Source organism: Dipodomys merriami, unplaced genomic scaffold, assembly GCF_024711535.1.
Source record: "Dipodomys merriami isolate MVZ:Mamm:240054 unplaced genomic scaffold, mDipMer1.0.p SCAF_3, whole genome shotgun sequence".
NCBI classification, from domain to species: Eukaryota; Metazoa; Chordata; class Mammalia; order Rodentia; family Heteromyidae; genus Dipodomys; species Dipodomys merriami.
Genome location: NW_027204492.1, coordinates 86419018 through 86491106, shown reverse-complemented (window position 1 = coordinate 86491106; position 72089 = coordinate 86419018). Strand labels below are relative to the sequence as shown.

Sequence of the window (72089 nt, the reverse complement as noted above, 5' to 3'; positions counted from 1 at the left end):
TTCCATTACTCCATGTCTTTATTTGCTGATATTTTTTAGACTCCATGACTGAAAAAAATCAGCAAAATAATAGGGCTGGAACTGTAGCCCAAGTGGTAAACTAACAGCCCAGTGAATATGAAGCCCTAAAATACAGACCCTAGTGCCACCAAAGGAAGAAACTAAGTAAAAAGGAAAGAATGACATGGAGTTAATTTGATCAAAGTACACTGCATTACATGCATAAATGTAAAAAGCACAATAAAGCCCATTTGTATAATTCATTTATACTAATACAAATGTAGAAAGAGCCAAGTGTAGATATTCATGTCTATAATAATACTACTCAGGGGGCAGAGATCTAAGAATCATGGTTCAAAATCAGCCCATAAGACACTTACCTCCAATAAGCTACTCAGAAAAATCTGGAAGTGGTGCTGTGTCTTGAGTAGTAGAGCAAAAGAACCTCAAGGACAGCACCCACATCCAGAGTTCAAGCCACAAGACCAGTTAAAAAATGAAAAAAGAGGGGCTGGGAAGTTCGCTCAGTGGTAAAGTGCTTGCCTTGCATGCATGAGTTCCTGGGTTTGATTCCTCAGCACCACATAAGCCGAAAAAGCCAGAAGTGGCACTATGGCTTAAGTGGTAGAATGCTGGCCTTCAGCTGAAGAGCTGAGGGACAGTGCCCAGGCCCAGAGTTCAAGCCCAGGACTGGCAAAAAATGAAAAAAGAGATTCATTCCATCTTCGGAAAACCAAAGTGAATTATCAAATCATAAATTCAAAACCTATCCTTAGTTTAACTATATTGTATTAAAGTATAAAACAGTTCTATTTCTAGAAGAAAGAGCAAGACTGACTAGGTGTAGATTTCTCAGCCAAAGTACCAGAACACAACATATACCACAAAAGTTGAAAAATTGAATATCTGCAAGAGTAAAAGTTTTTGTTCTGAAAAACATCTCTTAAGTAAATGAATGGAAAGACCAGCTGCAGATAAGAAAATATTTTCACATCTGACAGAGGACTTGCAAAGTTATAGGACACGACTGAAAAGGAATTTTTAAGAAGATATCACCACACACGTATCAAAATGGCTTTATAGTGAGAATATTAAACACTGAGAAAGCCCTGGTGAACCTGATCTCATTCATTGCTGGTGGAAATACAAAATGGTACAGTCTGGAAAGATTTATTTTCTTTCTTTTCTTTCTTTGTGCAAGTCTTGGAGCTTAAACTCAGAATTTGGGCCTGTTCCTGAGCTTTTCTGCTCAAGTCTAATGATTCTGCTCACCATCCAGGTTTTTGTTGGTTAATTGGAAATAAGAGGGTCTCATGGACTTAAGAGAAATATCCTCAGATCTCAGACCCTTGAGTTGTTAGGATTATAGGCTTAAACCTCCCACACCAGGCTTTCTGTGTTTGTGATGTGTGTGTTTGTGTATAGTTACTAGGGCTTGAACTCAAGTCCTCATGCTCTTCTTCAGCTTTTTTGCTCACTTCTGAGTTCTACCACCAGAGCCACACTTCCACTTCCTGGCAGATTCTTTTAGCACTGAAAATATTCTTCTTCTTTTTTTAATGTTCTCAGGTATTTATTGGGCATTTATAATCTGATAATTCACAATCATCATTAACAATGTCTAGCATTGGATATTCAGAAGTAAACAATAACAATGAGGTATATGATTTCAAGGAAAGTTGAACATATTTATTTTTCCTAAGTGTAACTTTTAATTCTCTCTTTTTTTGTTTTTTTTTTTTTCAGTCAGAGACTGTGACTCTAACTGGGTACCTGACACTTTTGTTCATTGGCTAGTGCTCTACCAATTGAGCCATGCTTCCAACCTCTCTGTTTTTTTCTTTACTGCATTACCCCTTTTCCTAAATCTAAGACAAATAAAAGACTGTGGGTAGAATAGAAATTTGTCTGTTCAAGATTAACTATCTATTAATTCTAGCAAATGGAAAGCAAGAATTTTCTCCAACAGAAATTATAATACAAAAGAGCCCAAATGCAAAGCAGAAAAGAGAGGCAGTGACTTAAGGATAAAATCCACTTCATTGAGGCAGAAAGTCATGACCAGTGCCATCTTTCCATTCATCTTATCCACTCAATAGTTGCCCCTAGAACATATCTACTTTTTAGTTTCAAGGTTTGAGTTGAAAGGTTATCATCAAAGCAATTACTGAACTCATACCAGTACTGTCCTAAAAAACAAAGATTAAAAAGCCATCTGTGCTATTGCTCCAAACAAACTCACTCTAACACTGTGGCTAAATCATTATTCTTGTATTTCTCTTGGCTCATTTTCAACTAATTATATGGGCATCACAGGATCTGTATTGATATAGTATTGGAAATCTGTATTGATACAGTATTCCAAAAATGCCCCAGGATTTCACACCTCCAAATGTCTACCTTAATCATTTACTCAAATAAAAGAATTTACTCAGATTCAGCATCTGCATCCTGTTCTTGCAGATCTCTCAGAAGAGCTTTTACTTTCTCTTGATTCTCAGAGGTCACATGCAGGGTTTGAAGGGCCACTTTGGCTTTGGGCTTCCACTAAGGGCGTGTTTCTCCTTTGCTTGTGCTACTGCTGCTGGGTCTGGATGGGCACTTTGATTCACTGAAGATACAAAAGTCATCTCCATCATCCCAGAATCGACTTGAGGCCTTTCTATTGCCACCACCACCACCACCGCCACCATCCCCAGAAGTATGACTCCTGCTTCCTCTTCCTCCTCTTGAAGATCCTTTCCCACCTCCTTTGCTTGATTTGCCTTTTCTTCTTACTGAAGAACTCATTTTCCCCTGGCTCGCAGTGTTGCTTCTCCAGGCAGCGGTCTGGAAGTGGTAACCCCCAAGAGTCAGGGGTCCCAACTGGCTCTGGGCTTGGGTCTCACCTGGAGCAGCACAGTGGGGGTCCCTGCTGCAGCTGCACAACCCAGCGACTTCTTCTGATTGTGAAAATATTCTTATCATCCAACCCTGAACATACACTTAACATCTAGTCCAGCAACTGAATATCTGGGTATTTAGCATGATGAAATGAATTTATGTTAGCACAGAAAATTCTATGTGATTATTCATAGAATTTTTTCTTATTTATTTTTGCAGTGCTAGACTTTGAAGTCAGGACCTTGTGCTTGTGAGGCAAGTTCTCTTACAATTGAGCCACAACTCCAGCCATTCTTGTGCTGTTTTTTTTTTAATACCAACATGGGTCTTATACTCAAGGTCTGGGCACTGTCCCTGAACATTTTTGCTCAAAGATTCATGCTGAACGACTTGAGCCACAGATCAACTACTAGCTTTTTTTTTTTTTTTTTTTTTTTTTGTCGGTCATGGGTCTTGAACTCTAGGCCTGGGTGCTGTCCCTGAGCTCTTCAGCTGAAGGCAAGCGCACTACCACTTGAGCCACAGTGCCACTTCTGGTTTCCTAGTGCTTAATTGGAGATAAGAGTTTCAAGGTCTTTCCTTGCCTGGGCTGACTTTGAACCGCAATCCTCAGATCTCAGCCTCCTAAGTAGCTAGGATTACAGGCATGAGCCACCAGTGCCCAGCTAGAATAATTTTGAATATCTTTGCAAGTACATATGAAGACAAGATAAAGAACCTCAATAGACATCTGTGGGGGACAGGGAAAATAAATTAATAATCCATCCTATAAATAGTATAAATGATGTGCTTTAATTTCTTAAAAAAATGAGCTCTGTGATCTTGTTTGGCCCTAGTAGAGATATGGGCTTTGGCATCTTGAGGTCACATAATTTATTTCTGTTTGTTTTCTATTTAAAATAAACATTTGTGTCAGCAATGAAGAGCACAGCATCTTGTTATTTCCTTTCATTGACCCATTGTAACAATAAGATGTACAAGATACTATGTTGAAAACAAACTTTACAACTTTGGGGAGGAGGGAGGAGTTGGGGAGGTAGGGAGGGAAGAGATGGTAGGGGAAAAACAAAGGAGGGGGTAACAATGCTCGATAGGAAATGTAGTCATTACCTTACTCATGTAACTGTAACCCCTCTATATCTTTACAGTAAAAATATATTTAAAAAATTGCAAAAAAGAGCATAGCATCTAGAATTATGGACAGCTTCTACAACTTTACAGATACTTAGATGAGAGTGTGAAGCAATGGGTCCAAGCACTTGGCTTCAACTTTTGTATGTAGAGTTTAATAAGCTTTTGTGCATCATTGATTAACACTAAATTTATTAAAGGGTGTTTTAATCTGGTTAAATACTGAATCATTGAGAAAATAGTTAATTGAGCTGGGTACTGTAGAGCACATGGGCAGCAAAGATGGCGCTGAGAGGGAGTTGAGTGGGCAGAGCCCAATTTGCTTTACGTTCAGTGCATAACCAGCCGGTGGAAGCTTAGGTGCATAATAGGGTGTGACCTTGACAGTGATTGGTTCCTCTTCCTCCCCTGCCATGCCACCGGCTCTTTTTTGCTTTAAAAAGGGCTTGCTCCATTTTAATAAACGAGCTTTCCTGCTTGACTTGACTCCCCACTGCGTCTGATTGTCTCCCAGGCTAAGGGAGGCTGGGGAACGGGCAAACGGCCACACTGACCTTTCCTCAGACCCTGTCCGTCTTTCGTGGGACAGAAGAAGACCCGACAGGTACCAGTGGTTTAAGCCTGTAATCCTAGCTACTCTGGGGGCTGAATCAGAGGATCATGGTTCCAACCCAGCCTAAGCAGGAAAGTCCTTCAAACTCTTATCTCCAATGAAGTAATAGAAAGCTGGAAGTAGAGCTGTGGCTCGAGTGGTAGACACTAGCCTTGAGCATAAAAGCTCAAGAACATAGCCCAAGCCCTGAGCCCTGAGTTCAAGGCCCAGAACACTCTCTCTCTCTCTCTCTCTCTCTCTCTCTCTCTCTCTCTCTCTCTCACACACACACACACACACACACACACACACACAGTTCATTAAAATTCCGTAGTTTTAATCAGCTTAACACCTACTCTTCCAATATCTTGCAGTTTTATTGCTCTTCAGATGATACTCTTCTTTAAAAATTCAAATGACTACAACTTTATTATTTTAATCCTAATTAAATGTTCTTTACAAACCTAAACCTAACAATTTAAACTTTCCACCTTTCCTCAGTGCTCCATGATAGTTATTTGAGAATATATTTCATTGCCACATTTTCACTTAAAGGGATTTATTACTGGTTAATGAATTAGAATGAAAACCTATGTACTATTTTCAGAAATACATAAGCATTGCTTCCTGCTTACATTATTATATAGTTAATGAGATTGTAGACATAGAGTTTACATAATGCCTTGTAAATCTCATTTCACGGGCCATACTAGGGGTTAAACTCAGGACCTCATGCTTGCCAGGCAGGCAGTCAACCATTTGATCCATACCTCAGCTCCATTAATTGAAAAGTTTAGGCATTTGAAAGCCAAGTCTGATGGTATCCACCTGTCCTTCCAGCTATTTTTGAGGCAGAGGTAGGTGGGCACTTGAGCCCAGAAGTTCGGGGCCAGCCTGGACAATATAATGAGACTCCATATCAAAAGAAAGAAGAAAGAAATAGGCATGTGTTAAGGAGTTTTGTGATTATCTATTGATGTAGCTAGATAAAGACCACTTCACAAGGACTGTAGCTATTTGAATAAATTTCACATTATTTAATTTCATATTGGTGGTACTGGAATTTGAACCCTGGGACTCATACTTGCCATGTTGTTCCTCTTTCCACCAAGCCAGACTTCAGCCTTGAGTTCTTTCTGCTGGTTATTTCTGAAACTCCAGTCCGTTTTTGAGATGTGTGTCATTTCCTGCCTCAGTGTTTGCTTAGATATGATCTGCCTTTGTTAGGCTTACCAAAGAAGCTCGGATAACAGATGCACACCGCCATGTGTAGCATTTCCTTGAGAAGAGATCTTGCAAACATTTCAGGAACTTGATCCTTCCAGTTTCACCCCCTAAGTAGCTAGAATTGCAGAGGAGAACCAACAGTGTTGTGCCCAGGTCGCAGGACCCCCACCAAGAAGACCACCAAGAGTCAGACTTTACAGCTGTTCTAAGGTTTTATTTAGACGGGCTGCAACTCCAGCTTTGTCCTACACTCCAACACAGCGGAGCCTAGGAGGAAAGCCCCGAGCTAAAGATTTGCAGGGCTTATAAAGGCTCACAACCAACCAGGTATTTGGATTAACACCACATGTTGCTCTGCTAGACAGAATTTGCTGATCTTAGGTTTAGTTTAAACAAGCAACAAGTGGTCACTGCCTCAAAACTTTAACCCTTCAACAGCTCTTGGTATTGTTTATGTTTTAATAAAACTAGATAGCTCTTCTGCTCCCTGAAAAGGAAAGGTACATGCAACACAAAAACTTCAGAAGCCCAGTAACCAACAGTTTTATACAAAATGGGTTATTGTTTAATGAGCTTTTGTGGCTATAGAGAAATGAGACTTATGCACCAGTGGTTCATAACTGTAATTCTAGCAACTCAGAAGGCTGATATATGTGGACCATAGTTTGAAGCCAACCCAGGTAGAAAAGTCCAGGGGACTCTTGTCTCCAGTTAACCAGCAAAAGTCTGGAAGTTGAGTTGTGGCTCAATGGTGCAGTTCTAGCCTTGAGCAAAACAGATAAGGGACAGCACCATGGCCCTGAGTTCAAGCCCCAGACTCAACACACACACACACACACACACACACACACACACACACACACACACACACACACACACACACACACACACACACCATAAAGAGGGTTATACAAAACCGTGTGACATTTAGCTAAGAAACACCTAAAGTAAGTGAGTTAACCACGATCATAAGCTACACAGGCTATTAAACAAAATCTCAGTAGATTGTATTTTCAATGATTTGTCACTCATACCATGTACTGTTCAAATACAATAAAATAATTTTGATTACTTCAAAGGATTTTTTTCTCAAATCTACATAATGACTACAATTTGCCAGATAGGGGAAAGAGTGCTACTTATTCAAGACTGTTATTTTTGAACCTATTTCTAGGCTACCTACACTCAGTCTGCAGGGGAAACTGTTTAACAGGGAATGGGGTGATTCCAAGTAGTCAATTTCAAAAGTGTCCCAAGGTTGATCATGTGAGCAGGTACTGCACATGCTATTCTGACAGCTAAGCCATTCTGATTGCTAATAGGGAAAACAGCTTTCAGAGATGGATTTTTTTGAAAGGAGTCTCCAATTCTATTTTGATGAAGCAAATATTGAAAGAGTCCACTTATAAAACTTCTTTCTAGAATGGTTATTAATAATGTATTTTCATGGCTAAGATGTTATGGAGCATATTTTAAGCCAACCTGTAACTGTTGCATTGAATTGTGGATTCATGGACAGAATTCATGCTTGGTAAGCTTTGACTTTGAGCATCCTCACTGAGCCTGGCCTTGGGCTCACTGTTAGCATTTCACCATTACATTTAGAAAAGCGTTCTCTTCTATAAAGTCAATGATTTCATAAGATGTGAATAAACATTGCTGATAGGTTTTGTGTAATTTTGATCATAATGTACCTGCAATCTTTGCAAATAGTGGCCAAGGGGTATTGACTTTTCCCTTAGTGAAGCAAAGTTAAGTATACCTTCCTATTTTTATTTTAGTATTGAACACCACTAACCCCAACTAAAATAACCACAGTAATTTCTTGCCAACTAATACAATGTTATGCAAAACTATAAATTGTGTTCTTAATTTTTCCTGTGGTATTTTCACAAAATCTCAGGAATAAAACCCATAATGAAGATGTTGAGTTCACATTGTTCTACTAAATTTAGTATCCATTAATCAAAGCTTAAAATTGTATTCTTTAGTTAGATTGTCTTTAAAGTTAGTCATTTGGGGGCTGGGAAGATGGCTCAGTGGTAGAGCACTTGCCTTACATGCCTGAGGCCCTGGGTTCGATTCCTCAGCACCACATAAGCAAAATGAAAAAAGCCGGAAGTGGAGCTGTGACTCAAGTGGTAGAGCGCTAGCCTTGAGCTGAAGAGCTGAGGGACAGCGCCCAGGCCCAGAGCTCAGGCCCCACAACCGGACCCAAAAAAAAAAAATTAAAGTTAGTCATTTGGCTTCTAAATATTCGATAGATTTTTTAACTAAGATGCTATGATGTTTTTTTCTGTCATTTAAAATGTCAATAGTCAAATCAAAATGTATTATATTTCTGATTAGCTTGTGAGTTTATGAAAAATGATTAACAAGAATACACATTGATTTTATCACGATATACATGTTTAAAATCCTATGAAAGTGATGACATTGTCCAAAAAGACATGCATTCTTTTTTATTATTAATGTTTTTTAATTGTGAAAATACTGTACAGAGGGGTTACAATTACATGAGCAAGATAATGAGTACATTTCTTATCAAGCATTGTTGCCTCCTACTTTGTTTCCCCTTATCATCCCTGCCCTCTCATCTCCCCCCACCAAGAAATGCATTCTTTACTTGACTTATATAACTGTAACACCTCTGTATGTCACTTTTATAATAACAATAAAAAATATTGTGAAAAGCCCATTGCTGCTGGGCACCTGTGACTCACGCCTGTAATTCTACCTACTCAGGAGCCTGAGATCTGAGGATCACAGTTCAAAGCCAGGCTAGTCAGGAAAGTTTGTGTGGCACTTATCTCCAATTAACCACCAAAAAATGGAAGTAGAGACTGTGATTCAGTGGTAGAGCACTAGCCTTGAGTGAAAAAATATCTCAGGGACAGCACCCAGGACCCAAATTCAAACCCTAGGGATAGCAAAAAAAATTAAAAACTTATTGTTTTCTTTTACATTAATAGGATGACTATTTTTATTAAACATCCATGAATTAGGTGAAGCATCCACATGAAATTTATCTAGTGTTTATAAAATGTAAATTGCAATAAATATTAAAATGAAAATAGCTTAATATTAATTTCTGAACAGCACTTCTATAACATATTAACTTTAATGTGTGCCAAAATTGGACTTTTTTGTACCTGTTCTTGAACTCAGGGCCTATATACTGGTGGTCCCTGAGCTTATTTTGATCAAGGCTAGAGTTCCAAGACTTGAGTCACAGCTCCACTTCCAACTTTTTAAAAGAAGACTGTCTCTGAAATTTCCTGCCTGGGTTGGCTTAAAATTGTGATCTTCAGATCTCAGCCTCCTGAGTTAGGTAGGTTTCCAGGCATGAGCCACCTGTGCCTGACAAATATTCCAAACTCAGTGATTTTACCTTGTTTTAATGTTAAAGGCAGAATAAACTGCTCTAGTCTATATCTTCTGCTAATGAAAAATGAGTTATTTGTTATATGAGTGTGTGGGTGTGGGTGGGTGAGAGAGAGAGAGAGAGAGAAAGATAAAGATGCTGACACTCAGAAAGAGTTATTGATGAGATATAAAAAAGTCAAAACAAACATTTATTTTTGGGCACTGGTGGTTCATAACTATAATCCTAGCTACTCAGGGGGCAGAGATCTGAGGACTGAGATTGAAGACAGCCTAGGAAGAAAAGTCTAAGTGATTCTTATCTCTAATAAACCAGCACAGACCTACAAGTGGAGGTGAAAAACAGGTTGTAGGCTGGCAGACTTGAGCAAAAAATAATGCCCGGAACTTGGGTTCAAGCCCAGGTAAACACATATGCATGTGCATATTTTTGAAGGGATATGAGGGAAAAACATATTTTAAGGCTTCGGATGTTGTTCAAGTGGTTGAAAACATGGCTAACACTCCACATAATTCCCAGTACTGCTAAAAAAAAATGCTATTTAAACCTAAGAAACTGTCAATGCAAGGTTTCCTTTGTGTAAAACATTTACATTTTTCTTTAAGGAATGACTTGCTAAGATTAAGCATCTTTCTCATCAGTATTTAGAACAAGAACTAACTGTGCTGTACATTTAGGATTATACACACGATCCTTATTTTTAACTTAGTATTAAATCTCCCAAATCTATTTCCTCCTCTTCTCACCCAAGTATTCAAAGTAGAGGGTTTGATTTGCAAATGGCATAGATTGTTTTCATTTCTTCTTATAAAGGTTCTATATGTCTATTAGAAACATTTGGAGCAATAGAAAGAACAGAACTCATGGCATAATAATAAAATGATTTCTTACTGGGTAATTCTTGGTGTCAACAATTTGTTTCTCTCAGAAGAGATTTTTTAATGACTCTCTAATAGAAAGGGGACATATACACATTAAAGAGTGTTTTTTGCATTTTTGTTTTTTGTGCCAGTCTTGGGGCTTGAACTCAGGGTCTGGGCTCTGTCGACCTTTTTTGCTCAAAACTATTGCTCTACTACTTAAGCCACACCTCCACTACCGACCTTTTGGTGATTTATTGAAAATAAGAATTTCATGGGCTTTCCTGCCTGGACTGGCTTTGAATCATCCTCAGTTCTTAGCCTCCTGAATACCTAGGATTACAGGTGTGAGCTATTGCCACAAAATTAACACATTCAAGCTTGAGAGGCTAATCCTATACTGTCAGCTCTCCTAGGTCTAGAATCAAGCTTTCTTCAAAACCCATTCTAGAAAATAGTTTATCTTTCCAAAATAGAATACTTTTGAAAAGGCTAAAGTTCATGTGAAATACAGCAGGCCTGAGGCCTGAAAAGCCCACATTCTAAGTTCAAATCCTTCTCTACTAAGGTGAGAAGAACAATCAGTGCTAGGAGAAAGAGGAAAAATGGAAAGAATATTTGTCATGAAATCTGGGTGCTTCTAGGCATGATGACTACAAAGGGAAGGCTGAGCAAGATGGAATTTCCAGACAGAAGATGGAGACAGTCACTTGCCCTTTATTCCTCTGCAAGTTCTGCCTTCCATGACAGTAGTTCAGCCTGCTCCTATGGAATCTTCCCTATACAGTTGCATGTTCCCTTTGGGCAAGGAGTTGGGGAGAACAGAACTCCTCAGCTGCTTTTCCCCTAAAGACGAGCATTACTAGTGGCAGTAAATATGTGAGATATGGGATACCCACAATATCTGCACTTTTTGCCACTACTATAGAGGGAGCAAGGTATCAAATGTTCTTGGGAGCCTATGTTTCTTTGGGCCTGGCTTACTTCACTTAATATAATTTTTTCCAAGTCTTTCCATTTCCTAACAAATGGGGCAATGTCATTCTTTCTGATGGAGGCATAGAATTCCATTGTGTATATATACCACTTTTTCTTGATCCACCCATCTACTGAGGGAGTATATATCTAAATCAGGAAGTTACAAAGCTTACAGTTGTTGAAGATAAAACCATTGAAGGTGAATGAACAGATCAAAGATGGGTAAAAAGCAACTATAAAGATCAGGAGAGTCTTTGTGCCAATTAACCAGAAAGAAGTTGGAAGGGGGTTGTGACTCAATGGGTAGAGAGGCAGCCTTGAGTGAAAAAGGTAAATGTGAGCTCAAGGCAATGAATATAAGCCCTAGATCCAGCACACACAATAAGTGAGAGTGAAACAGTAGGCCAACTACAAAAAAGAACAGAGAATAATTGCATATTGGGACTGATTTTGCATAAAGAACCACTGAGAGGATGAATCAGAAACCAATACCTGCACCTACAGGAGGCCATTTGGGGTCAGAAGTGGGAATGACAAAAATGAAAGCTTCCAAAACCATCCAGGACAAAAGAAATGAAAATGGAACTATCTTTTATAGAATGTTGGTTTTGAACTGGGTAATTTAAACCTTTTTAAATGCATGGTAACAAAACAGATAAATTAATGAGAAAGCCATCTCAGTGGGCAAACGAATCACAAAGAAAGTTTTCCAAATTATATTTGGAACCAAATTAAAGAAGAGGATCAGTTTCCTGTCCTCAGGGACAGCTGGCATGATCTGATCTTTGGCTATCAAGCCAAAATTTAGACTGACCCTGAGGCCCAGGGAGGAAGAAGTTTCCTTGCTGACCAAGGGAGCCCAGGGAGAAGTCTATCTCAGTTAAGGGACTGAAGCAGCAGCACATAGCAAGTCATCTGGCCCAACATTTATGGCTGCTAATATGTATTCCTTTCTTTTCTCTCAGGAGAATGCTACTGTGTCAATGACACCTACATGTCAGAAGGGGCTTCTAAATCTTGTCAAAGTCATTTGGTGTTTTGGATTTGTGTTGTAATCTGGTACCTGGCAGCCGAATTTGAACTCAGGGCCTCACAATTTCTTGGCTTTATCACTCATGACGTGCTCTAGCACTGGAGTCACACCCCAGTTCTGCTTTTATTAGGTAAGTGAAGATGGAGATTTCTGCCCCCTGCTGGCTTGAAACCTCTATTCTCCCAGTTCAGCCTTGTAAGTAGCTAAGATTAGAGATGTGAGCCACTGGTGCCTGATTGATAGGTGGATTTTTTTTTCCTGTGGCATTTTTCACTGTAAATTACCCATGTTCTTCAAAACACCCTCCCCAACTTGGTTCTTGGTGATATTGAAAGCAGTTACCTACATCTACAAATTTACTAACTACTACTTCTTCCAGCAGTTTTTACAATACACTCAGCTTTCCTACTTCTTTGAGGCTTAGTCTCTTTGTCTAGAGAACCCTCACCTGAGGCCAGAAAATGAGCAACATGCTGGTCATTCTACAATGCAATCTCTGCAGTGTCTTCAATGTGCAAGGCTCCTCCTATCTTCCTGCTCTGCCCTCTTAAACCTGTGCTCTCTTCATGCTGCTAAGGTAGCTCTCTGCCCACTACTAATTGTGAAGTGGGCCAACAGCTAAAAGCCTGCCATGTGTGTCCAAATTCAACCAGAAAACACTAACTCTCTTAGACTCCAATATCAGGAGAATCTCACATCTTTTTGCCAGGGCTGGTTCATATGGATATCCTCGCTTCAAGGGAGGCTAGAAGGTGAGCCTCTTTACTAGGCACTGGGAAAATTTGAAGCTGTAATGGAAAAGATAGGAAGAATGGACACCAGGCAAGAAACACTCATTAATTCCCATGTAAAGCTTATAGTTTACAGAGCCCCTCAAACAGTTATCAAACAGGTCTTCAGGAGAAAGAGGCCCCACACCACATATGTGTGTATATCCTTCTCACTCTATTTGCCCTGCAGATGTCCACTCTATATAAATATTCAATAAGGATCCTTGGCCTCTGACTCCATACATCTGCATATCTCCACAGGACAAAATATGTCCTCTAGTAAAGCACTAAGGAAGAGGAAAATTGATTATGTGTTGCAGTTACAGATATAGTATTCAGGAGTTAGGAGAAGAAAAAAGAAAAACCGTTGAAATCCACTGCTATATGAAAATCTCTCGCACTAGCTCTCTCTCTCTCTCTCTCTCTCTCTCTCTCTCTCTCTCTCTCTCTCTCTCTCTCTCTCTCTCTCTCTCTCGTGCTGTGTGTGTGAGAGAGAGAGAGTGGGGGGGAGAGAGAGAGAGTTCTGGGGCTTGATTGAACTTAGGACCTAGACACTAGCCCTGAACTTTTTGCTCAAGGCTAGTGCTCTACCATATTGACACATAGTGCCCATTCTGGGCTTTTTGTAGTTGATTAGAGATAAGACTCTCATGGATGTTCCTGTCGAGGGTGGCTTTGAACAGTGATTCTCAGATCTCAGTTTCCTGAATAGGTAGCATTACAGGAGTGAGCTTGCAATGCCTGCCTTGACATTTTCTCTTATAAAACCTTGCCTGAGGTTTGGGGTTAGTGGCATCATTTTATGAATTGAAAAAAGCCCAGGAAGCCAAGTGCCTGTGCTTCATGGATCTAGCTATTCAGCAGGATGAGGCTGTGATCTGAGAACTAAGACTCAAAGGCAACATGGGAAGGAAGGAAAGTCTATGAGACCTTATTTCCTATTACCTACCAAAAAGCCAGAATGCATGCTGTAGCTGAAAGTGGTAGAACACAAGTCTTGGGCACAGAAATTCAGGGAGAGCACCCAGGCCTACAGTTCAAGTCCCAGGGTCAGCACAAAAACAAAAACAAAAAAGCTGAGGGTTCTGTTGGATCACCCTTATAATCCTAGCTACTCAGGAGGAAAATCTTGGGAGAATTGAGGTTTGAAGCAAGCCTAGGCAAAAAAGGAATAATAAAACCTTTTATCAAGTCTGCATCTTAATGAAAAAGGTTGTGTATAGTGGTTCTCATCCAAACTACATGACAAGCCATAGCTAGGAGGATGGCAATCCAGGCCAGCCCCGGGCAACAATACGACATCCAATCTGAAAACTAGCTAAAGAGAAAGGGTTGAGGCATGGCTTAAGTGGTAAAACTCCTGCTTAGCAAGTGCAAGACCTTAAGTTTCAACCACAAAGCCTCCAAAAATATCAACACACATAATAAGTAGTATAATTTTGAAAGATATGTAGCTTACAAGGAAAACAATAAATTACACAATAAAAGGTCTGTGGGTAAAACTACACCAACTGTTTAAAATTTTGTAAATTTATTTCTAAACATTTGTTTAAAAATATTTTGTAAATATTGGAATTATCCCCCACATGTCCAGGATATGCTCTAGAATTAATTAGTGTGTGTGTCTGCGTGTATGTGAATGAGAGAGGGGGGGAGGGAGGAGTGAGGAGAGAGAGAGGGAGAGGGAAAGGGAAAGGGAAAGAGGGAGGGAGATGGGGGGAGAGAGAGACAGACAGAGAGACAGAGAGAGAGAGAGAGAGAGAGGGAGGGAGTGAGGGAGGGAGGGAGGGAGGGAGAGAGAGAGACCAAGGGCTTAAACTGAGCGCTTAGGCACAGTCACTGAATTTTTCTGCTCAAAGCTAGTGCTCTACCACTTGAACCACAGCTCCACTTTCTGCTACTTGATGGTTAATTGGAGATAAGAGTCTCAAGGAATTTGTTGGCCAGACTGGCCTTGAACCTGCATTCTCATATCTTAGCCTCCTGAATAGCCTGGATTACAACCATGGGACACTAGTACCTGGTTAAGCCTAGCATTTTTAGTGGCTATTGGAGATGGAGTCTCACAGACTTTTTAGCCCGGGCTGGCTTTGAACCTTAAATCTCCAGATCTCAGCTACTGGAGTCTAGGATTCCTTTTCATTTTATATCCCACACATCTTATACTGGATGCTGAATAGCTTATGATCTCAAACTCAGATAACAAAACAAAACACAATAAAACAAAACAAAACCAAAGAAAACTCTCTTTTGGCCAAAACAAGGAGAAAGTAGGGGAAAATACAACACTGCAAAGAAAAAACCTATTGCTTCTTCTCAATGCTTTTTTATTTTCTCAATAACAAGTAAGGAACTCAGAGGCAGCATGCCACGACTAAAGTCGGGTATCTAGTACTATTTGCTATATATTTATGTTTCCCAATTGACTCTCTAATTTTCCCAGGATAACATAGAGATATTGTTTCTATATACAGTTCTGCACTCTGCCATTTTATATTGAAATAAGTCTGAAAAACTAATTATTTTTGCCTGGGCTCAAACCACAGTCCTAAGGATCTTCACCTCCATCCCCTTTGGACTCTGTATTCAGGTGGAAGAACTGTTTTCCACTATTCAGGGGACATTATGAAGATTCAGATGAATGTCCCAGTGGCACAAAGCAGCCTAGGATAATATTTTCCTAGAACAATGACTGCCATCATCAGCCAAGAGCCAAACTGAACCCCAATTACAACATGTATGAGGGGAGGGATATACTACACAATTGCTCCTATCATTAGACAGCACAGGAGGAATCCAGACTGCCTGACCCAAGACCCCACAGTAGAAGCAGGTAGCCACAGATAGCACTTTAAACCTGCTCCCAAAGACACATCAAAGATATCAGATGATAGCTCCTACCTGGTTAAGACCTCTAGCGCTCCCAGTGGTGGTCTACAGAAAAGGTATGTAGGGACTCACCATTCCCAATACAAACCCTATTGCCATGAATAGGAAGAGTTGAGAAGCCTGGATTTGCACACAGACTACTATTCAAAACTCCTTCCCCTCACTCTCCTAATTAAAGTGAGGAATCAAACACAGACATAAGGACAGGAAAACTGGTGCTTTAGGCTTCATGCTCATGAGTCCCCACTAAAGCACTGGAATTACACTTCTAATCCTTGTAAGTTGCACTATAGTTTGAATAAGGTCTTGCAGTCTTTGATAGGCAACCTTGGGCTTCCGGTCTAGAGAGACACATAGCAACACATTGTGTGTGTGTGTGTGTGTGTGTGTGTGTGTGTGTGTGTGTGTGTGTGTGTGTGTGTGTGTGTGTGTGTGTGTGTGTGTATCTGTCTGTCTGTCTGTGTCTGTGTCTATGCTGGTCATAGGCAGTGGATCCAGGTATTCTCCAACTCTGATTTGTCTGTTTTTCTTTTTGGTGGTTGTTCTACCACTTGGGTCAGGCTTCCAGGGCCACAGCCACTTTTCTGGAGTGGCTGAAGCTGTGCCAACATTTGCCTTGATTAGCCTCAAACATTAACCCACTGCAACTTTGCTAAGATAACAGAAGTGGGGCCCCAGCCTGCTAAGCTTACATCCTCAGAAAAAAAAAACCAGCCAGAAAATTACTGGGAGATTTGACTGAAATAAGTCTCCCACTTTAGGTTAATAATGCTTCCATAATTCTCTGTAGTCTCTGTGCAGAACTTACAGGTAGCCCCGCAGGAGATATGCAATCAAATGGGAGACCCTAGTAAGATCCATCCCATAACTTCCAAACTAGAGATTCCATTAAGGTTAAAAAGTTCGTCAGAAATGGCCCCACTTCTGTCTGGAAGGGACCCTACATCATTATCCTGATGCTCCCCACTGCAGTGAAAGTAAATGGCATCCCTTCATGGCTCCATCATACTTGTCTGAAGGCTGTGATTCAGGACGGAAGGCAAAAGCCACTTCAGATCTGCTGAAGCTCAGACTTCTACATCTCCCCGATACTTCACCCTTTTCTAAGGCCCCAAAATGCAGCCTAGGCCCCCAAAATCAATGATTCGAAATATATTTTGTCAATATTGGAATCTTCCCCACCCATACCCAGGATATACTCTAGAATTTCTGTCTCTGTGTCCCTGTCTGTATGAGTTTGTGTGTCCTAGAGTTTGAACACAAGGCCTGTGCACTGTTTTTGAAATTTTTCTGTTCAATATTAGACCTCTACCACATTAATCACAACTCTACTTCCTTCTAATTGTTGGTTAATTGGACATAAGAGTATCAAGGCCATTCTAAGTCACTCGGCTTTAGCCCCAGGGTCCTCACACCTTAGCTTCTTGAGTAATTATGATTAAAGCCATGAGGCAGTGGTGCTTTGGTCAGCCTAATTTTTTAGTGGCTATAGGAGATGGAGTAACACAGACTATTCTGTCTCAGCTGTCTTTGAAACTCAATTTTTCAGGTCTAATCCACCTGGGTAGCTAGGACTCCCTTTCAGTTATATCCTGCACATTTTTTACTGGGAGCTGAACAGCTTGTCATCTGGAAACTCAAATACTACCAGACAACAAAACAAACCACACCAATATAAAACAAAAGAAATTCCCCTGAGAATGTGCAAAGGAATGAGAAAGTATGGGGGAAATTCCAGCAATACAAAATATTGTTTCTTCTTTTTGATGCCTTTTCATTTGGACAATAAGAAAGGAACTCAGAGGTAGGCACTCTACCACTAAAGTCAGGTATCCAGCTGTTTGTTTCCAATTGACTCTAATTTTCCCAGGTTAGCATATAGATAATGCCTTTATATACAGCTCTATATTGTGCAAGTTAATATTAAGATGTGAAAAACTATTTTCTTTGAGTAGCCTCAAACCACAATCCTAAAGATCTTCACCAGAAGGGTGACTATGATAGCATGGATAAGCCCAACAGGGGAAAAATTACATGCTGAAACCACACAGGCCCTAAGGAAACATAAAGCCATAATGTTACCTGGGAAATATTTGAAAAATATGATGAATGTGTAGGTGCACACCTGTAAATCCTAAAGATAGGAAGGAACAGGACAAAGTATGGAGAGGTCATGGCCCACCTTGGTTGAATAAGAAGAACTTGATTCAAAAAAAGAAGCAGAATCTAGACCCTTGGGGTTCATGCCTATAATCCTACCTTCTCAGGAGGCTGAGAACTGAGATTGCCATTCAAATCCAGTTTGGAAAGAAAGGCAGTAAGATCCTTCCCACCAATGAAGTGCTCAGACAAACCTAGACTTGAGCAACAGAAAATCAGGAACAGCACACAGGACATAAATTTAAGCCCAAGGGCTCAAAAAAGAAATAGAAAATGAGAAAAGAGAATATTTATTTCCATCTATAACTTGATTATTCATGTTTTTCTTGATAGGATTCTGTTACTATATTTCCTCTTTGATTATGAGATTTTTATTTCCTGAAAACATTATGTACATATATTACAACATCGATAGTAAATTATTTTTTTTTACAACAAACTTTCATCCCATTTGAAGGGTGGCATTGATCTTAATTCAGATGAGGGACCCTGTGACACCAAGATAATGTTTTTCTAATGCACTGTCTGCAATTATTACCCAAGAGCAGCCTGAACCCCAATTATACTATGCATGATGGTATGCATATCCTATACAACTTCTCAAATCATTAGATGGCATGGGAGAAACCCAGACTGCTTGACCCCAGAGACCACAGCAGAAACAGGTAGTCACAGTTAGCACTTTAAAACTGCTCATAAAGAAATACTTGTAATCCCCCCATACCAACCTGTGGGCATAACCACCAGACCAACTGATGATCAGTTACTCACACCTGGGGGATAGGATGGCAGATGGATAGGAAGCAGTTCGTTCAGCTTCATTGATATCAGAAGAGATTTTATACCAGGATAAGACTTCTGGCACTCCCAGGGGTGATTTACAGAAAATGGAAGTAGGGACTCATCATTCCACACACAAACCTTATTCCTCTCCCCAAGGAAGAATTCAGAAGTCAACATTTGCACATTGTGCCATCAGTGACTCCTACCAATCACATTCCCGAATAGAGTAAAGAACCAAACACAGACAGAAGGGTAGGAAAACTGGTTCTTTAGGATTCCTACTGATGAGCCAATATAACTAGACATCTAATGCTTTTAGATTGAATTACACTTTGAATAATGTCTCACCATTATTCCTGGAATCTCTGGGCTTCCAGTCTAGCAAGAGACACAACTTCACATTTTGCAAGTGTGTTTCTGTCTGTCTGTGTCTACTGGTCATGGAAAGTGGATCTATTAGCCTGATTAATAGGAACAGTCCATCATTGCCACCAGAAGTGTAAATTATCCACAGAGGCCTTCCTGAAACATAATGGACCCTAACACAACAAAATAAGTAGGGTTAGAGATTTAGAATTTCTCATTTAAGCTCCAGGCAAGAGGAGGATCATATTCTTCTTATCAGGGTACATTCTAGAAATTCTAAAGGAGGCCCAGTAGCATCAGGGGGCATTGGAAATACTTTCCTCCTCCTATAACACTACCCAAGAACAAGGGAAAATGTTAATTGGATTTGGCAGGAAGTACAGTTATATTGTTCGACTGATGGCATTAGTGCATACCCAGAAAAGAAACTAAACCACCTGACCCAGGACCATGGAGCAAGAGAAATAATCACAGTTACCACTTAACACCCACTCCCAAAGCCAGGATCCAATGTCTCACAGTTGTAATCCTATATACTCAGGAGGCTGTGATATGAGGATTGCAATTCAAATGCAGCCTGGCAGGAAAAAAAAAATCTGCAATAGAATTTTCTCCAATTAACCACCAAAGATCAGAGGTGAAGCTGTGGCTCAATGCAGTACAACACTAGCCTGGAGGAGAAAGCTCAAGAATAATGTCCAGGTGAGAGTTCAAGACATATAGTGATTTTTAAAAATAATTTTAAAAAAAGTAAAATTTAAAAAACCTTGCTCCCAAAGAGTCACTTACCATCCCGTTTTCTCTACTTGATGGTGACTTCCAAGAAGCACCTAAGGAACAGACCTGAGGACTGCAAGGCGGCAAACAGCAAGGTGGCATTGTGATCTCTGCCTGTACAGCCAGTGGAGATCTCCGGAATCCTTAGGGACTTTGCGCGCCCCCAGCCTGCAGTGTCTGTGGATGACGAAGGCAGAGAAACAGCGTCCCCACAATGTTTCTACTCCTCGTCTCCCAAACACATCTTCCCTCCTCTCGGGGTACATTCGCGGACATGACCCAGGGTCCCCCATGACCTGGGTTCATCCTTTCCCCTCCACTGTCCGGCGGCACCATCCGAGAGAGAGCCGCACCCCAATGGCACCAGGCTGAGGAGCCAGACGTGTTCCCCCTACTGCTGGCATCCGGGATCCCTGACAGGAACGCCTACGGCCTAGCCCCAGCACGAGAAGGGAGTCACCCTCACCACTGTACCCCCGCTCCCAAAGAACCACGTGCCCCCCTCTTCTCTCCCTGCCGGCGTCTTCCAAGAACCCACCGAAGAGCAGACCTCTGCAGCCGCCACGCGGCAAACAGCCAGGCGGCAATTTCCTCAGCGCCGGGACTGCCAGTGGACACCACGCCGACTGTTAGACCTCTAGCGCTCTCACCTGCGCCTGCGCACCATGCCGGCCAGGATCACGACCCCACGCACATACACACGCATCATCTTGACCCTAGATGCCTGGATTGACACACACTCCGCCAGCACCAACTCCTGCCACTCACTCTCCCACGCACAATGAGGGACCAATCACAAACAGGAGGAGGCAGAGAAATGAGGGGTTGATATGGGGCTGGGAGATATTCTGGTGTGTACTCACAACCCAGCAGTGCACTAGTGGAAACACACCCCCAGTCTTTTATGTTTTCTTAGTGTTTCCATAATGTCACCAATTACCCCTGTGCTGCCTTCTGCTTCTTTTTGAGGGAGAACCGTGGCATCACGCCAAACCCCTCTGTATGTGCCGCACTAGTCTGGGACTCTGATGTAGGGATTCCCTGCCTAGGCTCTGCTTTCTTCCATTTACAGGGAGTTGTTATAACTTAGCCCATGCAACCAGGACACACAAGCACTTTTTCGGGAGGATTAATTCCAGACCCTATATTTGTTTAACCTAGCCCCTCCCCCCGCCCCAGCTCTGGATTAGCTAGCATAAAAAGAGTGGCCATCACAGACTCCAAATTCACCACTTTACAACAGAGTCCTTAATAAATTCAATGCCACTGTGGCACTGCAAATTAATTCCATCTAGAGCCTTCTGTCCACGTTTCGTGGCTACAGCTGGGTGGAGGAACTATGCTTTTCCTCTCAGTCTGCATTAGCTGATATTCAATGTGGAGTGCCTGTGGCAACAAGCCACCTAGGCACATACTTTCCTCTTCCACTAAATAGTCGTGTCACCCAAAGGGGAGTGGAGGACAAGGACAGGTATGTTGCATAACTGCTGACATCTTTAGATAGCTACAAGACAATGCAGATTGCATAATCCTGGACCACACAACAGAAACCCACAGCCATTGCAGGGACTTGGATCCTCCTCCCAAACATGCACTTGTCTTCCCACTCTTCGCCACCAGGGCGCACCACCAACAGACTCAGGTTTCAAGCTCTGGACCTGGCCTCTCATACGGCTAGGGGGCCAATTCCTTTTCTTTCTTGTTGCTAAGCCTAGAGCTTCTGCGTGGTTATGACCTCTAGCACTCAAAGCAAGCATCTGCAGTTCATGCAGGTGGCAGCTCACATCCCAAACGCACATTGCCTCACTAGAGCTACACCACAGTCCTTTATATGTGTAGTTCTATTTTGAATAAGGTCTCAAAATTTTCTCTAGAATAATTTTTCTTCTATTTGGAAACAAAGTGCACCCTTGTTACAGACTCTAGGATGCCAGGAGCTGGCAAGGCTCCACAGCCATTGACTCCAATGCTCCAGGCTGCAAGTACTTGCCCTTTTCTGGTATGAAGAAGTGTTCCTTTTAACTTTTGGACCTGGGGGCTTATGTCATTTAACTGAAGGAGGTTGATGGATCAAGATTGATTAAGATAGAATGAGGAAGGATGGTTGGCAGCTGCATTTGTTGGCACAGTGGGTCCTAGAACAATATTATGCAAGCATTTCACAAATATAGAAAGTGTATATAGCTAAAGCTTTTGCTGGAATCAGCCATCTCTCTGTCTCCTTCTTCATCCTCTTGCCCCTCGGAGCCCTGCTCATTCTGTGGCTGGATTGCAAGACGCCCTCACATTGACCATGTATTTGGGTGTGTGCATAAATGTTTATGTATTTGTGTGTTATTGGTGATTGTGAGACTTGGATATATGGATTCACACAATTTCATTGTACTTTCTTCTTTGAATGTGTTGATTTCATATGTAAATTATAGTGTTTTTAAAATGTGATTTGAAATAAAGCATATCTATGAGATAAATTTACTCTAATATGTGGCAAAATTTGACACTTTTTATACTGAACCTGCAGCTTGAACTCGGTGTCCTGAACTCATTGTCCTTGAGCTACTTTTGCTCAAGGCTAGTGCTTAACCTAGTGAGTCACAGGTCCATTTGTAGATTTATTGGGGCAGTTTATTGCAAATAAGACTGTCATAGACTTCCTTGTGCAGGCTGGCTTCAAATCACAATCCTGAGATCTCAGGACTCTGAATAACTAGGATTATACCTTTAGCCATAGTGTCTGGGCAAAAGTTCCAAAACTCCGTGATTTGAACTTTTTTCTAATGTTAAAAGCACAATAGACTACTCTGTGTCTTCTGCTAATGACAAAAGTGCTGTTTGATGGGTGAGTGTGTATGTGTGTGTGTTGGTGGGAGCATATTCTAGAGCATGTGTGATAAAGAGAGAGGTACTGGGGGCTGGGAAAGTGGCTCAGTGGTAGAGTGCTTGCCTTGCATGCATGAGGTCTGGGTTCTATTCCTCAGCATCACATAAGCAGAAAAAGCCAGAAGGGGTGCTTTGGTTCAAGTGGTAGAGCACTCGACTTGAGCTGAAGAGCTGAGAGACAGCGCCCAGGCCCAGAATTCAGGCCCCACAACCAACCAAAACAAAAGTAAATAGGTACTGAAGAGATGCAAAGCAAGTTTAAAAAATAACATCCATTTCTATGCACTGATGCTTCATAGCTATAATCTAAGCTGTGCAAGAAGCTGATATCTCAAGACTGTAGTTTGAATCCAATCTTGACAGATGAGTCAATGAGATTTTTATGTTCCAATTAACCAGAAAATTGCAAGGGAAGTTGTAGCTTAAGGAGTAGAGTGCCATCCTTAAGGAAATCAAAGTTAAGGGACAGTGCCCAGGCTCTGGGTTCAAGCTCCAGTCTACACAAATAAATTTCCTTGGGCACTCTCATGCATGTCAGAGAATACTCAACTACATACATGTTTTTGAGGAAAACACCATACAATATGTGGTTAATATGTGCTAATAAAAATGTAAAAGAAACATATTTATAAGATTATTTCTTTGTTGCTTTGTATGTCCCTCCCCCACGGTATAACCCCTGCTTTCACTGTATTTGATGTTGTTATAATTTGTGGAGGGGAGAGAAAAAACAAATGGTTTAAATAAGGATACAGGTGGACCCATTGCAACAATGAGACATACAAGTCGTTATGTCGAAAACAAACTTTACAACTTTGGTGGGGGGGGAAGAGGGTTGGGTAGGGGGATGAGGGGAGGATGGGTTGGGAAGGGGAAACAAAGGAGGAGGCTACAATGCTTGATAAGAAATGTGCTCATTATCTTGCTCATGTAATTGTAACCCTTCTATACAGTATTTTCACAATTTAAAAAAAGAGGAGACAGACAAGCAAAGCAGCGATGGAAAACCACCTTTGAGAAGTGCTCCTGAGATTCCTACACTGCCCAAGCTCAAGGATTAAAACAACTGTGGCATCTCAATCACTCATTTCTGGGAGGAAGTCAAAGCCAAAAGAGAGAATTGAGTCAGTTTAGCATGATGCTGACATAAAAACAGAAAACGTGCTAAGAGAGACTAAGTATTCACATAAAAAAAAGTCATAAATATGTGAAGCCATGCTTGTTATTTATCTCAACTCATTCCACAATGCATCCACAGAAATTATGGGAGGAAGATGGCAGAGGAGAAGCTAGGGGCTAAACAAGCTCTCACATAGAAACCAGTTTTCGTGTTTCAGTGAAAAGTCCAAGGGCGCTGACTGTTGGGAAATGGGATTTGGGTCCTGAGAGGTGGTTACCTCATTGAGACTGTGCCCCTCCTGTTTGAATCCACTTCTGAAACATCATGAGATGAGAAGCTTGGCTCCACTTCCCACTATCTCAGCCGGGCACAAAAGTCCATAAGCTTCAAATCTCCAACATGCTGCAAACCAGTAGGCTGATCACATGTGAACTGAGACCTCAGAAACACAAAAGAAACCTAGGCAGACAAACCAGGGCCTGGTTGCTGTCCCTTGTCTTGTTCACTCAAGGCTAGCACTCTACCACTGGATCTATAGTTCAATTCTAGTCCATTTTTCATTAATCAGTGATAATATTCTCATTTAAGCCACCACTCCCAGATCTCGGCCACCTGAGCAGGTAGGATTAAAGCCATGAGCCACTGGTTCCCATTTGTGTGCATTGTTGTTGTTTTTCTGAAGAGAGGCTATAAGGCACATTCCATGCGTAGTGGAACCAGCACCATCAATATCACCTAGAAATTGGTTGGACCCTTGTGTCCCACTCCAGATCTGTTGACTATGCATTTCCTAAAGCATATTCATATAACTCATAAGCACAGTAAAGATTGAGATTTCCATCATCTATTCTTAGTCTCAAAGCTCTAGAATCAGGACTGAGAAATCTTTGTATTCTTGAGATCAGGCTCAATAATACATACATATATATATATAATAAATATTTTTATTTAATGACTGACAAACCAGTCCCTTATTATATTAAACCAAACATTAATCTCTTATGTAATTCCTTCCATCATGTATTCTCCTTGATTGGATTGGAAATGAAAACACAATGTACTAAATTTTCCCAGAACCCAACTCCTCAAGTGAAAGCAAAACATACCTTTCTGTATCCATTTTGGGTGACAAGGTGTTAGTAGATTTCTTGTAATTAACATGTATTTGTGGAACAAATAATCAAAGCTTATTGGAATGCAATAGGGAACACAGTCTTTGTGACCTATATTCTATCCTTCATACTGATTCTAGCAGCACTGCAGTAAATGATGTTCTGATTCTTATTTCAGAATTAAAAGTCAACCACAAGATCCATAGTAGGTGTTCAGGGTGCTACAAGGCTCTTGTTCTCCCCTGTAAATTTAGTATTTGTGACCATTAATTTGCAACTTTGAATAATGCTTATCAAAAAATCTATTGCCAACATTCATTTTAAAATTTAAGTTATTTATTAAAATAAACACAAAATGAACTGTACAGTAATTTTACTATATACATACATTATGCACACAATGGCCATTCAGTCTGCTTTTGCTATGTCTCCCTACCCCTTTTCAGACAGCCTACATGATCCCTAATAATCTCTGTTGAAATATTCACTCAATAGTGGGATGCCCAGAACATGTTATGCTTTCTTTAATACCTTTCAATACACACATATAAAATATAAATTCTTGGGCTGGGAAGGTAGCTCAGTGGTAGTTTGCCTTGCATGCATTAGAACCTGGGTTCAATTCCTCAGTACCACATAAACAGAAAAAGCCCAATTTCCCAAATTTACATAATTAATTTTCAACAGTTTAAACATAAAATCTTTCCCTTGCTTGTGGCGGGGACTCCACTATTTGGACCATTCATCCAGCTCAGCTTTCTGATGGTATTTTAGGGATGAAGTCTAGTAAACTTTTCTTCCCAGGCTGAAAACACAATCTTCCATATCACAGCTTTTCCATAGACAAGAGTTAAAAGCGAGAGCCAATAGCACATATCAATAATATAATAAATTTGAAAATGTGAATATACACTAGCTTTTGAATACAATAACATTGTGAGAAAAGGAACCACACACACATACATACACACAAGCACATAGGTTAAAAAATAATTCAACCTTCAAAGTTTACATTTATCCCCAGGATACGTTATCTGGTGAGTAGTACCATTTTCCCCTGGAATTTTCCCATAGATTACACCTGGAATTCTCAAGGAAAATGTGCATTCTTCCTAAAGATTCCTCCCCTGTAAAGTACAAGATCCCTTTACACTCTCACACATCCTTTGACACTTTTTCAGTCTGATAGATTGCTTTTTGTGACAAATCAGGGAAGGCTGCTACCACAAGCCTTCCCCGCATTGCTCACATATAAAGGGCTTTTCTCCAGGATGAATTTTTGGTGTCCTCTAACATGGCAGTGTTGCCTGAAGGATTTGTAGCAATAAGGGCACTTTTGGAGTTTCTATTCAGTGTGAAGTTTTGTGTGTACAAGAAGACTATATGTTGCTCTATAGGCTTTCTGAACACACCTCAAAGGCATTTCTAACATTTTTTTTTTGTGTCTCTTAACATGTGACTAAGTGTTAAAAATGTTTCCACAGTGGCTACCTAAAGTATTTTTTAGTCTTCTATGGCTTATAAATGTTAATGAACACAACAGTTTTGAACTGCACACACATTGCAGGGAAGTCTTTTTTCCTCTAGTGTGTATTAGCTTTATCTGGTAAGATTACCATGCTTATAAAAAGCTTTGCCACATTCATTACATTCATATTGTTTTTGTTCAGAATGAATTACTTTTTTCACCTCAGAAACCAGTATTTCTAAAGGATTTCTTACTCTCATGTCATTTGTGAAGTTTTTCCCCTGTATGAATCATTGCATGCCTTTTAAGGTTAGAATTTGAGCTGAAGCATTTTCCACACTATTACATTTATGTTGTTTGTTACCAGTGTGGACTCTGAGATGCAACTGCAAATCTGTGGGTCACAGAATGTTCTCTGACATTGACTGCATTTAAGTAATTTCTTTCTACTATGGAATTTCTTATGTTCCAATGTTGTGTAAATGAACTTAAGAGTTTTCCATATCTTTGTTGCTGTTGTTTTTAATGTACCTATAATGTATTATGTGATTTTTTGTTTCTTTTGCATGTTCTTCCTCCATAGTATAACCCGTTTGCACTGTTATTTGATTCCAGTGACCTGCATCTTGTATATACATTTTTTTTTAATTTGGGGAGGGGAAAGGAAATAAAAAAATGCTGAAACAAGGATACAGGTTGAGCCATTGTAACAATGAAATGTACAAGACACTATGTTGAAAATGAACTTTACAACTTTGGGGGGTGAGGAAGGGTGGAGTTGGGGAGGTAGGGAGGGAAGGGATGATAGGGGGAAAAACAAAGGAGGTAACAATGCTCAATAGGAAATGTACTCATTGTCTTGCTCATATGACTGTAACACCTCTGTACAGTATCTTTATAATAAAAAATATATATTGAAAAAAAGAGTTTTCCACAGTCCGTGCATTCATAATATTTTGCTCCTATCTGGTTTCTATCCTGCTCAGCCACAAAAGAGATCATGTGAGAGGGATTTGTATCTCTATCATTCTCTTTGGATCTTTCCTCATTATGAACTCTATTATGTGGCCTACCATGGGAGGACTGCCTCTCCAACTCAATCTCAGAGTCATGCCATGAATTTGCCCTCCACTGCCAATTTCCCTACTCTGAGCAATGGTAGCTTCTGTGTACAGGGGCTTAATCAGTACTGTTACATTCAGGATTGTGTCCATGTGCTAAGTCCTCCTTATTGTTCAGTGTTTCAGGTTTCAAACTATTTTGAGTAAGTTGTGCTTGTTGGGATGTAAAGTGAGTCATCCTACCTGAACATAAGCCTGTCCTGTTCTTCCTCACTCTCACTAAAAATGACAGGTTTGCTGAAGTAAAATACTATGTCACACAAGTTCTCAAAGTTCTTCAACATCACATCCCTATACATCTTTTTCTGTTCTGAACTCAATAAAACCCACTCCTCCTTGGTAAAATCTAGGGACACATCCTCAAACCGTATTGAGTTCCATGAGAAAAAGTGTGTGGTTTCTGCCTCTGTGACCATTGCTTGTTGTATATTAACAGAGAGTACAGAAGACAGAGAGAATGCAGTAGGTGTAGGGGTTTCTCCCATTTTTCAGGTCAGAAAGTAAATACACTCACACAACAGCTAGGACAACTAGGGTACTAATAAGTTTGCTTCAACAGTCCATTCAGACAAAGTCCCAAAGCAGAAAGCCAGAGGTCATCAAGGGCACGGCTCCGCTCAGGCTGCTGTTTGTATACGTTCCAGTGTGCTTGCCTTTGGGAAAAAGAAAGAAACTCTCAGAACATATGCAGGTTTATAATGCTGTTAGTGTACTTTTCTGAGTCAGTGTAACCCCCAAAATGTGAATAGGTACCTCCCCACTTAGTTGCAAGAGCAGAAAGCATTTAAGGATATTTGGGTTTACATTTCAAAATACTGTGAAGGGCTGGGAATGTGACTTAGTGGTAGAGTGTTTGCCTAGCATGCATGAAGCCCTGGGTTTGATTCCTCAGTGCCATATAAATAGAAAAAGCCAGCGCTATGGCTCAAGTGGTAGAGTACCAGCCTTGAGCAAAAGAAGCTCAGGCCCTGAGTTTAAACCCAAGGACTTGGCAAAAACTAAAACCAAAACTAAAATAAAAATGCTGTGAAGATACAGTAGCTATTTCATGTCAGTATTTTTTTTTTTTTTTGGTCGTGGGGCTTGAACTCTGGGCTTGGGCGCTGTTCTTGTGCTCCTCAGCTCAAGGCGAGCGCTCTACCACCAGAGCTACAGCACCACTTCCGGTTTTCTAGCGGCTTATTGGAGATATGAATCTCACGAACTTTCCTGCCTGGGCTGGCTTTGAACCACGATCCTCAGATCTCAGCCTCTTGAGTAGCTAGGATTACAGGCGTGAGCCACCGGCACCCGGCTTCATGTCAGCATTTGTGTCATATGTTTTATGTTTGCAATTTCTCAACGAATAAATAGGCATGACTACTATGCATGTTGCTATGACTGAAGAATTTGAAGCTTTGACAGTTTATATAAGATGCCTGTGGCCAAACAGATATTAAACATGGAGTCTGGATCCAATGCAAGACAGGGCAGTTTAACTCCAGAACTCCTACCTGCAACTACTCTGCTAAACTTTTCAGCAGAAAAATATTCAAATTCCAACTTGCATCCTGAGTACCTCTACCACTTGAGCCATAGCGCTGGCTTTTTCTATTTATGTGGCACTGAGGAATCAAACTCAGGGCTTCATGCATGCTAGGCAAACACTCTACCACTAAGTCACATTCCCAGCCCTTCACAGTATTTTGAAATGTAAACCCAAATATCCTTAAATGCTTTCTGGTCTTGTAACTAATGGGGGAGGTATCTATTCACATTTTGGGGGTTACACTGACTCAGAAAAGTGCACTAATCTGCTTGAATAGTCAGGCACCCTCTTAGTGTTTGACATACACTAAGTCATTGAACTTTCATATCTAAAGTGTGAAGATCATACTTTGTGTCCCACCATACCAGTTGGAAGAGGCAGAAACTTAGCTCAAGAACCTCCTTTATTCATGGTCAAATATTTGAAGTTGGGCACTGGAGAATCTATTTAGGCATGAAGTCAACAAGACTTAGGATATATTTGACTAGGATCTTGTAGAGCCAGTATGAATCCTTCCCAGACCATCCATTTCCATGAGGCCTCAGGGAGAGACCCTTGATCATTATTAAGTGCTTTGACCTCAAACTCCACTAGAAACCCATGAGGAATGAGACTGGTGATGGCTAAATCCTATGCTAGAGAAGCCTGAGGCCTTCAAAGCCCACTTTGAATTCTCACTTTGAATCCTATATGAAGGTGACAAGAACAATGAGTGTTACAGAGAGAAAATAAATGAAAAGCACCACCAAAGCCCTGGTGCTTTCATTTCTAAGCATAACGACTACAAAGGGAAGGCTGAGCAAGAGGGCATTTCCAGACAGAAGATGGAGTCAGGCACTCACCCTTTATTCTGCTGAAAGTTCAGCCTTCAGTGACTGTAGTTCAGCCTGCAGCTGTGATATCTTCTCAATCCAGTTAAATGTTCCTGTTAGACAGGGAGCTGGGGAGAAGAGTGGAGAACTCCTCAGCTAAATTTCCCCCAAAGACCAGCATTCTCAGAGCTTAAGTATGTGAGATAAGGGGTATCCCAATGTTTTCACCCTTCACCAATTATAGAGAAGTAGCGAGGCATCAAATATTCTTGGAAGCATATATGTCAATCAAGAAGTTACAAAGCTTATAGATGTTGAATTCACTGACTGTGAATGAACAGCTCAAAGATGGCAACTACTGCTCTTTACTAAGCAAGAGGTTCAAAACATATCCCCAAGTCATTCTCTTCATATTGAAGCAAAATGGTGCAATTAGGTTCAAACTCCAAAAGTGAGCATGGAGCCTGTGGGTCACAAAAATAATACTACATAATAAGGGGGCTAAGATCTGAGGTTGGAAGTATGAAGGCAGCCTGGGGAGCAAAGGCCAGAAGGCTCTTAGGTCTAATAAAACAGAAAGAAGCTGGAAGTAGAGGTGTGGTTCACGGAGTAGAGAGACAGCCTTGACACAAAAAAGCAAGTGTGAGCTCAAGGCTCTGAGTTCAAGGCCCAGATCGAACACACACAAAAATGAGAGTGGAACAGTGTGCCAATGTCACAAAAGGTTAGATAATAACAGTATTATGTGATTATGTAAAAAGAACCATGGAGAAAATAAATCAGACACCAATATGTGTACCTATAGCAAGCAGGCTGGGGTAGATAAGGGAATGCAAAAATGAAACCTTCCAAAAATCTATTGGGAAAAAAGAAAGGGAAATGGAACTTTTTAATTTTAATACCTTCAATACAGTGTTGCTTTATGATCTTCGTAAGTATACTTGTATTGGGAAAGCAAAAGAGAAAGGAATCTCAGGAGGGTAGAAAAGAAAAGTCCATGAACAGTTTTGCAAATACTAGTTGAAACTGAATTCAGGAAAAGAAGAGGATCAGTTTCCTCTCCTCAGAGACAGCTGGCATGATTTGAGCTTTGGACTGATACCATTGACTGGCCCTGTGCCCCAGGGAGGAAGAAGTTTCCTTGATGACCAAGGGAGTTGAGGGAGTCCACCTTGGTTAAGGGACTGAAGCAACAGCACGTAGCAAGTCAGCTGGCATAACTTTCATGGCTGCTCATGTGCATTCCTCTTCCTTTCCCTCTTAGAAGAATGCTATCTGTGCCCATGCCTCCTATATTTTAGATGGGGACTTCTATATCTTGTCAAAATCCTTAGGCCTTTTTTCTGTTTTGTATTCCAAGAAATGGTAGCTGCATTTGAACTCAGGGACTCAAACTTGTTTGGCTTTATCATTCAGGACTGGTGCTCAACCAGTTCAGTCACACCTTCAAGTCCTGCTTTTTGAGGGTTAATTAGAGATGGAGTCTTTCAGACTTTTATGCTCCCTGATGGCATGAAAAGTCTATTCCACTGGTCTCAGCCTCCTGAGAGGCTGAGATGTGATCCACTGGCACCTGGTTGATAGATGGGTATTTGTTCCCTGTGGCATTATTCATTGTGAATTATCCCTTTTCTTCAAAACACCCTCCCCAAAATTAACTTGGCTTTGGTGACATTGAAAGCAGCATCCCACCATCTTGGAATTCACTAACTACTAATTCTTCCAACAGATTCAATCATACACTCAGCTTTCCTAAGCCTCTTTCAGGCTTAAACTCTTTGGCTGGCTTCACATTCTCCAGTCCCTGCTTTAATCTCTCTATTTCAGTTGCCATCATGGTATAACATCCAAGACTCACTCCTATACTTTTTGGGGGGTCAGTCATGAGGCTCGAATTCAGGGACTGGGCCTGTCCCTGAGCTCTTTTTGCTCAAGGCTAGTGTTCTACCACTTTGAGAGACAGTTCTACTTCTGGTTTTTGAATGATTAATTGGAGATCAGAGTCTCATGCAGACTTTTCAGTCTGGATTGATTTCAAACTGTGATCCTCAGATCTCAGCCTCTTGAGTAGCTAGCAGTACAGGTGTGAGACACCAGCACACAGCTCACTATGCTTTTATCTCTATACTTTTATCCTTCTAAATTTCTTTTTTTGTTTTTTAGCATTTATTCAAAAATTTTATTATTTATTTTTGTAGGGAGCCGAGGCGAGACTCCGCCCACTCCCTTGCAGTTTTGAGGATTACCACTCCAGACGGTGCTTGGCGGGACGCCTGGGCTGTGCGCGTGCGCGAGCAAGGTAGTGTCCCCAGCCAATCCCATGACACCTGGTGACGGTAAAAGGCAGGCGACCAACAATAGAAAAGACCCGTGTTCGAATTCCCTATATAAGCGGCTGTATTTCGGGTGCACGCTCTCTCGCGCCCAAGCTCTCCTACAACTAAAAGGCTCTCCAATAAAGCGTGATCTGAGAAGACTCCTGGAGTGGTGGTCGTTTTTCCTCGCTGGTCGAGTAGGCGGTCACTACATATTTTTATCTGTAGTTGCATAGGAGTTGCAATTTAACAAAGCAGTTTATAAATCCAGTATTTCTTGATCAATGTCAACCCTTTCAACATTCTCACCCATCCCTCCCCTAACCACCTCTTCCCTCCCTTTACTTAATTTTGGAGGTTACAGATTGGATTCTTCATTTGTATTATCCACCTCTTCTCCTCTACATTTGTCCACCCTTTTCCCCTTGACCCCACCCTACGTGTTTTGAGTATCCACTTTCTGATTCTTATTGTTACTTTACTTTTCTAAGGACTTACACTATTTGGGTTCCCCCTTACTTCTACTGCATTTCAGTTAATACATATACATTCACCACATACCACTCAATGTATTTACTTATGAGTTTATAAGCAAAATCTTGCCTCCACATATGAGGGAAACATGGATCCTCTAAATTTCTTTTTTGTGTATGGGTCCTACTCTCTGAATTCATGGCATAGGTGCTGTCCCTGAGCTTTCTGCTCAATGCTAATATTGCACCAGTTGTTTCATAGTATGATCCTGACACCAGCTGGGTAGCTAGGATTATAAGCCTCAGCTACCAACACCCAGCCTACATGCTAATATTAATTGAACAACAAAGTTTCATACCAAATGTTAACAAGCATTCATTATAATCATTAAGTTAGGAAATCAGTATAATTTGTGTCTGACAAGATTTACAAAACCCATCCATTTTCTTTTCATAGAGAGCAAGGAGACTCTCCAGTAAATGACATGTTCACTCATCTAGCACCACAAGTCCAGACTCAGGACCTCCAGTCAGCTTCAAGAAAGATGGGAAGGGGTAAGGATATTGGAAACATTAAAGAATTTTCTTTCTTTCTTTCTTTTCTTTCTTTCTTTCTTTCTCTTTTTCTCTTTCTTTCTTTCTTTTCTCTCCCCTCCCTCTTTGCCCACCTCTATTTTATTCAAGGCTACTGGTCTACAACTTCAGCCCTTTCTCCATTTCCATTTCCTGTTGTTTGGTGGTTAAATGGAGAGAAGTGTCTCAGGAACTTTTCTGCCCAGCCTGCCTTTGAAGCACAATACTCGGATTTCAGACTCCTAAATAATTAGTTTACAGATATTCAGTACCACCCACTTTGTAAGGGTAGTTAAGTTGTGCTCCCATTTTTTTCTTGTTCTCTGACAATGTACCAAGAGAACATCTCAGTGTCTGTACCATCCATCCTCTTGTTTTCACCTCATTCTGCATTTTGGGTCTCATTCATTCTTCTCTGACTACATCAGTTTTCTATCATGCTCTTGAGTTTGGGGGATTTTTTTAGGTCCTTCCTCCTGGGCATCTCCCACTGCATGGGAAAAGAACACCCATGTGCAGAGCATCAACGTTGGGGTCCTTTCCTTATCACTATTCTTGAATTATCTTGTGATACTTTCAGTGTTGGGGCTCTTAAAAAACTGAATGTCTCCCTAACCTCCATCATTGGATTTCTGGGTCATGAAGATGTTAAGTCCCTTCATTTTGAGGAAAGGAGAATCTTTTTCTTGGAGACCAAAAATGTGAAACATTCTGTATGCTGGTGGCTCACTCTTAAAATTGTAGCTACTCAGGAGCCTGAGATCTTAGAATTTAAGTTCCAACTCAACCCAGGCTGGAAAGTCAATGAGCCTCAGAAATGGCCACATAACAACCAAATGTCAGAAGTGGAGTTGTGGCTAAAGAGGCAGAGTACTAGCCTGAGGAAAAAAAGATGGTGTTGCGACTCTTAATTCAATTCCCAGGATTGGCAAACAGAAACAAATTGAAACATGGAATTGGAATCTAGGGTATAGCTTAGTGGGAGAGTGCAAGCATATCATTTGGGATACTCTGGCTTCAACCTAACAAAGAGAGAGAGTGGTGGGGAGAGGGAGGGGAGATGAGAAGAAGAGGCAGAGGAGCAGGAAAGGACGGTAGAGGGAGGAGCAAAATGAAGACAGGAGAAAGAAGAAGACAGAAGATGGCAGGAGAGGAAGGAAGAGAAAATAAGAAAGATAAAAAGGGATGAGGAAGAAGGAGAAGAAGAGGAGGAGAATGGAGAATGGAGAAGATGGAGAAGGAAGGTATAAAGTACAAAAACAGGGTGAAGGAAAAGGAAGGGAAGGAACAAGCCTGGTTGAATAGCAAGTACTAGCCTTGTATTTTCTCAAGAGGGCATATCACACACTGACTACCACAGTTATTTAGTTGTTTAAAGACCACAAACTTCTTTTTTTTGGGGGGGGGTCCGGTCATGGGGCCTGAACTCTGGGCCTGGGCGCTGTCCCTCAGCTCTTCAGCTCAAGGCTAGCACTCTACCACTTGAGCCACAGTGCCACTTCTGGCTTTTTTCTTTTTGCTTATGTGGTGCTGAGGAATTGAACCCAGGGCCTCAGGCATGCAAGGCAAGCACTTTACCACTGAGCCACCTTCCCAGCCCCATAACCACAAACTTCTTGTTCAGCCATTTGGCCTCCTGACTGCTGGAGGGGATGTAATCCATAAAATCTGGTGGATGTTTCTTTTCCTTTCCATGTCTGGGATCCCTTTCCATGTCCCTGCCTGAAGTTTCAAATTCTGCCCATCCTCCAGAACTAGTCAGGGCAGAGGTACAAACACCAAGGGTGGATCTGTGAAGCATCACACTTGAGTTTGACTGACCTCTGCTACAATTCCACCAGCATCCCATGTCTACTTGCCTTATCTTCTCTAAAGTCATTGAGAAAAGTCTGTGAAATATAGCAAAAGCTACTAGACTCCATGTTAGCTCTCCTCTAATTCTGAGGGCTTTTTTGTTTTATTGTTGTATTGTGTGTATGTGTGTGTATGCTCGTGCACACCCACGCGTGTATGTGTGTTTGCATGGTCCAGCAGAGCCTGTTGTGCTCACTTGACTTTCTTTTTTTTTGTTGGTCATGGGGCTTGAACTCTAGACTTGGACACTATCCCTCAGCTCTTCAGCTCAAGGTGAGCACTCTACCGCTTGAGCCACAGCACCACTTACGGTTTTCTAGTGGTTTATTGGAGATATGAGTCTCATGGACTTTCCTGCGTAGGCTGGCTTATTTTAACCGTGATCCTCAGATCTCAGCTTCCTGAGTAGCTAGGATTATAGGCGTGAGCCACCGGCGCCCAGCTTCACTTGACTTTCTTGTTCAGCTAGAGCTCTACCACTTTAGCCACACATTTAGCCTCGTCTTTTGCTTGTTAATGAGAGGTAGAGTCTAGCAGAGTTTTTCATCTGGTTACCTTCACACCATAATCTTCCAAATCTCAGCCCACTGAGTAAGTGGGATGACAGGGGTAAGCCATCACAATTTGTCTCAAAATTTGATTTCCATGTCATACTTTTCCAAAAGGGCATAAACTTTCTGTGGACATACAATAAGACTTCTCTACCCACCTCCTCTTGGCTTCAGGCAACAAAATACTGCCTGAGGCAAACTGGTTGGAAGGGATTCCAGTACCCTAGAACACTGAATGCTGAGTTTGAGGTGAACACTGAAGAAGGGTGGTAGAAGGGAGAAGATGACAGTCAGCTGATGCCAGAAAATGAACAACATACTGATCTTCAATGCAATCTATGCAGTGTCTTCAAACTGTAAGTCTCCTTCTATCTTCCTGCTCTGCCCTCTTAAACATGTGTTTTCTTCTTGCTGCTAAGATAGCTTTCTGCCCACTACTAATTGTGAAGCAGGTGAACAACCAAATGCCTGCTAGGGCTTCCCAATTTCAATCATAAAACAGTAATTCTGTTAGAAGCCAAAATCAAGAGATTCTCAGAGCTTATTTGCCAGAGCTGGGTCAAATGGATATCCTTACTTCAAGTGAGGGTAGAAAGTGAGCCTCTTTACCAGGCACACTGACATTCTGAGGCTGTAATGGAAAGGAAAGGAAGAGTAGCTATCAGGTAAACAACTCTAATTACTTCCCACATAAAGCATATAATCTGTTTAGTTTGTAAAGCACCTTACACAGGATTCAAACACCAGGGCTTCAGGCTAGAAAGTGCCCCCCCACAAAATAGACAGACAGACAGACAGACAGACAGACAGACAGACAGACAGACAGACAGACAGGCAGACAGATAGATAGATAGATAGATAGGTAGAGATATAGATATGGAAGCTATTTGCTTCTTATTCAATTTTCCATCCTAATATTCCTCAAGGTCAACATTTAATGAGGATCTTTGATCAAAGACTCTATACATCTTCCTATCTCCATGGGACAAAGTAGGGCCTCTAGCATTAAGGAATGGAAAGATTCTTTATGGTCTGCAGTAGTAGATACAGTCATCCTGAGTGAGGAGAAGAAAGAATAAAACACATGGGTTAAATCTCTTGCTACCTGAAAAACGTACGTGTGTGTGTGTGTGTGTGTGTGTGTGTGTGTGTGTGTGTGTGTGTGTGTGTGTGTGTGTGTGTGTGTGTGTGTTTGCATGTGTGCCAGGCATACTGGTCCTGGGGCTTGACTGAAATCAGAACCTGAACACTGTGACTGAGCATATGTGCTCAAAGCTAGTGGTCTACGACATTGATCTACAGTGATATTTGAGGGTTCAGGTAGTTAATTAGAAATAAGGATGAGTCTAATGGACTTTGCTTCCCAGGGCAACTTTGAATAGCCATTCTCAGATCTCAGTCTCCTGAGTAGCAATGATGATAGGCTTGAGTCACTGATGACCACCTTGAAAATATTTTTTTTCTAAAACCTTTGTGAGGTTTGAAGTTAGGGATATTACTTTGTCTATTGAAAAACATCTGGAGGAAGCCAAGTCCCTGTGCCTCATACATATAAACTTAGCCACTCAGGAGGCTGAGATGTTATTATCTCTGTTCAAATGCAGCCTGGGCAGGTAAGACTGTGAGACTCTCACCTCCACTTAACTACAAAAAATGGAAACAGGGCTAGGAATGTGGCTTAGTGGTAGAGTGCTTGCCTGACATGCATGAAGCCCTGTATTCATCCTTAGTACCATATAAACAGAAAAAGCCAGGAGTAGCACTGTGGTTCAAGTGGTAGAGCACTTGCCTTGAGCAGAGAGGCTCAGGGACAGTGCCCAGGCTCTGAGTTCAAACTTCAGCAAAAAAAAAAAAATGGAAACAGGGCTGGGCTCCAAGTGGTAGAGCACTAGCCTAGAGCACAAAATTCAAGCACAACAGCAAGGCATTGGATTTAAGAACCAGGGCTGGCACAAAAACAAAACCAAAAAAAGATCTGTGTTGGCTCAAGCTTGTAATCCTCACTAGCCAGGAGGTACACCTTGGAAGAATTGAAGTTTGAAGACAGCAGAGACAAAAAAGAAAATAAAACAACTATCAAGACTGCATCTTAAGGACAAAGGTTGGGTGTAGAAGTACTCATCCCATCTATATGACAGGTCATACATAGATAGATGGATGACAATCTAGGCCACCCCTGAGCAAAACAGGACATCCGATCTGAAAACTAAAGAAAAGGGTTGAGGACATGGCTTATGTAGTAAAACCCAAATGCCACCTAAAATAACAACATAATGATGAATGTAACTGTGAACATTATGTGGCTTGTAATTTTTCCAGCAATTACATACACCTAAGAATAAATTACATACATCTAAGAGTCCACAAGAAAAATATTAAAAACCAACTGTTGGGCTGGGAAGGTAGCTCAGTGGTAGAGCGCTTGCCTTGCATGCCTGAAGCCCTGGGTTCGATTCCTCAGCACCACATAAGCAAAAAGAAAAAAGCCAGAGGTGGCGCTGTGGCTCAAGTGGTAGAGCGCTAGCCTTGAGCTGAAGAGCTGAGGGACAGCGCCCAGGCCCAGAGTTCAGGCCCCATGACCGGACCCCCCAAAAAAATTATAAATACTTTTTTAAACATTGGAATCTTCCCCACACATACCCAAGATATGATCTAACATTATTATCTGTGTACGCATATGTGTGTTTGTGTGTGTGTGAATCCTAGAGCTTAAGTCAGAGCCTCAGTGCCGTTGCTGAGCTTTTCTTCTCAACATTAGGGCTCTAGCACATGAATCAGAACTCTACATCCTTCTAATTGTTGGGTAATTAGAAAAAAGTCTCAAGGACATTCAAGGCCACTCCGGCTTTGAACCAGATCCTCAGATCTCAGCTTCTTGAGTTACTAGTAATAAAGCTATGCGACACTGGTACCTGGGTCAGCCTTCCCTTTGTAATGGCTTTGGAAGAAGGAATCTCACAGATTTTTCTGCCTAGGCTGTCTTTGAACCTCAATTCTTCAGGTCTAATCTACCTAGATAGCTAGGATTCTTTTTTATTTTATAGTCTGCACATCTTATACTGGGAGCAGAAGTGCTTATATTCTTGAAAATCAAATAGTACCAGAAAAAAGAACAAAACACAACACAACACAACAAAACACCATCCCCCCACACAAACCCTATTCCTCTCCCCTTAGGAAGAATTCAGAAGTCCACATTTGCACACTGTGTGCCATAGGTGATTCCTTCCTCTCACCTTCCTAATTAGAGTGAGAAACCACACAAAGACAGAAGGACAGGAACACTGGTGCCTTAGGGTTTATACTAAGGAGCTAGCACTGAAGCAATGGAAATGCATATTCCTAATCCTTTTAGGTTGCATTACACTTTGAATAAGGTCTCACAATTTTCCCTAGGCAGCCTTGGGCTTATAGTCCAATGAGAGTTAGAACAGCACATTGTGCGTGTGTATCTGTCTGTGTCTGTGTCTCTGCTGGTCCTGAGTAGTGGATTCAGGTATTCTCCCACTCTCACTTGTTTTTCTTCCTCTTGGTGTGTTTGTTCAATCACTTGGGCCAGGCTTCCATGCTATAGCCACTTTTCTCGAGAGGATAAGGCCACGCCATTGCCTCAAACAAACATCAATCCATGGCAACTTTGCTCCCCAAATAGCTAGGATAAGGTGAGTGGGTAACCACATCTACTAAAAATACCATTTGAACACCAGAGGCCCTACTAAAGCATGGCACTCTGTCACTACATATTCAGTAATGACTAGACACTTCAGTTTTCTTTAAATAGTGCCACCAGACCTCCACAAGCTAGAATCTTCAATCTTGTTTTAGAGGCTGAAGCATAGTAGAAGAACTGCTTTCCTCATCTCAGAGTTCACTATCTGAAATTTGGCAACAAATAAAACAAAATGAAAAACATCCAGTAGCACCAACAGATGTGGGGCCATACTTTTCTCCTGCTCTGCCTGGAAGCCTCATGCATTAGCAACCTGAAGCCCCAACTGCACCAGCCTGAAACAGGAGATGTATTTTGCATACTGTCAACATCAGTCAAAACCCAGAAAAGAAAACTGTTCCTCTAAACCAAGGACACCACAGCAGACCAAGGAAGCCACAGTTAGCACTTTCAACCTGTTCTCCAACTTCCACTTATCAGTCCCTTTGTTGCCTGGTGGCACCATCAAGAAACCAACCTGAGAATTGGACACTAGACCCTGCCAAGCTTCAGACATCTAGGCAGCAATTTCATCCACTTCATTACTTCCATTATTGATCTCCTGAATGGTTAGGGCTTCTAGCTCCCCCAGAAGGCATCAGGAGACAATGCATGAGGAGGCTCACCACCAAAACCCCTAAAATCACCTTCCCTACCCTCACTTGCCACACATCTTGCTGACACTGCATAGGATTTAGAAGTCTGCACTTTTACATAGTTTGCCAGCAATAACTCATGACCCTCCTCCTACCAAGTAGAATGCTGGACCACACAACAGAACAAGATGAAATGAATTTTGGTTTTGTTTATTGTTTGCTATCTCATTTGATAGCACTAAACAAGTAGAGCATTTATGGTTTGGGTAGCATTTCACTAAGGTCTCATGCTTATTTCTCAGCAACACTGGACTTCTAGGAAGAGGACAATCGGCACACCAGACTACAATGGCTTTGTACTGGTCCTAGGATGTTGATTGAGGGATTCATCTGCTCTCATCTGGCTTTCTTTTCTTTTAGGGGGACAGTGGATAGGGAGGAGTTCATTCTATCAGATGTGCCCTGATGCCAAAACCACAACCAATGTTTGTTTTTTTTGTTTATTTTAGCTTAAGACATGGTAAATGTTCCATGTTCTGGCCTCAATGACCCACCAAAAAACCACTTTTCATTTGTATTAGCTATTAAAATAATAAGATCAGGCCACTAAAGCTGCCACAAACATCATTTTAACACCACAGGCCCTATTTCAACATAATGCCACCCTGGCACCACAAAATACTCAAGGATAGAAACTTTTGCTTTCTTCTTGAATCTATAGGCAGGTGGGGAATCGTGTTCCCCTTTTCTCAGGGTACATTACGCTGAAATTCAGGAGAGGCACAGTAGCACCAAGGGACCTGGCAAATACTTTCCTCCTCCTATGACTCCAACTAAGAGGGTACAGAAATGCCAATTAGACCAGGCAGGAATTACAGTCACTCTGCTCAACTGTTGCCATTAGTGGATACCCAATGAATAATCTAAATTACCTGACCCAGGATCATGGAGCAGAAGAAATAATCACAATCAGCCCTTAGAACCTGCTCTAAAAGCCAGGCACAGGTGGTTCAACTGTAATCCTAGCTATTCTGGAGGCTGAAATATGAGGATTGCTATTTGAAGGCAGACTGGGAAGAAAAAAATCAGTGAGACTCTTTCTTGTCGCCAATTAACCACCAGAAACTCGGAGTGGAACTGTGGCTCAAAGTGGTAGAGCTTTAGCTTTGAGTCTAAAAGCTCAGGGACAATGCTCTGAGCTCAATACCTAGACAAATAACTTGCTCCCAAAAAGTCACTTGTCCTCTCATATCACCTACCTGATAGCAACGTCAAAGGATGATCTGAGGACCAGACCTGTGGATGCAGCAGAACGGCAAACAGCCAGGTGGCAATGTGGTCCACATCAGTACTGCCAAAGGAGATCTTGGAAATCCTTAGGGCCTTTGCACTCCCAGCCAGCGATGTCTGTGGATAATGAAAGGGGAGAATCAGCATCCACCCAATGTCTCTACTCCTCATCCCCGACCCCACGCATCTTCCCTCCTCTCGGGGTGCATTCGCTGAGGTGGCCCATGGTCCCCATGTGGCCTAGGTTCATCCTTTCCCTTCCACTGCCATCTAAGAGAGAGCCGCGCACCCCAATGGCACCAGGCTGAGGAGCCAGGCATATTCTCTCCTACTGCTGGCATCTGAGGATCCCCTGACAGAAACCCCAACAGCCTACCCTGCAGCATAAGAAGGGAGTCACCCTCACCACTGTACCCCTGCTCCCAAAGAACCACGTGTCCCCCCTCTTCTCTCCCTGCTGACGTCTACAAAGGACCCACTGAAAAGCAGACCTCTGGAGCCACCACACGGCCAACAGCCAGGCAGCAATTTTCTCAGTGCCAGGACTGCCAGTGGACACCACGCCTACCATTAGGATCTCTAGTGCCCCCGCTGTCACCTCCACACCATGCCGGCCAGGCTCATGACCCCAGGCACACATGCATCATCGTGACCCTGTGGATGATCTAGATGCCTAGATTGAAGCATACTACCCCAGGACCAACTCCTGCCACTCACTCTACCACGCACAGTGGTAGACAGGAGGAGGCAGAGAAATGAGGGGTTGGTATGGGGCTGGGAGTTATTCAGGTGTGTCCTCACAACCCAGCAGTGCACCAGTGGATACACACCATCAGTCCTTTTATGTTTCCTAAAGATATCCATAATGTCTCACAATTACCCTCTGTGCCTCTTTCTGCTTCTCTTTAAGCTAGAGCTGCACCTAAATGCTAAGGCATTCTGTGTGTGTGTTGCACTTGTCTGGTGTCTCCGACGCAGGGATTTGCCGCCTCAGCTTTGGTGTGTTCCTATTAGAGGCAGTTGTTATCACTTGGCCAACACAACCAGTACACACAAAACCATTGTTTTTGTATAGACTGAGTCCTGACCATATGTTTGCCTGGTTTGCCCCAAACATACCTATTCTATGGCAAAAACTGTGATAAAAAGTGTTGGCAATAGTCACCTAAAATACCACCACAATAACACTGTGTCACCAAAAATTAGTTCTGGCTAGAGCCTTCTATTCCCATTTGGTGGCTGCAGTCTGGCAGAGGAACTACATTCTTACTATCAGGCTGCATTAGCTAAACAGGGAGGCCCCGTGACATCAAGCAGTCTTGACTCATATTTTCTTCCCTAACTGGTGGCATTATCTCAAGGCAAGTGGGAACCCCAAATGCACCAGGTAGAAGGTGGAGAGGTATTTTTCACAGCAGCTGTCATCCTGAGATAACCAGAGAAGAATCAAGATTGCCTAAGCCTGCCACTGCAGAAGCCAGTAACCACAGTTGGAACTTGCATTCTACTCCCAAACATGCACTGGTCTTCCCCTTCCTCTCCACCTGGTGGCACCACAAACAGACCCAGGATTGAATCCCTGGATCCTGCCACTGGCATACAGCTAGGAGGTTATTTCCTGCTGCCAACTCAAAACTTGTTAGCAGCTGTGACCTCTAGCGTCCAAAGTAGGCAACTGCAGACCATGTAAGTGGCAGTTCAAACCAATCACGATTGCCCTGCCCTATTTTTAGATGCCATAAGATTCAAGTAGTCTACCAGCAGCAATCCCTGCCCCTCATTTTCCCAATTAGGGTGAGGGGCCAGTCAGAGAGAGGAAGACAGAATTAACTGTGGTTTTCTCTTTGGAGGGGTCAGAGATTTGTTTAAAGTTAATCTCGTAAAACAACCCTGCATCCACAGCCCAGTCATCTGCATTGAATTTTGAATGAGGTCTCACAATTTTCCCTAGACCATCTGGAGCTTCCAGCCTAGCAAGAGGAACACCACCAGACCCAGATGCTTGGTGTGTCTGGGCTCGTTCCGGGACTTGGATTCAGGGATTCGCCCACTCTAGCTTAGATTTCTTGGTTTTCGGGTCATTCTATCCCTTGAGCCATGCCATCAGCACTCATAGCTGATTGTGGGGAGAGACTGAGGCCATGAAAATTTTTACCTGGACACGGGTAAAAGCAAGATTCACCCACATTGGCCTTTGCTCCAAAATTACCTAGGATACCAGGATTGGGCACCAAAGCTATCAGAAATACCATGTGAACAACACAGCCCCTACTGAATCAAAATGCCACCTGATCACCACATAGGAAGCACTAGAGATTTTGCCTGCCTTTTGGTATATTTATTCTGGTGCAGGAACCATGCTCCTCTCTGGCGCATTAGCTGAGATCAAGTGGCACCTGCTGGCCTGGGAAATACTTTCCTCTTCAACTAGCTGGCTTCCACATTGAGGAATTAGATGGAACCTTAATTGCACAAGGCATGTGAGACAGGGTTATTCTGATCAACTACCGGCATCATCAGTGGACAGCTACTGAGAAGCCCAGATAGCCTGACCTCAGAAACTCACAGCAGAAGCAGGTGGCTACGGCTGGCACTTTAAACCTGCTCCAAACAGCAACTGTCATCCCACTCATCTCTACCTTGTGCCTCATCATGAAAAACCTAAGGAGCAGACTTGTGGGCCACGTGTTGGGACAAAATACTAGGAAGCAATTTCCTCTGCCTTAGTGGGGCCAGAAGAGAGCTTCTGTATGTTTTGGACCTATATTACCCCTAGCAGGCATCAGCAGTCAATGCAGGTGAAATCTCACACCTCCACTCCACCTTGCCCTGCCCCTATGGAGTCTTTAGTAGCCTGGATTTTCAAGCAGTTTACAAGCGGTGACACTTGGGCCTACATTCCCAATTAGTTTAGGGACAATTCAGTGACAACAGAGCAGAGAGAAAAACAGTATTTTATAGAGGAGAGGAAAGGAAATTGTTCTGTTTGAATTCTTAAGTCAGCATTGTGCTACTGGAGCTACAGCACTATTCATTATAGGTTGAGTTATATTTTGAATAAAATCTCAGAATTTTCCCTGGATCAATCTGTGCTTCCAATCAGGCACAGTGTAAACCACCACTCTAACATAGATTGTGTTTGTGTGTATCTGTGCCTGTGTCTGTGTCTGTTTGTCTGTGCATTTGTGGGTGTGGAGATTAAGAGACTTTGATTCAGGGATTCCTGCAATTTTACATTCCTTTCTTGCTTTTGGGGGCTAACTGATCATCTAGTCCATGCCTCCAGTTTGCATTTTTTATTGAGATTAAGGACAAGTCAACTCTCTTCTTGGCTGTGTTCAAATTATGAATCTATGATTTTGTTCTCATTAGCTAAGCTAATGAGAGTGAACGCCATATCTATCAGAAACCATATTCTTACAACACAGGCCCTATTGATGAATACTGGCAACATGTCTTTACAGGCTATATAGGGCATCAAGGTCTTAGAGCACCCACCTTTTCTGGCTGTGGCCAGCAGGGAAGCCTTGAGGGAGGCCTTGCCTATCCCCTTAGAAATCACTAGCTGCAATTGAGGAGGGGTGTTCCAGTTACACAAAGCAACATGGAAATTAATTCCCTCCTCCACTGGTGGCGTCATTCAAGAGTGAGGCTGAACCAGAGTACAGAGGTATTCTCTACCAACTACTCTCATCAATGCATGCCTAGAGAGGAACACAGCCTACCTCGTCCCTCACATCCCATTCTACAGCAGAGTCACATAGGCAGATTTAGCCATTTAACCTGCTCCCAAACAAGTACTTTTCAGCTCCCAATCCCTGGAGAAATTTTCACCTGCCCAAACAAGGACTAGATTTCTGAATCTGAACCTGATGCCATCAGCTAGGAATCAATTTCTCTGCCAGTGGTACCAGCACAAATTCATGCATGATTAGGACCTCCATCAAATGCAGATGATGCAGATGGGTGTCATGCCTTGGCCCTTATCGTCTTGCACATGAAGAGTGCTTAGGAGCCCAGACTATGACAGAATGTGCCAGCATTAACTCATGACCCTCAGTCTCCCAATTAGAGAGAGTGAGGGACCAAACATAGGCTGGTGGGCAAAGGGAAATCAAAGGGTCTGTTTTTGTTGGGGGCGGGGGAGGGAGGAGAGTTAGCAGGGAGATCTACTGTAAATTGAACTCATATGCCAGTGCAGTACTAGTGGAGTTATATCCCCTTGCTCTCTGGTTTATTTATACTTTCAATAAAGGTTCCCAATATTCCCAAAGACAGCCTTATGTTTCTCATGGAGCAAGAATTAAAGAACCACGCTGAGTATCTGAGTGTGCATGCATGCTTGTGTGTGTGTGTGTGTGTGTGTGTGTGTGTGTGTGTGTGTGTGTGTGTGTGTGTGACAGTGAGCTTGGGTGGGTAATGAGACGTCGATTCAGATATTTCCTCACACTCTTGTCTTTCTTGCTTTCAGGGGGTTTTCCATCACTTTCATCATGCCACCAATGTGAACAGGTGCTGTTTCCTTGTTAAGACTGTGGGCATGAAAACTAAGACTGTGGGCTAGTCTCAAAACTCGATCCACCCACACACTCGTTTGTTCCTCCATTAGCTAGCAGAACAGGAATGGACTACCACAGCCATTAGAAACGCCATTTTAACCACACAAGCCCTAGTGCCACCTGGGTCACCACAGACTACAGACTTTGTCTTTTTGGGGCAGAAAAAAGTGACCTTGCTCCTCCTATCAGGAAGCAGTCACTTTGCTTCATTTGGGAGGTCCAGGGTCACCGAGCAGCCTGGGACCATATTTTACTCTTCCTTTGTCTGGCATCATCAACCAAGAGCAGGCTAGAGCTTCAGTCCCACCAGACACAATAGGAAGGTGTCTTCTGCCCAAGTGCTGACATCAGCCCCAAGCCTCTGATCACATGGCTTTTATCAGAGCAGCAACAGATAGACAGCATTTGTACTTGAAACTTTCTACCAACCAGTACACACACATAGGCCTAGTTAGCAGTTTGCATCCCCATTTGCTGCTTCTACCTTCACCATACCAAGGAAGGATCAAATCCCACACCTGAGTCTTCAGGCACACAGCTAAGAGGCAAGTTCCTCCTCCACAATGTTGTTAGCAATTCCCTCTTGGGTAAGGAGATTCTTTGTGCTCTTGCACAAGAGAATCCTATAAGGGATGCACACAGACCAAACATTCCTTCTGCTTGTCACTGTTACCATGCCAGGACAAACCAGGACTTCCATACAGTCTACCAGGAGCTATTTGTGCCCCTCATCCTTCCAAGCAGAGTGAAAGAATGGTATCAGAGTAGAACATGGGGAAAGGTATCTTTCATTATTATTCTGTGAGTGCCAGTCTTGGGACTTGTTATAAAGACCTCCACACTGTCCCAAAGCTCTTCTGAACAAGGTAGATCTCTACCAATTCAGCCACAGCTATACTTCTTGCTCCATTTTTGAGTATTAATTGGAGATAAGTGTCTGAGGGATTTCCTAATTCAATCCTACAATCTCAGCTTCCTGAGTAGCTAGGATGACAGGCAAGAGCCAACGCGACTGACTCACTAATTTTTGAAAGGAATAAAAACTCTTTATTCACCACTCATCACCATAATTTAAAATTAAGCAAAAATATATAGTGAGATGGCATTCTGATTAGTCAATTTTCTGGCTTTTGTGGAACTGGTAAACCAATACTGAGAAACATTCAGCTTACATATAAGAAATGAAGGGGTCATAAAAAGCATGCAAGACGATGAGTATAAAATTTTATTCACTATTTAGGACAGCAGGCCCATATAGTTAAAAATCTCTTAAGAAGCTGATTCCTTTTCCAGGGGCTGTCTTAGGTACCCTAAAATTCATGCTCTTTCAGTGTACATATTCCAGTATTCTGTTAAATAATGGCTCACTACAGAAACTTTTCAAAGTCTACTTTGTTTTGCTTAGCCAATTAAAGGAAATCAAGATTTGTCTTAATTTGTTCTTCTGGGTGGTGAAGTTATTGGTAGTAAAATACATTCCTTTCAAAAAATGTGTTAACAACCTATTGCATTTACATTTCTATGGCAGAGGCAGGAGAACATAAAGTTGAGGCCACTCTGATACCTGGCAAGATCAAGCAGAATGAACCGCCCAGTGAACCAGTCTCAAAAAAAGAAAGAAAAAAAAACCCAGGAGCCAAGGATATAACTGAGTGATAAATCATTTGCCTAAAATAGGGTGTTGTGTTCAGTACCTCCAAAACAAAATCTCAAAAAAAATTGCAAACGTGTTTTATGTATATACAGATACAACTAAACAAAAAACAATTGGGATGGTTTTTCAACACAGCAGTTAAAGACAGTTGTTCTAATTAAGTAATGACTAAAAAACATGACTAACATTTAAAATACCTGTTCTTAAATGCTGAGTACATATAGCTTGGAAGCAAATACTCTTTTCTGATAGAGGACGCAACTACAGAAAGCCTTTACTGTATTGTATGCAAAAAAAAAATCTCCAGAGCACACAAATACTATTTTCAAAATCAACATATGAAATTTATTTCATTAGAATGTAGTTATTGTTTCATAACAAGTAATGTAAAACATAAGACTCAGATCATATATACACATATTTTGATGAATGTACACATAAATGAATGAAAAAATTAATGCTTTTCATCTTCTAGGCCAATACAGGTTCTGTTCATAAAACGCAGTTACCACTTGAGCACATTTAACATTATCCTCTTTTCCTGGCACCAACTCAGATTTTGTCTAAATTTTTCCACATCATGAAGAACATCAATCCTCCACTACTTTTTGTGGCACTAATTATTCGTTCGGGCTCAAGACCCCTAGCAAAACTGCTTGGGTTGTTACCAGCATCTCTTTTATTCTCTATTGACCTATCATCAGATTCACTGTGAGATAAACCAGCTTTTTGAGAACTTAGAAAAGCCTCAATTAACTATGGACAATTTAAATGTTCATCCAGTACCCAGGTATTATCAGCATCTGAATATCCCTTCCATTTCAGGAGATATTCTACCTGGCCAGCTAAAACACATCGGTCCACTATTTTCTCCCCTTCAAATTCTTCAAGCTCTGCTTCTTCAAAGTCTTCAGAATTTCCATTCTATTTCTTTCTTCTCTTTGGTAGTGTAGTTTCCTTGGAGGCCATCTTTTAATTGCCATCTTTTAATTGAGGAGCTACTATTAACCATCTAAAATGCTTCAGGTCCTGATTTTGCAGCCACTCTGGCCAGCGAGCCTTAAGTTCCAGTCACCTCCAAGGGGATATTAATTTTTTATGATAAGTACTTGGAAAAGAAAAATACGCCAATCCAAATCAATTGTGAAATGTCCTAAATCACCATGCCTGCAGATCTAAAAACTGTTCATCCCTGTGACATGTTCCTCAGCAACAACCTGGCTTCTAGTAATAGACAAACAAAGCAGACTAGATAAGCATGGCCAGGGTGTTAAAAGCTAAATTGTTGGGCTGGGAAAGTGGATCAGTAAAAACTGTCAACTCTGAATTCCAGGTTCAGGAAAACTATTCTTCAGGAATTGTTGGGAATTAAAGACATTCTCAGATGATAGAAAATTTGAAAAGTGTCACTAGCAGATGTATCAATAATGAATGTCTAAAAGAAATTCTCCATACAAAAAGGAAACAATACCAGAAAGTGGCAGGAAACTTTAGAAAGAAAACCAAGAAAATCAGGGTATAAAAATCAGGATGAGTATTATAGACACACCTAAACTTGTGCTATTTTCAATTCTGTTGAACTGTTGAAGGAAAAGTTGTTAATACCTCTGATATTGGGTTCCCTCTATAGTTAAGAAATTTATATTCTAAGAGCTGGATATGTGGATGAAAAGGTAGAAAAACTGTGGGCAGGGTGGGAGGGAAAAACTGGGAGAAAGCAAAAGAAGGAGTAACACTGTCAAAAAAGAAATGTACTCATTGCTTGACTTATGAAACGATAACTACCTTATACATCACCTTTATAGTAACAATAAACAATAATTTAAAGAAGAATGAAAAATGTAAACCAGGTGTTCATGGTTCACACCTATAATCTTTACTGCTCAGGAAGCAGAAATCTGGAAAATCAAGGCTCCAACAAAGCCTGAGCAGAAAAGTCTACTATGCTCCATCTCAAAAAACAAAATCCCCCAAAAAGCAAGGCTGGAAATTTTGATCAAGGGGCAGAGTTCTAGCCTAGAGAATTTGATACCCTTAATGCCATACCCATACTACCAAAAACATAAGTAAACAAAATGAAATATTAAGAATAATATGTAGTTAATTTGATCAACATAAATTCACTACATACATGAATGTAGAAGGCACAATTGTACAATTCACTTACATTAATAAAATTTTCAAAAGTAAAAAACACTTATTTTATTATAAAAACCAAAATGAGTTATAAAACTATAAATTAAAACACAATATGCTAGAAAACTGCAGTATTTCCATAAGAAAGCAGTTGAAAAAGTCTTCAGCACCTAGTACTAAGTGTTGTTTTTTTAGTAACTCACCAAAACACAACATATAAACACAAAACTTGAACACTGAGGTATCTGCAAAATGAAAAGTTTTGTTCTGAAAAAATCTCTGGTTAAATAAATAGATACACCAGCTACAGAATAAGAAAATATTTTCACATCTCAAAGAGGAATTGGAAAGACATTTAACATGAAGAAAAAGCCATTTTAATAAGGTATCACCACACATCTATCAGAATGACTATATGGACAGAATATCAAACACGGAGAAACATGTGATAAAGCTGATCTCTCAGTCATTGCTAGTGGGAATACAGAAGGAAACCGTCTGAAAAAGCTTGTCAGTTTCTTTTCTTTTTCTTTCTTTCTAGTTTTTTGTTTGTTTGGTTTGGGATTTTGGTGCTAGTCCCAGAGCTTGAACTCCAAGCCTGGCCTCTCCCTTAGCTTTTCTTCCCAAAGCTAGTACTCTACCACTTGAGCCATAGCTCAATTTCCAGATTTTTAGAGGTAATTGGAAACAAGAGGATCACAACTGGGGTCCTCAGATCTCAGTCTCCTATGTATTTAGGATTACAGGTATTAGCCACTGGTGTGTGTCTTTACTAATTCTTTTTTGTTTTGTTTTGTTGTTTTTTCTTAAGAGTCTTAATTCCTGTCCAGCGGTGCACTTGTGTTGTGCTGTGCCTATTTTAGTTCCCCTTCACATTTAAGATAACAGGAATTGGCCACCAGGTGGCAGCTCTCAGTTGGGTTCTCCAAAACTTTTCTACACTGACTGGCCTTGAATTTTCCTCATCTCAGCTTTCCAGGTAGCTAGGATTATACATGTGAGCTACTGGCATCTAGCTTGTAGTTTTATTTTGGGCGTGTGTGTGTGTGTGTGTGTGTGTGTGTGTGTGTGTGTGTGTGTGTGTGTGTGTGTGTGTGTGTGTGTGTGTGTGTGTGTGTGTATAGAACCTTAAGCACTCACTCAGCTCATTTGTTAATGGAACCACATGTCTAGTCTTTTTTTGGCAATTAATTGGAGATGGGATTCTTGCAGAGTTTTCTGCCCCAGCTATCTTCCAATCTCCATCCTCCATGTCTCAGCTTCCTGAGTAGTTAAGATTACAGTCATGAATCACCAGTGCCTAGCTCATTTTGTTTGCAGTAGATTAAAATAAGAAACATATTTGAGAGTCAGTGGCTCACAGTACAATCCTAGCTATCTACACAGGAGGTCAAAATCTGAGACTCCTAGTCTGAAACCAGCTAGGAAGGAATGTCCATGAGACTCTTATTTCCAACTAACTAGCAAAAAGCCAGAAGTAGAACTGTGGCTCAAGTGGCCTGAACAAAACGGTAAAGGGACAGTGAGTGTCCTGCTTCTGAGTTCAAGCTCCAGTATTAGCAAAAAAGAAAAGAAAAGAAAAGAAAAGAAGGAAGGAAGGAAGGAAGGAAGGAAGGAAGGAAGGAAGGAAGGAAGGAAGGAAGGAAGGAAGGAAGAAAGGAGGGAGGGAGGGAGGGAGGGAAGAGGGAGGGAGGGAGGGAGGGAAGAGGGAGGGAGGGAGGGAGGGAAGGAGGGGGGAGGGAGAGAGGGAGGGAGGGAGAGAAGGAAGAAAGGAAGGAGGGAAGGAAGGAAGGAAAGGAAAGGAAGAAACAAATTCTATGGAAACAATGCAAATATGATTTAATGGGCAAAGAGTTAAACTGGCACATCCATACTATAGAATGTCATCTAGCAGTAAAAAGGAATGAACTACTGTACTTGGGAAATTTTCAAAGAAGTGATGCTCAATGAATAAAAAGATATACAATTCAAGTATGATTCCAGTTCTCTAATATTCCCAAATGAGAACATTACAGAGATGAAGAACATGTTATGGTTGCCAGGTGACTGTAACTCTAACTATGGCAAGAATGATTGTGGCAGAGAATCTACACAAGCAGGAAAAGTGCATAGAGCTACATATACAGATCAAGAATGAATTCTAAGTTCTTTAGATTGTACCAATGCCACTCTTGGATTTGATATTGTGTTCTAACTATATAAGATATGCCATTTGGGGAAAACTAGGTGAAGTCTATGTGGTACATCTCTGTAATCAACTTTTCTTACAACTTCCTCCTAAATAAATGTAATATAATAAAGTGAGGTAAGTTTAACATGCTAAAATACTTTAGAATGCACATGTCAGAGTATTATGAAATAGAACTATTATATTTAACACGAAAAATAGGTAAAAGACATGAGCATATATTAATGTTTATTGTGGAATTGTTAATGAAATTGAGTATATGTGAGTTCATGCTAATTCCATAAGCTATATTTATAAACCTCTCTCTCTTCCCTTCTCTATCTCCTCCCTTTTCTCCTCCTCTCTCCCTCCCTTCCCCTATCTCTTTCTCTCTCTGTCTCTGTCTGTCTCTCTGTGTGTCTCAGTCTCTGTCTCTTGCTCTCTCTGTGTCTCTGTCTGTCTCTCTGTCTCTCTCTGTCTTTCTCTGTCTCTCTCTGTCTCTCTCTCTTTCTCTCCCCCTCTTTCCTCCCTGCCCCACAGGATTGAATTAAAGGTTTTCCAAGTGATTCGCTAGTTTCACTTAGATGATCCAACCTAATCTCTCCTCTACTTTTAATCAACTGATTAGGAGTTTGTTTTTTAATGTCAACAACATACCCACACAGCAAATCTGCATCAGTGACTCACTAGGAGAGAACTGACACACTGACATGGAAAAGCACTGGCATCCTCAAAGCACTTTGCTTGCAAAGGGACACTTGGGTTGCGAATTGTCCCTTGGCTTTATTATAGGCTCTCCAAGCCTAACAGAACTCAGTCAGGAGTGCGCTTGGAGTTTATGTACACCCACCAGCCCTTTCTCTAATTTAGAGTTCGTCGGGAGCAAGGGGAGCAAGGCTGGGTTTCCACAATGAGGTGTCTCCACCTCCCAGTGTTCTGCGCCCACAAGAGGGGCTTCCCAGCTACTCGGGGAAGCCCCCCATCCCCGCCCTGCAAGAGGAACAGGAGAACCCACCTGAAGCAGAGTGGGCAGCTGCCGGCAGGGCGGAGTGGGCGGAGCCTGCAATCGAAGACCCTAGGGACCCAATTCAACTCCCTTAATAAGAACTGTAAGTCTGCAGTGATGATGGCAGGCGGCAGACAGCGTGCAGACACCTTGTGAGCAGCAAGCAGGCATATAGGTGGCTTACAGGTGGTAGGGGTGCAGAGGCCAGTAGATAGGTGTGTAAACAGTGTGCACGTGGTGAACAAACCTACGAACGGCGGGAGGGTGTCAGTGGTGCAACGAGACAGCAGTGAGCAGGGTCAGCAAGAGAGTGGTGTGAATGTGGTATGTGTGGGGTGGAGGCAAATGTGCATGTGTGTTTTTTGGAGGGAGTGTATGTGTATTTGTGAGTGTGGTGAGGGGATCGTGTGTATGTGTGTGTGTGTGTGTGTGTGTGTGTGTGAGAGAGAGAGAGAGAGAGAGAGAGAGAGAGAGAGAGAGAGAGAGAGAGAGAGAGAGAGAGAAAGAAAGAGAGAGGTGGAAGTGAGAGTGGAGGCAAAGAAGAGGGAAGAGGTGGAGCTTGGGAGCCCACAGGGACCAGTGCTACCTTCCTCTTTGTTTGAGCCCCTGCTGTTGCTGTTGCTGCTGCTGCCTCTATCACCTTTAAATCCTGCCCTCCACTGACAGGTCGACAGGAACACTAGACAAGTGATGACACAGGTCAAGAGAGGAAGGGAATGTGTGTGTGTGTGTGTGTGTGTGTGTGTGTGTGTGTGTGTGTGTGTGTAAGAGAGAGAGAGAGAGAGAGAGAGAGAGAGAGAGAGAGAGAGAGAATGTTCCACTGGCGTCCAGGTGGATCTAAGCAGTAGGTAGAAACATGGGCGAATATTAGGGGGAGAAAGGAGGGACGTAAAGAAAGCAGGCAGCGTGGGGATCAGTTATCACTCCCAAGTGGACTTGCAATGCAGGTTGCTGGGGCCTCTTGTGGAACTCCAAGAGGCGCTAAGATTCATTCTGCCCAGGTAGGCATCACAGAGGGTGGGCGTGGCATGGGTGTGGTTGGAGATCGATCAATCAATGGGCCAGGAAACCTAAGGACTGCTGGCAGACAAATCTGAAAGACACTTATCTTCTGATAGACAGTAAAAAGCTAGAAGTGGAGGTGTGGCTCTAGTGGCAAAGCCCCAGACTTCAGTAAGAAAGAGCCAAGCCTACTTGGCTTACTTGGCCTGAGTTCAAACCCCAGGACTGGTAAAAAATAAAGAAAACCATTACCTTAAAATTTAATATACCCTAATTTAAAAGAAATCTCAGTTTGCACTATAAATGGTGAAATCATATTGGCATGGATTCCATAGAAAATCTAGAGATTCATATTCAAGGGCATGTGCACATGTTACATGTATCCACATACATAATAGTATCTATGGATAAACAAGATGAATCTAAGGGGCAACTGAGAAGAAGGGAATGGGGGAAAGGAAAAAGACAGGATGATTTTGAATAATATTGCAAATAGAAACAGCATAAAGTATCTCAGTGAAAGTTGTCATTACTAGATGGAGGAGGGCAGATAATAAATTAATAATATATACTACAGACTAAATAGTGTAAATTATGTATTTGAATTTTGTTTCATGATAAGTTTGTGATTTTCTTGGGTCCTAGACACATGATTTTTGGCATTTTCAAGTTACAGAATTTAATCTTTGTTTTAAAATAAATGGTTGAATAGAAAAGGACACAGCATGTGAACCTGTAGGAAGCTTCTATAGTTCACAGATATTCAACTGGAGTGTGAAAAAGTAGGACCAAGGACTTGGTATTCAGCTGTTTCCAACTTTTGTATGCTGAGTTTGATGCTAGGTTTTTGTGCAATGGCTTTTTTATGAATGCCAGTTATTAAATGGTATTTAAAATAACTTGTTGAATATTGAATCATTGAAAAAACATACTTCACTTACATTCAGTACTTATAATCAACTTTAAAGCTATTAATTCTCTACCAATAAGCTTGTGTTTTTCTTGCTCTTCATAGGATACTCTTCTTAGAAAAGCCAAGTGATTGCCACTTCATGATTTTAATCCTAATTAAATGTTGTTTCAAATCTAACAATTTCAACTATTCAGCTTTCCTCAGTTCTCCAGGCTAATTGTTTAAGAATGCATCTCATTGCTTATTTACTACTTAGATGGATAACTAACTACTTAATGAATTAGAAAGAAAACTTAAGGCATTTTTCTCAAGAATACACAATCATTGCTTCCTACTTGTCTTACTAAATGACTAATAAGATTTTTAGATATGGAGTTGACATACATTTTGTAAATCTAAGTTGGAGGGCTGTACTGGGATTTCAACTCAGGACCTCATGTGTGCCAGGCAGACATTCTATCACTTGAGCCATACTTCACCCCATTAATTGAATTTTGTAGGCAGTTGAAAGCTGGGTATAGCCGTATCCACTTGTCATTCCAGCTACTTGTGAGGCAAAGGCAGGTGGACACTTGAGCCCACGAGCCCATGGCCAGCCTGGACAACATAAAAAGAACACGTCTCAAAAGAAAGAAGAAAGAAATGTGTTTAATAAGGAGTTTTACAAATACCTCTATTGATGTAGCTATAGAAAGACCACATCAGAAGGTGCATGGGTTATTTGGGTTTGTTTTGGTTGGTACTGGAATTTGAACACTGGGACTTGTACTTGCCAGGTGGATGCTCTCTCTGCTGAGCCAGGCTTCAGCCCTGTGTTCTGCTGGTTATTTTGAGGATATGAGACACTTTTCTTGAGACAACTATTATATCCTGCTGGGTGTGTGCTTGGGCATGATGTACCCATGCTAGTCTTCCCATCTTCCCAACATAGCTAGGATAACAGGTGTATACCACCATGTGGAGCACTTCGTTGAGAAGGGCTCTTGGCTTCAGCTGGTCTGGAACTGGGATTCTCCAATTTTCAGCTGCTCAAATAGCTAGGATTACAAAGGTGAGCCCCAGCACCTGTGTTGGGTAGATTTTTTTTGTTGTTGATGATATTCCTCTTAATGCATCCTCAGGGCACTTGTGTTTCCTGATAAGGAAAGGTTCATGGAACACACAAACTTCATAGCCCACTAATCAACAATTTTTACTAAGGTGATTATTGTTTGACCACCTTTTGTGGCTATCAAGAAAATTAAAGCCAAGTACCAGTGGCTCATACCTATACTCCTAGGTACAGAGGAAGCTGTGAACTGAAGATCAGTTCAAATATAGGCCAGGTGCAAAACTCTCTAAGACTCTTATCTCCAATTAGCCAAAAATAGTTTGAAAGTAGAGCTGTGGGTCAAGTGGTAGAGTGCCATCCTTAAGAGAAAAAGCTAAGGGATAGCACCCTAGCCCCGAGTTTAAGTGCCAGACACAGGGCAAAACAAAAAGAAAAAAAAGGGCAACAGAGAGTTAGTTAAAACCTTGTGATGGGCTGGGAAGGTGGCTCAGTGGTAGAGCGCTTGCTTTGCATGCATGAGGCCCTGGGTTCGATTCCTCAGCACCATATAAGCAAAAACAAAAACAATAAAACCTTGTGATATTTAGCTAAGACATAGCTAAAGTAAGTTTAAGCATAATAAACTTCATCAGTTACTTTTTAAAACCTGATAGTTGGGCACTGGGGCCTCATAGCTGTAATGATATCTACTCAGGAGGTGGAGATACGAGGATCATCATTCAAAGCCAGACAGAAAAGACCATGAGACTCATGAGCAACAAATGAGCAAAACAGCTGAACGATAGCACCCAGGACATGATTTCAAGCCTTACTACTGGCATTTTCTAAAGTACTACTCAAGTATAATATTTTCATTTCTTCCAAGAATCTTTCTCAAATCTACATAAAATTTGCCAGAGTCAGGGGAGAGAGTGCTACGTGCTCAAAAATGTCTACTCTTGGAGCTTCTCCCTGGGCTGTCTGCAGGGAAAACTAAGTGGGGTGTGCTGACCCCAAGTAATCAATATAGAAGGTGTCACTAGATTGATCATATGAGCATGTAGTGAGCATGCCATTCCTAACCATATGGCAGCTAATATGGAAAACAGTTTGCAGAGACCGAGTTTTTACAAGAATTTACACTTCTGTTTTGACAGAATACTGGAACTGGCCACTTGTAAAACTTCTATTTAGGATGGGTATTTGACATGTATGCATGTATTTTCATGATTAAATTGTTCCAGGGTTGTTTCAAAGTGAACCTGTAACTGTTATGTTGAATTGTGGATTCATGTACAGAAATCATCCTTTGTAAGACTTTTGACTTTGAGCAGCTTCACTAAGGCTAGATTTGGGCTCACTGCTACCATTGCAGCATTACTTTTAGAAAAGCATTCTATAAAGTCAATATGGTTTCATAAGGTGCAAATAAACATTGCTGACAGGTTTTGTGTAAATTTGATCATAATGTACCCACAATCTTTGCAAATAGTGGCCAGAGGATACTGACTTTTCTCTTACTTAAGCAAAGTTAAGCATATGCCTTCCTGTCTTGATTATATTATTAAACACCACTAATCCCAGCTAAAATGAAACAATAATTTTGTTTAATAAACTAAAATATAGTGTTATATAAAGGTATGAATTGAGTTCTTTTCTATGGTATTTTGGCAAAAATGCAGGAATAGGACCCATAAGGGAAATACTGGATTCCAATTTGTCCACAGAATTAATATCTGTTAACCAAAACCTAAAATTTTGTATGCTAGTAAATTGAACTAAACCCAAGTGTGACTTGTCTTTAAAGTTACTCAATTAACTTCTAAATATTCAATGGATTTTTTAACTAAGTCATGCAATTATGGTTGTCTCTGTCATTTTAACGTGTCAAGAGTCAAAATCAGAATATATGATATTTTGAATTCATGAAAATAATCAATGAATACTCAGGGATTTTATGAAAATACACATGTTTAAAATCCTACTACATTCTTTTGCAATAATAGGATTGCTATTTGGATTGTGCATCAGTGTGTTTATGTGTAGTTTTCATATGCAAATTATATAGGGTTTATAAATTTGTAATGAATGTTAAAATGAAAATGTCTTAGTATTAATTTTTGAACAACACATCTGTAAGATACATTTACTCTAACATAGGCCAAAATTTGACTATTTTCTTTGTGCCAGTCCTGGGACTTGAACTCAGGGCCCAGACACTGTCCCAGAGCTTTTTTGAAAAAAAATACTTTGTGCTAGTGCTAGAGCTTGAACTCAGAGCATAGACGTTGTCCTGAGCTGCTTTTGCTCAAGGCTATCACTCTGCCAAGTGAACCACCACTCCACTTTCAGATTTTTTTGGGGGGTGGGGAGGTTGTTTATTGAAGAAAAGAGTGTCATAGATTTTCCTGCTCAGGCTGGCTTCAAATAGAGATCACAGTCTCCTAAGAAGCTAGATTATAGGTGTTAGCCAGCAATGCCTATCCAATATTCCAGAGGTCAATTATTTGATCTTTTTTTAATGTTAAAGCAGAATGAAATAGTCTAGTCCATATCTTCTGCTAATGAGAAAGAGACAGTATTGATAGATACAACGTAAGTTTAAAAATCACAAATAATATTCTCTCTGCTCTTTTCTAGCTCTTTCTCAGCTCTTTCCTTCTCTTCTCTTTCCCAGCTCCCATCTCTTTTCTAGCTCTCTCTCTGCTCTTTTCCAGCTCTTTTCTAGCTCTTTCCTCTCTCTTTCCCAGGCCTTTCCCACCCACGTGGAGTGCTAACCTTGCCTGGTCCCAGCAGGTCTACTGAATAAACCTACTCCTTATCTGAAAAAAAATCACAAATAGTATCTATTTCCAGGCACTGATGACTCATACCTAACATCATAACTGTTCAGGAGCCTGAGGTCTGAGGACTAAGGTTTTAAACCAGCCTGGGCAGAAAAAAAACCATGAGATTCTTATCGTCAATTAATCAACACAAAGCCTCAAATGGAACTGTACCTCAAGTAGGAGAGTGTCAGCCTTAAGAAGAAAAAAACGTAAGGGGCAGTTTCCAAGCCCTGAGTTCAAGCTCCAGTTCACACACATACACAGATATACATGCACATTCATGCTCCTGAGCACAAGCATGTACACACATCTTCTTTTTTAAATCTCATACCCTCTAAAGTTAATATGTGGTAATAAAAATGTGTCAGAAAAGCCTTTTTGTGCTTGGTATGGGGCTGTTTTGGTTGAGAACTTGCTGAACACTCCACATGCTTTCCAATACTGCTAAACAAAAACATAATTTGATCTAAGAGATTCCAATAGGAGTTTCCTTTTCCTAAGAGAGACACATTTCTCTTTGAAGGAATACTGCTTAGATTAGGCATCTTTCTCATCCATATTTAAAACAAGAACTGTGATTGTTGTACATTCAGGATTATACACATGGCCCTTATTTTTAAGTTATTATCAAAATTCCCAGCATTTGTTTCTAATTTCTCCCTCTCCTAGTCCACAAAGCAGAAGTACTGAAAGTACAGAAGACTTTGTTTTGTAAATAACATGGATTGTTTTTATATCTGCTTATAAAGGTTCTGCATGGACATTGAGAGCATTTAAAGTATTGGGAAGAACTATAATAAAAATTACTTCCTATTGGATAATTCTCCTATTGGATAAATCTACAACTTGTTTTCCTCAGAAGGGATATGTTTAATGAGTTTGAAAGGTTTGATTCTGGAGCCTCTTAAACTTCAATGTGTTAGCCAGGCACGGGTGACTCCCACCTCCAAGTCCTAGCTGACTCAGAAAGCTGAGTTCTGAGGATTGCAGTTCAAAGCCAGACTAGGCAGTCTCTAATATAAAGAGCAGAGGACATATGTAATACATGTACACATTTAAGGATGTTTTATGGTTTTGTTTGCTTTGTGTCAGTCCTGGGGCTTGAACTCAGGTCCTGGACTCTATCCCAGAGCATTTTTTTTTCTCAAGGCAAGTGCTCTACTCCTTGAGCTACAGCTCCATTCTGGCCTTCTGGTGCTTCATTGGAGATAAGAGTCTCACAGACTTTCCTGCCTAGACTGGCTTCAAACTGCAATCCTCAGAACTCAGCTTCCTGAGTAGCTAGGTCTTGGAGATGGGAGTCACCAGTGCCTGGCTAACACATTAAAGTTTGAGAGGCTCATCTTATACTGTTAGGTCTCCAAGCTCCAGAATCAAGCCTTTCAAACTCATTCTAGAAAACATTTTTTCATTCAATATAGAACAATAAAAAGCTAAAACTCATGTGAAGTAGAACATTGTGCTATAGTTTGGATCTGGGATGGTCTGCAAAGTTCCATGTATTAAAAGCATGGTCACCACACTGTAGACTGTTGGGAAGTGTAGAAACATTCAGGAGCTGGGCCTTGTGAGGAGGTTAGCTCATTGGGAGTGTACCCCTCCTGTCTTAATCCATTTCTGAGCTACCGTGAGGTGAGAAGCTTGGCTCCACTTCACTCTGCCTCAGCCCATAAAGAAAAGTCCATGACATTCAAATCTCCAACTAACCTGCAAAAATCTCACACCACAAGCCACAAGGCAGTGGGCTGATCAATTGTGGACTACGTCCTCACAAACAATGGGACAAAAGAAACCTTTCCTCCAAAAGTTTAGCTAGGCAGCTAAACCCTGGGCCTGGTTGCTGTCCCTTGGCTGGTTTGCTGAAGGCTAGCACCCTACCACTTGAGCCACAGCTCTTCTTGCCTTTTGCTAGTTAATAAGTGATAAGTTTCTCATGGACTTTCCTGCCCAGGCTGGCTTAAAACCATCATCCTCAGATCTCAGCCTCCTAAGTAGCTAGGATTGCAGGCAGAAACCACTGGTTCTCATTTCTGTGCACAGAGTTTTTCTGAGCAGAGGATGGAAGGCCCATTCCCTGCACAGTGGGACCAGCACCATCAGCATTACCTAGAAAATGGTTGGACCCTTGTTCCCCACTCCAGAACTGTTGACTACACATTCATTAAAACATATTCATACAATTCATGGGACCTGAACTCTGGGCTTAGGCAGTGTCCCTGAGTTTTTCAGCTCAAGACTAGTGTTCTACCACTTGAGCCACAGTGCTACTTCCGGCGGCTTCTGCTTATATGGTGCTGAGGAATTGAACCCAGGGCCTCATGCACGGTAAGCACTCTACCACTTGGCCACCTTCCCAGCCCCAATTCATGTATATATTAAAAGGGAGAGAATTCCACCTTCTATTCTTAGTCTCCAAGCTCTAGAATCAAGGTTCAGAAATCCTTATATTCCTGAGGAGATCAGAATCCAGTAATAGCTATATTGAATTTTTCTATTGAATGATTAACATTCCAGTCCCTTGTTATACTAAATCAGACTTTAATCTCTTGTGTACATCTTTCCTTCCAGTATTGTCCTGACTAGTTTTGGAATTTAAAAAAATAATACCTAAATACGAAGATCCTTTTTGTTTTCTATTGAAGTAGCTACTTGTGAGTAAGGCTCCTGGGAAAGTTAGGGACATCCAAGGTAGTCAATGGAATTAAGTATGAGCACAGAATTCTTTTCTGACTTAAATTCTCATCGGATGTGTTTTCATATCCAAGATGGTTTTTATTCACCCTAGAATCACAATGCATCATGCAAAGAATTGTTCATGGGAGGACAAAGGTAAAATAAAAGCAATTGGATTTCTGGCACCAGTGGCTCATGCCTTTAATCCTTCTCAGGAGGCTGAGACCTGAGGATCGTGGTTCAAATCCAGCCCAGCAGGAAAGTCCGTGAGACTCTTATATCCAATAAACCACCAGAAAACTAGAAGTGGTGGTGTAGCTCAAGTGGTAGAGCTCTAGCCTTGAACTGAAGACCTGAGGGACAGCATGCAGGCTCAGAGGTCAAGCCCCACGACCTAAATTAAATAAACAAACAAAAAAATAAAGCAGTTGGCTGCTTCCTTTGAGCTTGTAGGGCCAAACAATGTGAGCCATTTGATTCCCGCCCCCCATTATGTACCACCCTCTTTTTACATATGCCCACTTCAAAATTAGACATCACTAATAAATTGTGCAAAATTGGCCAGAAACATGTACATTACAGCTTCAAGGAAACTTTGGGTAGTGCTTTTGTGGGGAGGAGGGACATATTCTTTTTTTTTAATTTATTTTTTATTGTGAAAATACTGTACAGAGGGGTTACAATTACATGGGCAAGATAATGAGTATATTTCTTATGAAGCATTGAAGCCTCCTCCTTTGTTTCCCCTTCCCATCCTCCCCCACCCCCTACCCCATGAGGGACATATTCTTGAAATAATGTCTTCTCTTTCCAGGAAAGATAAATCTAAAATTTGAAAGTAAAATAGTAAATTCAGCCTTTTATTTATGTTTTATTTTCTCAGATATGTTTATATGTCTTTTGGTTAGCAGTAATGTGGTTTTGGACTCATTACTCTATGCTTGTAGGCAGGCACTCTACTGCTGAACTATCCCTCCGACACTCTCATGTCCTAGTTCTCTTTCAGATCAGGTCCCTGAAGCACAATGGATTTTAGGCTGTTGGATGAAGTCTCACAGACTTTTCCTTGTGGGCTGATCAATAACTGCCATCTTCTTAATCTCATCTGCCCATCTACAATAGGATGATGGATACACTATTGTACCAAGCTACATGTTACAAGGAGTTATGTACTCTTTTGGAGTGTATACTGGTCGTGAGCCATGATTCTTCCATTCTCAGCCTCCCAAGTAGCTGTGTGAACCACCAGCACCCAACTAGATTGATGTATTTAGATGAGAATTATTTATTTCTATCCTAGAAAGTCATTCTTGGCATTTAGTCAGTAGCAGAACAGAATTCTGGTGGCATATGACCACTCCCTTTACCATTACAATTTGAAAGGTAACAGAAACAGAAGAATAGAAAAGCATGTGTAGACAGGTGATTATGGCTCACATCTGTAACCTTATCTACTTGGGAGACTGAGATCTGAGTATCACAATTCAAAGCCAGCCTAGACAAGAAAGTCTATGAGACTCTTATCTCCAATTAACCACCAGAAAACTAGAAGTGGTACTGTGGCTCTAAGTGGTACAGCTCAAGCCTTGAGCAAATAGAGCTCTCAGACAATGCCCAGGCCCTTGAGTTCAAGCCCCACAAATGATGGAAGGAAGGAAGGAACAAAGGAAGGAAGGAAGAAAGAAAGGAAGGGAGGGAGGGAGGGAGGGAAAGGAAAAAGAAAGAAAGAAAGAAAGAAAGAAAGAAAGAAAGAAAGAAAGAAAGAAAGAAAGAAAGAAAGGAAGGAAGGAAGGAAGGAAGAGAGAGGGAGGAGGGAGGGAGGGAGGGAGAAAGGAAGAAAGGGAGGAAGGGAGAAAGGAAGGAAGGAAGGAAGGAAGGGAGGGAGGGAGGGAGGAAGGAAAGAAAGGAGGGAGGGAGGGAGGGAGGAAGGAAAGAAAGGAGGGAGGGAGGGAGGGAGGAAGAAGGAAAGAGAAAGAAAGAAAGAAAGAAAGAAAGAAAGAAAGAAAGAAAGAAAGAAAGAAAGAAAGAAAGAAAGAAAGAAAGAAAGAAAGAAAGAGGGCTGGGAAGGTGTCTCAGTGGTAGAGCGCTTGCCTTGCATGCATGAGGCCCTGGGTTCAATTCCTCAGCACCACATAAGCAAAAAGAAAAAAGCGGGAGGTGTCACTGTGGCTCAAGCAGCAGAGCTCTAGCCTTGAGGTGAAAAGCTGAGGGACAGTGCCCAGGCCCAGAGTTCAGGCCCCACGACCTGACCCCAAAAAAAGAAAGAAAGAGAGAAAGAGAGAAAGAGAGAAAGAAAAGAGAGAGAGAGAGAGAGAGAGAGAGAGAGAGAGAGAGAGAGAGAGAGAGAAAGAAAGAAAGAAAGAAAGAAAGAAAGAAAGAAAGAAAGAAAGAAAGAAAGAAAGAAAGAAAAAAAGAGAGAGAGAGAGAGAGGTGGGGAGGGAGGGAAGGAGGGAGGGAAGGAAGGGAGGAAGGGAGGAAGGGAAGAAGGGAGGAAGGGAGGAAGAAAGAAGGAAAGAAAGAAAGGAGGGAAGGAAGGAAGGAAGGAAGGAAGGAAGGAAGGAAGGAAGGAAGGAAAAGAAAACCATGTGTATAAATGAACTTAGATCTGCAGGCTCAGATGTTTCTGAATTGGGTCAAGGATCAAGTCTTCGAATAAAAACAAAACAATGCTAAGCTTTATGTGTTTTGGATGAAGAGGCATTAGTAAATTACTTAAAATTAACATGTATGTGTGGGACAAATAAAGCTTATAGGAATGCTGTCGATAGGGCAGTATTTGAGGCCTATATGGTATCCTTCATACTAAATGTGACATCACTATGGTAAGTGCTGTTCTGATTGTTTTATACTAGCATCAAATATAAGGAAAAAATTCCAACCACAAGATGTATAGCAGGTGTTCAAAATGTTATAAAGCCCTCTTTGTCCTTGGTACAATTTGTGTCTATGAGTGTAAGGGTGTGTGCATGAACTCAGAATCTGAGCACTCTCACTGAGCTTTTTTGCTTAAGGCTAGTACTCTACCATTTGAGCCAAAGCTCCACTTGTGGCATTTTTGTGGCTAATAGGAGATAAGAGTCTCATGGATGTGCTTGCTCAGACTGGCTTTGAACAGAGATCTTCGGATCTCAGCACCTGAATAGGTAGGAGTAGAGGCATCAGCCACCAGCACCTGGCATAAGAGTGTAATTTTTAAATTGTAACAATACTGAACACAAGCTCTATTCTCAACATACATTGTAAAATTTCTTATAATGAATGCAAAATTAACTGTACAGGAATTTCACTGCATACATATTTCATGCCCTGATTACATCTATCCATCCTCCTTTTGCAATGACCTTCCTACCCCTTTCCAGCCACACTACATGTACCCTAGTAATCTCTCTTCAAATATATATACTCAGAACTGGCTGTGTGTGGCATGGCCTGTAATCCTAGCTGAGAATCTCAGTTAAAATCCAGGCTGGGCAAGAACGTCTGTGAGACTCTTATCTCCAATTAACCACCAAAAGGAAGTAGCAATGTGGCTCACAGTGGAAGAGCACTAACCTTAAGTGTAAAGAGATCAGGGACAGTCCCCAGACCCCTTGTCTAAGCCCCATGACTTACAAAAAAAAAACAGAAACAAAAACAATACATATACACACACACAAACACACTCAGGATTGGGGTGGCTAGAATATAATATAAATTTATGTTAAAGACTTAATCAATATATAAATATATAATGCTATATCTATCCAATTTACCAAACTTACATAATTTTTCCCACTTTAGATTTAAAATTCCACCCTGCCTCTTGGCTGGTGCTCCATCATTTGAGTCATGCATGCAACTTGGCTTTTTGATGATTACTTTTTGATGGAGTTTAGTGAATTTTTTTGGCCAGATTGGAATCAAATCACAATCCTTCAGATCTCAGCCTCCTCTGTAGCTAGAATTACAGGCTAGGGTCAACAGCATCCCTCAACTATATAACAAATTTTATTTTTTGAGGGTGGGGGGTGGGGTCAGGTTATGGGGCCTGAACTCTGGGCCTGGGTGCTGGCCCTCAGCTCTTCAGCTCAAGGCTAGCGCTCTACCACTTGAGCCACAGCGCTACTTCTGGCTTTTTTCTTTAAAAAAAAAAAAACGTAGAGGAATCGAACCCAGGGCCTCATGCATACAAGGCAAGCGCTCTACCACTGAGCCACCTTCCCAGCCCTATATAACAAATTTTAAAACCAGACTCATGCACAGGAGTTGTTAACTGCAATAACAAAACACACACACACACACACACACACACACACACACAACACAAAACAAACACCAGCACACATATTCAAAAATGTGTTCATGCTTTCATTTATTCCTAGGATATGTTTTCTGGTTAGCATTACCACCTTCCGCAGAAACTGTTCCCACAGATTACACTGTGAATTCTCAAGGAAAGTGTGATTATTACTAAAAGCTTTATTGCTTTATTTCCCTGTGAGCTACAAGATCCCTGAACAGTCTCATGCATACTTTTACACTTTTTCATTCTGATGGATTGTTTTCTGTGACAAACCTTGCTCACAGGCTTTCTTCCAGGATGAATTTTTTTTTTTCTTTTTTGCCGGTCGTGGGGCCTGAACTCTGAGCCTGGGTACTGTCCCTCAGCTCTTCAGCTCAAGGCTAGCACTCTACCACTTGAGCCACAGCACCACTTCCGGCTTTTCCTGCCTATGTGGTGCTGAGGAATCGAACCCAGGTCCTCATGCATGCAAGGCAAGCACTCTGCCACTGAGCCATCTTCCCAGGCCCGACCAGGATGAATTTTTAAGTGTCCTCTAAGATGGCAGTGTTCTCTGAAGGATTTCTAATAGCAAGGGCTGTAAGAAATCACTTATGTAGTCTCTATCCAGTGTGAAGTTTTATGTGCATAAGAAGACAGTTCTTTGCTCTGTAGGATTTCCCACAATGATCACACTTCAAAGGTGTTTCTCCCCTTGTGTATTATCAGGTGAGTCTCAGAATTCGACAGGCTGCTGATATTGTTTCCACATTGGCTATATAAAGTAGTTTCTCTTTCTCATCTGTCTTTTCTTATGTTTGTTCAGATACTCAACAGTTTTGAAAAGTTTAGCACACACATTGCAGGAATGCATTTTTCTCCGGTATCTGTTAGCTTATCGCTGGTAAATGAACATGCCTATGAAAAGCTTTCTCACAGTGAAAACAGGGGTTATACCATGGGGGAAGAACATACAAAAGAAACAAAAGAATCACATGGTGCATTGTAAGTACATTAAAAACACTAGCAAGAAAGAAAAAACCACTTGTGTCCCTTTCTTGGGGTACATTTTGTTTATCATTACCTCATGTGTTCCTATGTCCATAGCCTTTGACCTTCTCTACTTGTGCTAGATATGTACTAGTCATTGCAAACAATGTAAACTATGGGACCTATGTTTCTTTGGGCCTGGATTGCTTCACTTAATATAATTTTTCCAAGTATTTCCATTTCCTAACAAATGAGGCAATGTCATTCTTTTTGATGGAGGCATAGAATTCCATTATATATATATATATATATATATATATATATATATATATATATAAAATTTTCTTGATCCATTCATCTACTGAGGAACATTGGGATTGGTTCCATCATTACATTCATTTTGTTTTGTTCAAATAAATTACTTTGTGTTGTTTCAGAACACAGCTATCTCTAAAGGTTTTCCTATACCCAGGGCATTCATAAGACCTCTCCCCTGTATGAATCCTATGTCATTTAAGTTAATAGCTTGAGTTTAAATATTTTCCGTAATTATTACATTTTTGTCGTTTTTCCTTCCTGTAGACGCTTATATGCAACTGGAAAGGTGAATAAGAAAGGAATGATGTCTTGCACTGATTACACTTTAATTTCATTATAGTATGAGATTTCTTATGTTCCCTAATTTATCTGAAAGAACCTAAGAGTTTCCCACAGTCCATGTGTTCATAATATCTTGCTCCTATCTCATTTCTATTCTGCTCAGCTACAAAAGAGCTTATGTCAGAGGGATTTGTATATCCATCATTCTCTTTGGATCTTTCCTCATCATGAAATATATTATGGGCTTACCATGGGAAGGCTTTCCAGCATCAACCTCAGAGTCAGCCCCTGAATGGCTTTGCCCTCCACTACCAATTTGCCTACTGTAAACAATGGTAGCATCTGTGCACAGGGCTTCACCAATAGTGCTACATTCAGGAGGATTGTGTCCCTGTGTTGACTCATCCTTTTTGTTCAGTGTTTCTGGTTGCAAACTATTTCAAGTATGTTATACTTGTTGGGATGTAAATTGAGTCAACCTACCTGAACAGAAACCTGTAGGAATTTCTCTGTCCATTTTGTCCTGTTCTTCACTCTGGGTAAGCAGGATGGGTTGGCTGAAATAAAATACTACACCATACAAGTTTTCAGAGCTCATCAACATCACATCCCTATGCATATTTGTCTGTTCTGAACTTAATAAAACCCACTCATCCATGGTAAAATCTAGGGCCATATGGTGAAAAGGTGAAAAGGTATTGAGTTGTATGAGCTCAAGTGCATGGTTTCTCCCGTTGTGACCTATTGAATATAAACAGGGGGTTCAGCAGACAGAAAAAATGCAGTGGATGGAGGGGTGTCTGCCATTTTCTTATTTATTTTTTTTTATTGTGAAAATACTGTACAGAGGGATTACAATTACATGGGCAAGATAATGAGTACATTTCTTATTAAGCATTGTAGCCTCCTCCTTTGTTTCCCCTTCCCATTCCTTCCCATCCTCCCCCCCCACTCCCCCACCCAATCCTCCCCACTACCCCCCCTCCCTGCACCAAAATTGTAAAGTTCATTTTTCGACATAATGACTTGTACATCTCATTGTTGCAACGGGTCCACCTGTATCCCTATTTAAACGATTTGTTTTTCCCCTTCCCCTCCACAAATTATACTGACATCAAATACAGTGAAAGCAGGGCTTATACTGTGGGGGAGGGACATACAAAGCAACAAAGAAATCATCTTATAAATGTGTTAGAAACAATCGCATGAAAGAAAAAAACATTTGAATACATATCTTAGGGTTCATTTCCTTAACATCACCTTATCTGACCTTTTCTGCTTGACTCAGACATATACTAGGTATTGCAAATAAGGGAAACCATGGGACCTATGTTTCTTTGGGCCTGGCTTACTTCACTTAATATAATTTTTTCCAAGCCTTTCCATTTCCTAACAAATGGGGCAATGTCATTCTTTCTGATGGAGGCATAGAATTCTATTGTGTATATATACCACATTTTCTTGATCCATTCATCTACTGAGGGGCATCTGGGTTAGTTCCATATCTTTGCTATAGTAAATAGTGCTGCAATAAATATAGTCGTGCTGGCAGTTTTAGTGTGGTCTTGTTTGTAAACCTTTGGGTAAATGCCCAAAAGTGGGATTACTGGGTCATAGGGGAGCTCTATGTGGCCTCTTTTGAGGAATCTCCATACTACTTTCCAAAGTGGTTGAACAGGTTTACACTCCCACCAACAATGAGAAAGTACACTCACACGGCAGCTAGGACAACTAGGACACTGATAGTATTTGTTTCAATGGTCCATTCATATAAGGTTCCAAATGCAGAAAGCTAGAGGTCATCAAGGGCAAGGCTCAGCTCAGGCTGATGCTTGTATACTCTACAGTGTACTCTCCTTTGTGAAAAAGAAAGAGGCTCTCAGCACATGTGCAGATGTATAATGCTGTGAGTGTGCAACCCTTGCAGATAGGAGCTGCAGGAGAGAAAGAATTGAAGGATATTTTGGTTTAGGTTTTAAAATGTTGTTAAGCTTGCCAGGTGGCAATGGCTCACACCTGTAACCCTAGCTACTCAGGAGGTTGAGATCTGAGGATCGTGATTCAAAGGCAGCCTGGACACCAAAGGCAGAGAGACTCTTATCTCCAATAAACCACTCAGAAAACCGGAAATGGCACTGTGGCTCAAGTGGTAGAGTGCTCACCTTGAGCTGAAGAGCTGAAGGACAGCACCCAGGCCCAGAGTTCAAGACCCACAGCTGACCAAAAAAACACTGTTAAGCTACAGTAGCTACATACATGTCAGCCTCTGCGTTAAGCATTGTATGTCTACAATCTCTGACAAGGTAAAAAAGATAATACTCTCCTTGTTATTATGATTGAAGAAACTGAAGATTTGACATTTTAGGTAAGATACATGTGGTAAAAAAGATGTTAAGCAGAGAGTCTGGATCCAATGCCAGAGAGGGCAGTTTAACTCCAAAACTCCCACCTGCAATTATTCTGCTATACTTCTTAGCAGTAACAATAGTCAAATCCCAGCTGTGCACTAAGCACCTGCTAGTATTCTAGCAGGGACTCTCTTAGTGTTTTACATATACTGTCACTCATCTTCATAACAAAAGTGTAAAGGCCATAGTGCCTGTCCCACTATACCAGCTGAAGAGGCAGAAACTTAAGAACATCCTTTGGAACTGCAAATCAAAACAACTCTGAGATTTCATTTCACTCCAGTTAGATTGGTCATCATCATGAATTTGAACAACAAATGTTGGCAGGGATGTAGGGGGAATGTAAACTGTCACAATGTTGGTGGGAATGTAAACTGGTACAAACACCCCATATAACAGTCTGGAGGTTCCTCAAAAAACTAAACATAGACCTTCTGTATGACTCAGTCACACCACTCCTAGGCATCTACCCAGAATATTACGAGCTAGGATACCATAGAGACACTTGCACATCAATGTTCATTGCTGCATCATTCACAATAGCCAGGTTATAAAAACAGCCCAGATGCCCTACAATAGATGAGTGGATCCGAAAAATGTGGTACCTATACACAATGGAATTCTAAATAGCCATTAGAAAAGATAACATTATGCTATTTGCAGGGAAATGGATGGACCAGGAACAAATCATGTTAAGTGATATAAACCAACATCAGAGACACACACAATGAATGTTTTCTCTCATACATGGAAACTAGATCCTAACTGTACTGGGACATATTAACTTAAACAGGACTCAAGGCACTTTACAACTTTGGTGCTGGGAGGGGGGGCGGGGAGGATTGGGTGGCGGGGGAGGGGGGGGAGGATGGGAAGGGATGGGAAGGGGAAACAAAGGAGGAGGCTACAATGCTTGATAAGAAATGTATTCATTATCTTGCCCATGTAATTGTAACCCCTCTGTACAGTATTTTCACAATATAAATAAATAAATAAATAAAGGACTCAAGGCATTCACATACAGGGAAATCAAAGGAGAATATCAAAATGAACTCCAAGACATGGAAACAAGAGTTTTTCTTCGTTGCTGTTTTGTTTTGTTTTTTTTTGTATTGTTTGTTCATTTACCTGTCTTTAGGAGGGTAAAAGGGCAAAATAATGGCAGGACAAAGGGTGAACAAATGCAGCAGTGGTACTCACTACACACTATGTTGAATATGAACTAAACAACTTGTGGGTGGTAATAGGAAGGAAAAACTGGGAGAGAGTGAGGGAAAGAGCAACATTGTCCAAGAAGAAAAGTACTCATTACCTGACATATGTAACCTCTCTGTTCAGGGCCTCATTTTTGAGGCATGGCATTGGGGAATCTGTTGAAGGATAAAATCAACATGACTTAGGATATATTTGACTATGATATTGTAGAACCAGTATGAAGCCTGCCCAAATCACCCATTTCCATGAAGCCTCAGGGAGAGACCCTTAGTCATTAACTAGAGCTTTGGCCTCAAACTCTAGTAGACACCCATGGGGAGTAAGGCTGGTGATGGCAATCTCCTATGCTGGAGAAGCCTGAGGCCTGCAAAGCCCACATTCTAAGTGTGAATCCTATTCTATGAAGATGGCAAGAACAATGAGTGGTAGAGAAAGAGAAAAAATGAAAAGAATGCTTATCCTGAAGACTGAGAGCTTCTGCTTCTAGGCATAATGACTACAAAGGGAAGGCTGAGCAAGAAGGCATTTCCAGAAAGAAGATGGAGACAGACATTCACCCTCTATTCCTCTGAAGTTTATACCTTCCTTGACTGTGGTTCAGCCTGCTGTGGGAGAAATCTTCCCAATCAAAGTTCAATATTCCCTTTGGACAAGAAGCAGGGGAGAAGCAAAAACAAAACTCCTTGGATATATTTACCCCCAAAGATCAGCAGTAGCAGACATTGTAAGTTTCTGAGATATTTGGTTCTCCAATGTCTGCACTCTTCACCACCACTACAGAGGGACCAAGGTTTCAAATACTCTTGGGAGTATATATCTAAATCAGGAAGTTACAAAGCTTACAATGTTGAATATAAAAAGCATTGAAGGTGAAAGAACATATCAAAGATGGGAACAATACCACTAAAATAAGCATATGGTTCAAAATAAGACATCCAAATCTATCTTGGTATACTGAAGAGAAATGTTGTTAGGTTACAACTCCAAGAGAGAGCCATGAGCCTATGGGTCATACCAAAATCCTAGCTAATATGGAGGCTGAGATCTGAGGACAGAAGATAAAGGCCACCTGAGCAGCAAATGCCCAGAGACACTTATTTCCAATTAACCAGAAAGTAGTTGGAAGTGAAGGTGTGTTTCAAGGGGTAGGGTGGCAGCATTGAGTTAAACAGCTAAGTATGAGGTTGAGGTCCTGAGTTCCAACACCAGTAGCAGTGTGCTACATGCATGTGTGCGCTTGCATGCGGGTGCGCACTCACACAAACACACACCTACACACACACACACACAAACATACACACACGAGAGTAGAACAGTGTTCTAACTGCGGAAAGGGACAGAGAACAATTTTATGTGCAATTAATTTTGTTCTGTGGCAATACAAAAGAGAAAGTTGCAGTGTCTCTCTTTT

The 72089-nt window shown here is 41.3% G+C and overlaps 1 long non-coding RNA gene and 1 pseudogene across 1 annotated transcript; both read right to left on the bottom strand.

Annotated features, from left to right (window-relative positions):
* Positions 1-27840: 27840 nt before the first annotated feature.
* On the bottom strand, positions 27841-53716 carry LOC138839625 (uncharacterized). Its single transcript, XR_011375999.1, has 4 exons — positions 52768-53716; positions 41206-41353; positions 29906-30003; positions 27841-28188 (listed from the first exon to the last, which is right to left on the bottom strand). It is a non-coding gene; the product is annotated as an uncharacterized lncRNA (long non-coding RNA).
* LOC138839267 (chromobox protein homolog 3 pseudogene) lies at positions 47914-48418 on the bottom strand (annotated as a pseudogene).
* Positions 53717-72089: the final 18373 nt, after the last annotated feature.